General features: G+C 37.8%; 3 protein-coding genes across 3 annotated transcripts; all 3 read right to left on the bottom strand.

The window, feature by feature from the left end:
• Nucleotides 1-42,216: 42,216 nt before the first annotated feature.
• On the bottom strand, nucleotides 42,217-45,522 carry LOC114537697 (ADP-ribosylation factor-related protein 1-like). Its single transcript, XM_028558799.1, has 7 exons — nucleotides 45,322-45,522; nucleotides 44,848-44,935; nucleotides 44,480-44,562; nucleotides 44,108-44,189; nucleotides 43,922-43,992; nucleotides 43,381-43,481; nucleotides 42,217-43,119 (listed from the first exon to the last, which is right to left on the bottom strand). Exons 1-7 carry the CDS (start codon nucleotides 45,412-45,414, stop codon nucleotides 43,029-43,031), a joined length of 609 nt encoding a protein of 202 aa, XP_028414600.1. The 5' UTR covers nucleotides 45,415-45,522; the 3' UTR covers nucleotides 42,217-43,028.
• An 848-nt stretch (nucleotides 45,523-46,370) lies between these two features.
• On the bottom strand, nucleotides 46,371-65,617 carry LOC114537688 (rho-associated protein kinase 2-like). Its single transcript, XM_028558790.1, has 46 exons — nucleotides 65,126-65,617; nucleotides 64,950-65,031; nucleotides 64,760-64,860; nucleotides 64,401-64,460; nucleotides 63,116-63,193; nucleotides 62,569-62,626; nucleotides 62,085-62,202; nucleotides 61,624-61,708; nucleotides 61,107-61,163; nucleotides 60,654-60,741; nucleotides 60,471-60,512; nucleotides 60,013-60,109; nucleotides 59,684-59,775; nucleotides 59,217-59,320; nucleotides 58,678-58,733; nucleotides 58,317-58,371; nucleotides 57,568-57,695; nucleotides 57,383-57,431; nucleotides 57,112-57,192; nucleotides 56,952-56,993; nucleotides 56,740-56,856; nucleotides 56,558-56,638; nucleotides 56,244-56,312; nucleotides 55,755-55,851; nucleotides 55,088-55,194; nucleotides 54,399-54,564; nucleotides 54,169-54,323; nucleotides 53,722-53,844; nucleotides 53,582-53,643; nucleotides 53,344-53,413; nucleotides 53,098-53,201; nucleotides 52,802-52,883; nucleotides 52,274-52,378; nucleotides 52,092-52,185; nucleotides 51,408-51,631; nucleotides 50,705-50,767; nucleotides 50,052-50,090; nucleotides 49,840-49,954; nucleotides 49,621-49,694; nucleotides 49,315-49,403; nucleotides 49,147-49,225; nucleotides 48,956-49,021; nucleotides 48,646-48,778; nucleotides 48,159-48,224; nucleotides 47,702-47,822; nucleotides 46,371-47,164 (listed from the first exon to the last, which is right to left on the bottom strand). The coding sequence occupies exons 1-46, from the start codon at nucleotides 65,207-65,209 to the stop codon at nucleotides 47,038-47,040; spliced, it is 4,185 nt and encodes a 1,394-aa protein (XP_028414591.1). The 5' UTR covers nucleotides 65,210-65,617; the 3' UTR covers nucleotides 46,371-47,037.
• A 1,525-nt stretch (nucleotides 65,618-67,142) lies between these two features.
• LOC114537698 lies at nucleotides 67,143-70,696 on the bottom strand. Its single transcript, XM_028558800.1, has 2 exons — nucleotides 70,602-70,696; nucleotides 67,143-68,694 (listed from the first exon to the last, which is right to left on the bottom strand). The coding sequence occupies exon 2, from the start codon at nucleotides 68,332-68,334 to the stop codon at nucleotides 67,255-67,257; it is 1,080 nt and encodes a 359-aa protein (XP_028414601.1). The 5' UTR covers nucleotides 68,335-68,694; nucleotides 70,602-70,696; the 3' UTR covers nucleotides 67,143-67,254.
• Nucleotides 70,697-72,089: the final 1,393 nt, after the last annotated feature.

Genomic DNA, 72,089 nt, shown 5'->3' with positions numbered 1-72,089 from the left:
TTTAATTTCAGCTTTGCGTCATCTTGTGATACAACGAATAATGATACAATTATTAGGATAATTCATCTCGGATTAAACCAAAGCCTCATATTCAAATCGTACTGCAGGAGGCGATAAAACTTGGCAATTGGCCGAAGAGCGAATCCCTAATTCGTATTAGGAATTGCCTATAGGCTATGTAACTTGCAAAACCATTGTCGTTATTTCAATTATTTGTCGGCAAAACGCACTTGAATATATGTCGGAGCCTGAGCACGGAGCGTTCGTGAGGTGACAAAATAAACCATTTTATTCATATAGCAAATAGCAATATACACCTTATTAGCTTATGATAACATTTTTACATGATTTCGTATTCTGTCGTATATTTCCGTAAGTGATAAGTGCGATCGGATTACTCGATGATATGAAACGCGAGTTCAAATTCTCAAGTTGCTTTTCACTGATGAAAACAGGGAATGAACAATGTTATCAGATCGCTGGATGCATATCGTATACAACACGATTATCAACAGCGTTGTTTCAGCTTGTTAACCTTTCGATAACACGGCAAAAGTTGATAACCATAATAATGCAGCACAAAAGATGTCAATGATAAGTCATTGAACAAACCATATATGCGTTTTCACCCTTATATATATCATCATAGATCTTCAAACATCACAATTCGCTTATTTATTATCTCATTTATGCGAGTTTTAAACGACGATAATGGATATTAAAAGGTCATGTATTATTCCACAAAACTAACACGATAAAGAATTGACCAGTTTAATTGGAAACCTGCTGACTGACAGTGATAGCGTGCGAAAATAAATATTTACAGCTAGAAAAGGCGTAACAATTCATTGGACACGAATGCATCAATCTTTATAGTTTAGTTATAATCTTCTAAAACTTTTCTAACATATAAAAGCAGTGAATTTAGCTACTAAAGGTATTATAGCCTATAGGTTTGTCTCATCATCTCGTGTGGTAAATATATGTATAAGAACGAACTTTAAATATGAGTTAACAATCATGATTTCTTTTCATTGGCATTGCGATATTCGTCATCGGAATAGAATCTTTATGAACTTCCTACATACATATTTGCACAAACACCCATATGGTTACACCTAAAACATAATTCTCGTGGACAAACCCATGTCGTTAATTATAACGAGCGTGAATCTAGAACATTAGAAATCATGTGTATATGAAATGTTATTAAACCAACCCCGGATGTCGCACTATTTGGTGTTGTACTAACAAGCGTTTTTGGCACAGGACCCAGGATGAATGTCGACTTACAATAATAACTAATAAGGCATTATGTGCATGGTCATGTGCTAGCCATGCTTGTCTCAGTTGTGTGGGCAATTAATTAATAAACTCGAACGAAAACAAAGCGAACAGAATGTCGATTGCAAAAATGCAACCTTTTAAGGAAATAGCGTAGGATACACGGGGAATCACCTTAATTGTTTACATAATACCCAGTGGTAACCTTCCTTAATGGTTTCTGGCACCTTGCAATTATATATGACAGGTTATATCCGAAAGCAGTTTAAAGCGGTTTCCGCGTATCAATAGATCATGAGACTTCCATACGCTTCTACACCGTATCCATGTATGCTCATATAGTATTACTCCATTTCCGAGATTTCTATCGTTTTGTAATTTATTTTTGTAGCAAAACTCCGCGTGACGGATTGACGCGGTGATGACAGTTTTTGATAAACCATTTTGAAAATGATCATCCCATACGACACGTTTCCTTTTCATTCAGGAAAATTACGTTTTTCATTATCTAATATTTTCCATCAGCGGAATATTGCATAGTCGATGATTGTATTCAATATTTTGTTACAAAGGCAAATAAATGATTTAATCTGTCCTCTATAAGTTAGTCTAGTACTAGTAATTTGTCTAGAAGACTATAGGGCTGAATTTAGCTTCAGAATGGACGGAGAGAAATAATTATAATATAAAGATTACTCATGCAAGAAGGTGAAGAGATATACAAGGCTTTCATTCCAATATGCACCAAGCAAATATCCATTATAATCGAATACATACAGACATGATAATATTACCCTTGGCAATAGATCCGTTCATCGATTCATTGTTTACAGCACACGTGCATAACACGTGCAAGTGTGGACGGCCAGGGCACTGATAACAGCGAACCATATAAGGGGCATGTAAGATCAAAAGAGTCGCGTTTAAACTGTTTTTGAAACGGTACAGTTGTTGAACCTTCAACGTACGATCGATAAACAAACACAAGCGATAAAAACCCCACTAAGTTGAGATAAAAAAGTTGCCTTATCCTATAACAGCCTTTGAACAAACAAGATGTTGGTTTGAACGCTCTAGTATAGTTAGATATTGACAGGAACTTAAGATTAATTTGAGTCTATACGAAATCGTGGTGAATTCATGCATTCAAGTTGAATAAGTCACGCTTTAATAACCTTTCGTAAACAGCCAGAGACTTTAGCTGATTACGTTCAGAACAGATTAAACGTTTGCCTTGGAAACGACCTTCCAATTGATCAACAAACTGACAAATGCTGTTTTTCACACGGTCGCCAATTCGAAAGGGAAAGGCGATAGACCAAAATTCGATGATTCTCAAGCTGCTTTCACAAATGCGATATAATATACGATGCAGGCCTGAACAAGAACGTGTAACCTCACAATATACGCAGTTTCGATATTGGCTTTTGTATCATTCGTCACAAGTGTTTCACGCCGCGAAAAAGGGACCTCCAAGGGCGAATTTACTAGTAAAAATTTCTCCGTGATAGTCTACTGACAACCACAGCGGTTATTTGCAAGTTATATTACCTCGGCCCTCGGGGGATTCGCAGTTAAGTATAGAACCATTCTCTGAATTTCAATCAAACGTTTTTGGCTGAATGTTTATCACGACGACATGAAATAGTGCATGCTTAAGTCACATGAGAGCCTTTAGATATCCAGAATAAATACAATTACCATCTTCGGCTTTACCATAAAGCCCTCTTTTAACTTGCTAAGGGCAATTCAGGAAGATTGCCAGCAGTATGAAAGTTTTTACTTTCTAGTAATCTTAAACAACCCGATTAACGTAAGTATAGTTATGGCTGACTCTTGATAACTGTCACTAGATATGGACTTTATGTACTCTATTTCATTACCCCCAGCCAATTCAATTATAGGTCTGTGTTTTTCAAGCAGTAAGCTTAAAAACCCTTAACGCACAAAGCAGCTATTCTAGTGCATATATTCAGCCGACATGACACCCAGACCGAGTATAGAAATCTCGCCGACAACAGGCAATCAGAAACATGCCTGTTCAGTTGAAGATCATCATTCTTGGCGCGATGCATAAAGTTCACGATTAAATATTTTGGTATCGAAACTACTTTAGTTTTACAATCATTTAAGGAGGGAAAAAGGAATGATAGCCCCATAATTAAATCGTAATGTTTACATTATGCTTTCCGTTTTAGTAACATTTGGCCGACAAAGAATGCCCTTCTATGGCCTTCGAAAAAAAACAGATTCTAAATATTGAAATGCAAATTACTATCGTATACTTGACGAATATGAAAGATAGTTTATATAACTAAATGTCACTGAGGAATCCGATAAAAAAGTGATCCATACTGCGATAATTTCAGCCGAGATATAAAAGCGGACCTTTATTCATTTAGTGATATTCTAGAATGTAGCCAAAAATAAGCGAACGTGTTTGGAAACTGCGTGGAAAATCATAATTGCTACACACGAGAAAAATCTTCCTCAAATTACTCTATAATTAACGTAGTTGGGGCATCCTGTTGGACAATTGACCAGACAAACCTTGTCTGCCCTTCATGTCAGAAAGCCCTCAAACTGAAAATCCATCGTGATCATCCGTAAATAAAGTTACTCGTTTTATAATTGCTGTGAAATATTGGATTGACATAATAGTGAAATATTGGATAATAGTGAAAGCTTTACTCGCAAAAACTACTTCTGTAGACCCACACTTGTTCAGTATCAAACATTATAACTCTTAAAAGGCAAACTAAAGTTATCAAAATTATATTTATCAATCGCTTGACAGAAAATAACTGCCTGGAATTGTTGGCCCAGTAAGTGAAATGTTATATACGAACAAAAATAGACATAGCTTTTTTTTGAGCAATGATAATCACGCAAATCCCTTCTTCGCCAGCTTAGGACAGAAGTGTCTCAATTCGAGCATTGAAAATACGATGACAGTCGTATCCGTTGGTCAATTACCAAATAACGAGTAGAGGATTTCTTACAATTAGTACTGAGAAGTAGCACGTCAACAATGAACTTGAATATTAGATCTTTAATAGAATTTCACTCGGATTACTGTCAGAATGGTATTGTTCTTTTGTCGATGCAGAAAGTGGGTGGAAATGAAGACTGATATGCATTAGAGGATAGAGTTTACACCGTAAATCATCGAGTTATTTGCGTAGGATTAGTGATAGATTTTGTCATGGTACTTCTCCTGAATTACGAGATCATACAAAGGTTGTGGTCTTTGCTGGACCTCTATAGGAAGTATAGAACAGTTTAAAATCAATTGATCTATCCTGTTTGAAAGAAATTAGTTTACTTGGGGTTTCTTCCCATGAGAAGACTTCTCCTGAGGTGCTACACTAACTGTTTTTTATTTGGATTGCTCCATTATTTCTAAATCAAAATTTTCTAGATCATCTCTAAACCAGTGTTGTTTCTATGCACAGTAGAAAACCTATAAACTAAACTAACTTTATTTATACTGGATAACTCTATCAGTTCTAAACTGTTCTTCCTAGAGGTCCTGTAAAAATCATCTCTTATTGATCCAGTGTTACTACAGGAGGAAACCTAAACTATAAACTAACATTATTTATACTGGATAGCTCCATCATTATTGATCCAGTGTTACTACAGGAGAAAACCTAACTTTATTCAAACTGAATACTTCTATATGAGTCGTAACTGTTTTTCATATAGATAATTCTAACAGCTAACAGTAAATCGTTCTTCTTAGAGGTCTGGTAAGGATCACGTTCTATCGGTCCATTGTTATTGCACATGTATACCGCAGCTTCATTCGATGAGATCATCAGATCATGACTCTCAACGTGCGGAACTTATTGAATTGTTATTTATTTCAAACTAATTTTGTAAACAAAAAGCATGCCCGAACATGAAACACTTGGAGCCCAAGGGTGGAAGAGATTAGATGATAAGATTAGGTACTCTTGAAAACTATTGTTTTTTCCGCGTCATATACATGGATGTAATATGTGAGCTGGGGCCAAAAACCACTAACAAACATGTTCTCAAGTTGTTTTTGAACGACAGCCAAGTAAAGAAAGAAATCACATTATATAAAAATAGATCATGTTCTTGTCATCACCTGAACAATGTTTTGCAGCATATAAATATACAGAAGTAATGATTAGCGAATACGGAACGAGATATCCTGACCTGACTAATGATAAAAATATAACGAGGGAAAATTGAACATGCCAAATTGGCGAAGAAGACTTGACCTTCACTTGTAATATTGAAAGCTTGATCAAATAACCACGAATATATGTTCTTATTCTATATGTGCTTTTCAGTAAGGTTTAAGCGACTTTTTAAGGTTCATACGCCACGATCTAGTTGCAACCAATTCACTTCTAAAGTATGAAATGTAGTCTGTTTTCGATAAAGCAATACTGCATTGGCTTTCATGGATTTGGTGCTCACATACATTGAAAGTCAACGGACTATAAAGCATCCTTCAGGGGCTGACTGTATAAAACTCTGTAACAACATTTTGAATAGTTAAATCCTAGTTAACTCAGAAATACACATCTCTGATTGGCCGTTTCTGTCCTTGACTACAGTTAAAAGTTAACTAGTCTTTTATACAACTGCATGGCCCCAGAAGTTAAATGGTTCGACAAAATTGAATATTGTGAACAGACCCTTGATGGGCGAGAAATTTCGTTTCATATTCTTCTCTGAATACATGCCGACTATACTATCAAAAGACAAAAGGGTAACTCGATTATGATTTTTGGCACTTCACTCGATGCAGGTAAATTCTAGAGGTTCAAAGGGTCTTCAAAGACCCTTTGAACCTCTAGAATATTCTATCAAAATATCGTAGATCTATATACATATATATTTACTGGACAAGCTACACATTCAGCACGATCCCATACAATAGTATAATTATGTATGTTCTATGACTATGCATATACTATCTTCAAGATATATAACCATAGTGATTTAACTAGAACATCTCGCAAACGATCAGCCCATAAAGTTTGATGCCAGAATCGCACAGCTTGAGTCGATTAGTCGAAGGATATATGCTTTGCATATCAGACAGTAATTTCAATTCGTAACGAGGGATAATAAAGCAAATAACCCTGTTATTTCGAACTCTACGTGAACATTGTTTAACTTAAACAAAGTGAGGCTTCCCATAGCGTCATTAATGGATTGCACTTGTGAACAACTATAAGTGCACTCGCGTTGGAAGAAGGGGTAATTTTTTCCTAACGTCACGTTCAATGGGGAAGAAAATGCGACGAGTTATTATGATCGATTGCTCGAAGATATAGAACACAGTTTGCTAGCTTTTTAAGCTTAACCTTACATTGAATCTCAGTGGGCGAAAATACATATAATCGCAGACACAAACTGAATAATGAAGGCCCGCCATGAAATAATACCGTCTGACTCTCAATTGCCACAAAAGGATAGATATTATTGAATTTAAGCGTCACAGGCGGGAAAAGTATCATTATTGCTTGACACTGCTGAAGTTGCAAGCTCTGTGTGAGAGTCGGACTTGTCTTAATCTACATCATAATAGCAAAAAGCCGGCTGTACGTTTCAGGGAGTTTACACAAAGACGTCTGAGGGTGCAACATCCTATGCGGTGGGATTGATAAAGGTTTCTGGGCTTCCTTGCAATTTGTTACTATAACGACATAATTATGGCGGTTTTAGACGCGTAAATTGCTGCCACTACCCAAATTTAGTAAAATTAGATTGCAAAAAGATATATGTGTCGTTTCTTGCAGCAGCCACGATTTTGGGTATGAATGAGTGTGATCCGAAATCTTAAGTGGCAAAGTGCTTATTGTGTTTATTATACAAAATAGCTCAACTTTATTAAACGCCTGAAGTTAAGACCGTGTGTCCAAGAGACGTGAGAAGCGTCAAAACATTATATTGATAGGGTTGTTCATTCAAATTTTGGTGTTCAACTGTAGTACAACGAGGCAAATAAGGGGTTTGGCCATATTGGATCGCTACTCTCTTGATTGACTCGGTAGTTTGAACCTGAACGAACTATCCAGAAATAATAGATAAAGTTAAGGCACTAACTAGTACAGGAAGAACAAGTTTAGAACTGATCAGTAAAGCAGTATAAATAAAGTTATTTTAGTTTAGGTTTCCTCCTGTAGTAACACTGGATCAATAAGAGATGATCTTTACTGGATCTCTAGGAAGAACAGTTTAGAAATGATAGAGCTATCCAGTATAAATAAAGCTAGTTTAGTTTAGGTTTCGTCCTGTATTAACAATGGATCAATAAGAGATGATCCTTACTGGATTTCAGGAAGAACAGTTTAGAACTGATGGAGTTATTCTCGGAGATATTCTGTTACTAATAGTTAGTAATAGTTTCCTCCTGTAGTGGCACTGGTTCGACAAGAAATTACATTTACTATCTTGACCCTCAACTAAGGAGAGTTTGAAGCTGACAGAGTTATCAAGTGTAAGTAAAGTTAGCTTAGATAAAGCTAATTCTTCCTGTATTGACACGTGAATCTATGAGATATACATATAATCCTCAGTAGGAGGTTTTCAAAAGGCAATATGCGACCAGCAGCAAGTTTAGAAACACTGAATCATAGAATATTTTCCCCTTACAATCATCATACTATGGGTACTGAATTATTGGACCTCGAGATGGGGGATTTTAGCAAGGATGCATGGAGTTATCTGTAATATCTCAAATCAGCACACATTCCCAGAGCCCATATATCAAATGAGTTAAAATCTGTCTGAAGACTTAAGTGCTCGCTGTTCTAAATGATGAATCTTTTAGACAAAAAAGGGGAATTTTCAGACAGGAAGAACGGAAGTCAACACCAACCTTGATATGGAACTGAGAAAGCGTTCATTCTTTATTTGAATAAGCTAGTTGTAGCAAATTTTACGAAAATGCCTGCAGTTAAATCAAATTGAATATACATTATTCATAAAAAACACTCACACTAGACGTGTCAAATGCTTCACAACACGTCAGCTACGGTTGGCTAGTCTAGGTGACACATACCCTCAAGTGATATATGGGCCCTCGCGTGAGATGTTCTTATAAGTCTGTCTTACACTCAGAAAATATGTACCGCAAAGGATGACAAGGCCAACTCCTCATTTTAATCAAAAAGTCGTCCAACGTTTTTGCTGTAGCTATAAACAAATTCGCCTGGCGGGAAAAATGATTGTAACTCATATATTACGATTCTGGTTTCGACATAAACAAGGCTGATTCGTGTCTAAAACACTACGAATGATGAACGATCTCAATTATATAATCAGCCGGTCCATTGGCATTGCTTTTTATTCAATCATCAAAAGTTCAAACCTTCAGACACTAACCCAACATCGACTGGAAAAGCTCATTTATCAGTTAAATCCCTCCATATAATTGAAATCCTTTCTTCAAACGCTGAAAGAATTGTGTCTGCATTAGCGCAATTTTATTTCGTGACCTGGCTGTGGAAATGCTTGCTGGCGTTGACGCCCAAAAGAAATTTTAACTCGGGAATTAATTTACAAGGCGGCTATAAACAAAACATACATATCTTCGCTTTCCTTCGCTGCTCTTGTAGCACTTGACCCCACCGGACGTTAGTTCAGACTTAAATGATAAAGCTTTATCTGATAAGGCTTGCTTATAAACATTGCTTTATTTGAAGGATTGCTTTTCCATCGTTTTCTACACTAGTCTTCTTAGCTGCTTTATAATAACTCAATATCCCTTACTGCTCTGGCAGCTCTGCAATATTTTTCTTAGTGTTTTAATTTACCCCCTACCAGAGGCTTCCTAACAGGTTGCTACTCAAATCAACGAAGGATTTTTTTTTATTCGTGCTAATGAAATGAAGTTTAGTATCCAATCCATTACTTGTGCATATGATCGAAAAGAAGTCTTTGTCAGTAAAAGAGCCTAAAGTCTTGATACTTGAAGCGGCTTTAAAATGCATATGGCTGCCAAATTATCATAGCTTAATGTGTCTTTCTAACGGAACACTAAATGTAAGTTACCAAGTTACCATATGCCCTTGCTATAGCATATTTTGAACCAACATTCATGCAAGAGGTTTCGTAAGTAAAGTTGCCAAAACTTGCCTGTGGTTTGGCAAGAAGAGCTTCCGATCAACATTACAAAAATTATCTTTCCATTTCCCCCCTCAAAAACTTCCTGTTTGAAAATGGCATGCAAGTGGACGGAGGTGTAAACATTGTATGTTGCAATGACAAATCAATCTCATTTGTATTTTCTATAGTCATGCACATGTAAAAATCATATCCCCATTTTCAAACATAGTTGTGAAAAAGCATAGTTGGTTTTTTGCAATATCATATAGTGGCCTATAGTGTATCTGAACTGCCTGAGAAAGATATGAAATCATAAGCGGTCCTGCATTGGTAGTATTCTAGAATAGACCATTGTGGTTTTAATCTTAACTATACCTGAAAGGAATTTCAGTCAAATTTGGTTGCCTAGCGTAGAGAAAAACTATACAAAAGTGCTGTTGTTTGTGTCTGAACTATAGCTAGCTGAAACATAAATATCTTATCATGATAAAAAGATAATAAATTTGTTTATATGCTCAGGTAAACTGTCGTCCTCTCATCTCATGTCAGAAATGTGTATTAAATAGATATTTAGCTTAACCGTATACGTGGTGGTCCATTTTAACTTTAGCATCTTACAACAATACGTTGCCTTCAGTGCTTAACTGTCGCTGGATTAGTCGAAAATCACTATCGTTAAACATGCAGGTCTACAATAATAAATAATAAGGTGTATAATATACAATAAATTATGATATTGCCTTTGCTGTCAGTCATGAGATTTGAAGGAGAAGGTACTAGGTAGTATAAGGAAAATTTCCACCTCCTTTGCAAAGCATGCGCTCATTCATGCCGCGACACCGCCGACAGATTTGACGAAAAAAAAAATTAAAACGATTCGGAACACCAGGTTTTGAATGTCGAATAATATGGATTAGGTCAATCTTAGATTGATTTATTATGAGTATATATTAAAATCCCATATATTACAGTTATCAGATCAGAAACTTTTCACTCGGTACTATAGACATCAAAGACAGCTAGAGCCTAGAGGCTTTTGCATGTTTTGTTTTTCTCTGCTCGACAGAGACTTGTGCATGATATTGTCCGGCATAATGATATTACAACACTGCCGCCCGAGACGGATTATTGTCGGAATATACAAAACCTACAAGTTGTAGTGTGTTTTTGTATGTCATAGTCTTGTTCATACAACGAAAATATTGCGACATATAATTTCGAGTTGGCGTTTAATTGGCGGCAAGGACGTTTGCTCTCAGTGTCAGTTTTAAAAACTATGCGTGAACTTCATGCTTAAAAGCATGATACAGCGATGCTAAGGGAGCACTTAAAGAACATCCGTTAATACGATAATTTCTCGCGTCATGCTATAGATAATGTGAACGTTACATTTTTTTGATGAATGGATGCAAGAAAGCACGCACTCACGCATTATAGTGTCCTGACGAAAATGTAAAGTTTCAACCATTCAGGAAAAAAGGGAACTTGAAATATTACGTAAAACAAAAAAATTACAAGATGATAATTTTTTTTACTACGTTGAAGATGGCCTTCCCGATAATTTCGAGATAATCCCTCGCACACGCACAACTGATGAAGCAATGAACACACTTCATTTGAAAACATTCCTCATGCAGAATTGGCTTAACTTCGTCATCATGGAATGAAAATTCGAGAACTCTTTGCTAAATTCTCATGTGATTCTCATGTGGATTCTAAAAACTTTCATAAACTAAATTTTGCACTTTTAGACGGGATATGGGTAAACCTAATTTGCCCCAAATAAAGACGTCGCATCTTGCCAACGTAATTATGATGAAGTATGAAGCAATATTTTGCATCTTTTTTATGCGTGCCCACGGAGTTTAAGTGTTTGATGACACGTAAGGTCAAGCTTTGAGATCTCCAGTTGTTGAAAAGGACGCGAATCCCACTCAAAACATTCATTTCAACAGCACTACATCAACTTTTTCATGAACTATATAGTCTACATTCCCTCTGAAAGCACTCGATCACATTTCTAAAACGTGACGACCAAATTCCTTGCAGCCGGCGTTACATGTAAAATGCACGTAGTTTTTCTAAAACAATTTGTCAATACAAACTAAATTATGTAGATAAAGTAAATTAAAGTCCAATTGATAGGATAAATGCATGGCAGGTGCAGAGAAAGGCTGAATAGAGTTTGAATAAAGCGAAAGTAAATGATAAAATATAACTTTGACGAACACATCACATATTCCGTTATCACAAAACAAAGCAACTATTATTGAGATGGCGAATTTGGGTTTGACGTTCTGGGAATATCCTCAAATCTAGCGGACACATATTACTACACGATTCAGGCCATTTTAATTCATGGTTTTGGTTACCAAGGGACAGAAATAAACCCATACATAACAAGAATTTCCCGAAGGCGTGTCTGCCTCCTCCATATGGCACGAGCCGGTCGGAATTAAACGAGAACGATTTTTTAAGGATGTGAAACAAGCTATCATGGAGCGTACAACAATCTCACTTGTCCATTTCAAAACTCGAAGAATACTTTCGCCATTCGGGAGACGAGCGAAAACACGAGTAAATGGAAGTTATCCGGTGAAAAACGAAAGCTCGAGTGCGTCTGAAGGGCAGCGAAGGTCGAAAAATTTTCAACTGTAACCAGGGAACCGAGAAGTGTATAACATCACATCAGACAAGGAAACTACTCAATATTGGTATAGTTTGTACTTGAAGGATTAAGCTTCCCATTTTGTTTTACACCTCATTCCAAGAAAGAAATCAAACACAGACCGACCAAAACAGCGATATCTCGTGGTTACCGCAAGCATTTCTGCATGACCTAATTCCACAGGCTAGCTGTGTGGGGCAGTTTATATACGGAATTGATAATTTACATAAAATTTCCTCTTTCATAAGAAAGAAGTTGTTTCGAATGAAACCGGTCTTTTCAATGTATATACGTGGTGAAAATAGATGACTTTCTAGTAGAGAAATAGCATTGTTTATATTTTCATTTTATAAACATTGTTGGAACTACATGCATGTATGAAGACGTCATCTTCTCATTTGCTTGAAACGACTTGTTGCAGGGAATTGTTGCGTCGCTTATATAAGAGCAAAATACATGCATAATCATCATAGTTAAAGATAGACACTGACAAATGATCAATGAAATTATAAAACCCTGTCCTGGCAACCGTCGAGCCAAATTACGACTTCGAATTCAAGCCGTCTCATTTATTCGTGCTCTCGATTTGTGTGGAGAACCATCGATATTACGTACATTAAGATCTCATTTTTTTTCGTTTACCCAGCTTTAGGCAGTCTCTCGTGAAATGCAAGCATATGAAACATTCATTATTCGAAATTCACCTGTGCTAGCAGGCTGTAGAAAGTTCTAGAATATCCTATAATTATTGAACAATGTAACAATTATGACCTAGCAGGTAGCTATAGGCAGATGGCGTTTGCTGGAAAGTCCAAACATACTTTTAACAGTAATATGCCGTAATTCAAAGCGGCTATTACAATTTAATTAAACCTACTGCTTCAGGTAAACAATATTTCGTATTCGACGAAGTTTAGACGCAAATTTGCGAACGCAAAAATTACAATTAAAAAGTGTTTAATTAGACGAGATTAGCTTTCATGCAATCTTAATCACAATTGAGCTAGTGGATTTATTTGCATATTTACTATGTGAACTGCTTGGCGAGCCTTTCCATCTAGCTTGTTCATGCCCTGACAGGTTGAACAAAACAATAAATAAAGTTGGCCGTAAGCCACAGTCAATGATAACATGACTATATGACGTTAATTAATCAGGGAGAAACTCTAATTGCCCTACCACGATTTTTGCGGTCACTTGTTTGTTTGGCATTCGCATAGCACATTTGATATTGTGGTTAGCGAAACATCTCATACTCTTGTATAGATGTCCACAACAAGCATTGTTTTCACCAATACGACCAGTTGTAAATAGAGCAATATCATTCTGGAAAGTTACCCTATAGAACACGTTTCGTATAGTCTATAGAATATAACATGTTCCAATATTCGCAAAATCCCATCCCAATACCAACAGCTATGATGAACTGGTCTTTTTTCTTCCAACTAAAGTCGCACAAACAAAAACAGTGAAAAATATGCATTGTCACATCAAGGCACGTTATTTAACGCGTACAAACGTGAAAAATATGGGGAAATTCAAATTAATGTCTTACATAATTTGCAAAACGAAAAGTCATGCAGCACTGTTGTAAAACACGAGCAGAGATAATCAGATGAGAATGTATTCGCGTCGAAATTGCGCATTCGTACGAGCGAAGCTCAGTTTGCCATGAAAATAGCACTCGTTGGAGTCAAAGCTCAAACATTTTGAATCCGTACAAAATACAACAATTTTGCGCCACAGGAAACGCTCGATTCGTAACGAGATCAAGCGCTATGCAATATTCACTGACGTGTATCGGAAACAATCACATTGTATGTAACAATACGCAATTGTTTATCCCACCAATCAGATCACGGCATACCTTGTGGTGAAATCATCGACAATCACGGTTTTAAAATAAACAAATCTTGTGTAATTATTTTGCTAGTGCATGCCGAGAGAATTGCAAGTTTCTTTCGAAGAGATCACGTTTAAGCACGAAGCCCAATTCCGACTTCAACTGCACCGCGGAAGACGAAGATGACCGATTCTAAGGCAGCGATCTTGAACACGGAAGAAAATTATATAAGTCATTTCCTATAGCTATTCTGACGTTACGCACAGCGGTGGAGTTCTGATTATCCGTGACCGAAGTTGATAGCACAGCACGCTTATTAACACGAATTTTATGTTTCATATTCCGGATATCAAAGCCAAATAACTCCTTTCGAGGGAGCCCTAATCTTGACAAGCGAACAGCTGTATTAGAAGTCAAATCATGACACAGGCTTATGCGAATAATCTCCCGAGAGGGGCAAACTCTATAGCCCCGAAGGGCAAACAAGTTTCACCGTAATTCAATCTGTGTTTACGGCACAGATATATATAGCGCAGATATATCACAAAGATATAAAACCATATATTTAAATAAGCTTTAATTCTTAAAAAATTACGATTTAAAGTGATAATAAAAAACCCCAGTTTTGAACTAAACTATAGATGTATATATATCATATACACACACATGTATAGTTAAAACTTTCTCATTATATGATGAAAGCGGGCGCCGTGGTTTGCATTTATACAAAGTACAAAATCTTTACAAAAGACCGGTCCTTTTCATTGTATGCCGCTCGTTCAACAAGCGCGTACATTTTATGGTGGACTATCAAAGTCGACCTTTTAGGACACGATAATACTGACATATCACAAACCGGCAAACTGTTCTCTATGGACTAATTATTTATACAAAACCTCTTACGAACGGTACGAATATATAACCCCGAACTATTTACATTATGAGAAAAGGTGCTATTTACACTCTGATATAATCAGCCGTATATCAACGACGTATATTAAAACTTCGAGTCCCTCTCGAAAGTTCGTTTGTCTCGTTCGTCGATTATTGCTTTGGTGCCGGGTGAAGCATTGGTTATATTACCCTCGCACGATGCAGTACCCAAGAATACATTAGGAACTGTGAAAGCCAGTATTAATGTTTCAATATTAAATTAAGTTGTTTGCGAATTTCTGCACGATTTCGTGGCTTAGACTACAAAGCCTAAATACTGGTCGAATTCGGTGCGATCTAACACAGACATGTCCTCGCCGAATATGTAGTTCTGAAGGTTAAAATCGTCCATGTTAAAGTCTAGCGATGGAAATTGGCAAGTGTCTTCCTTCGCTTGGCTGCATGTTGGCGGAGTTGCAGGCAGTGAATAGTCGCATGTCATACGTTTTGGCTCATGTTTCGAGACATTGAAATCAAACACCGACGTCCCCTCTTTGGGAATGTTTGGGCTGGCTTCGGGAGTTAATGGATAGAATTGGTGCAAATTTGCTGCAGGTTGAAACCCTGTTCCGCTCGACGTACTGCAAGAAGTATCTTTGCTTTGTTGCACACTTGCTAATGGTAGATTTTGTAACATTGGTTTTGTTGTTGCATTCGAAGTCGCCGGCGTCTTTACCATCGCTTTTTTGCAAACGCGTTTTGGATGCTTGCGACGCTTTGGCCTGTATTTGTAGCTAGGATGGTCCTGGATATGTTTAACTCGTAACCGTTCGGCTTCCATAACATACGGCCGCTTTTGCTCGATTGAAAGAGCTCGCCAATTTTGACCGAGGATCTTGCTCAATTCCGCGTTGTGGAGGTCGGGGTTTTCCTCGGCTAGTCGACGTCGCTCGTATTGACTCCAGATCATAAAACTGTTCATTGGCCTTCGAATGTGTTCGCCTTTCTCGTCCTGATCGGGTTCCATCGACTCGGCGCTTGCAACATGCGAATCACTTTGATCCCTCGCAGTGTGAACAGCCGAACCGACCTGCTCTGACCAACGATTTGCAGCGAGCTTATTCAACCGTCCTCCTTGCGCATTCACGGCCGCGTTTCGCAAGTTGAATTCCGATTTTATTTTGTTCTGCAATCGGCTCGATACTGCCATTCGGCGAGCAAGCAGACCACTGTTTGACGAGTTTATTCATGTTGATGTTTTTGTTCGATGATCCCAGCAATGAATTATTATTATTCTGCAACAGATCTGTATAGAAGCCAGAGTTACGAGCAAGCGACATTAGCTCAATCGCCTTGGACATATCGTTGTGTATAAATATATATATATATATATATATATATAGGTCGTATAGTATTTGAGATTGTATCAGTCTTCCCACAATTCTTCCGCGTTCGACGAAGTGTTAGCAGTAATGTTTTTCACGACGACCAAGGCTGAGTTTTTATATTATTCCTTTTGACTTGGCACAGCGTCAAAGATTCGTGAATTTTGATTGGTGGAAACTGAAGTCCTAAGCGGATATTGGGTAATGACGTATTGTGGCACCATAGCGACTGTTTAGCTCAGAGCCGTAAGATTATTTTTATCTTTTACCGTCCTCGTTATACAGATATCAAATTTCAAAACTGCAGATGTCAGCGATGGGATTGCGTTAGAACTCGAGTTTCGCCTATGTGTGATGGGGAGATTCTCCCTCGAGGGGTGGGAAAGTCACGGGTTTCCCTCGCTGTAAAGGCGGGGGTCGGATGGCGGACTATGAAACAAAGCACATTCTCCAGCGTTCCTCCCGCGATTTTTTTTGTGAAAAACTTGGAAAGGCCGTTCGAATTGGGGGCGTGTTTTTGTGATGAAACACTGTGGGTAATTATGTGAGAGTAACAGGCGAGCAATACAAGAACTCGATCTATTTGACGCCGTAAATTAGCGTGCGGAAGTGGACGAAAGAACTTATCGATTTGAATACGTTCGCTCGCATGTGAATTGCGCTGAGCAGCGACAAGTTGTCGCTCTGCATTTCCTCATAGTTTCAACACCCCATTTTAAAAATCTCACGACATTGATTACCGCGCGCGCGTCCGGTGATCTTACGACTGCGTGTATTTTCGGACTTTATTATGAGAATGTTCGGCCATGGCATTGGCAAACGCGCCTGTGCGCTTGAACACGGCAAAAAAACAAGCCGGCGCACGAACCATGGCAAATTTTTAACACTGGCAACACTTAGCACTTGCGTTAGAGCATAAAAGATATTGAAAATCTTTTTATCCCTCGCTATTTATGATTCAATTAGAATAAAATGTTATCACATTTACATTTTTATCAACATAGTTACAAACATTGATTATGCTAATGTATTCATCAACTGTTCAATACATCATCATGAAATATGGCTAATACGGATAATAAGAAAACCGTTCAAATTTACTTCATTTGCAAGTGAAGATTTTGAAGTGTTTTTTCAACTTCGCTTATCGAGTGTTCGCTCGCCGTAGCCCCGATATCACATGATTCGGTATTGTGTGTTGTTGCTCTATGACTGTGTGCACCACGCGAATGCCTCGATTCTAACCTTTAATTAATCGTTTATCCCATATATCCCAAGAATGCCCAGTTCAAGGTTTGCTACTTGACATGACAGTCAAGACTATTTTCAGACGACTTACAGCGTTAGTCACGAGGCGGAGGGGATTAATATATTTACGATTGAGGGGTTGCCAGTTAGTATGACAGCGTTTACAAGTGACGCTTTTGCTTTGGGCTTTCGTCTGAACAGTATTCGCGACCTTTAACAGACGATGATTTTTAGACGAATCGACAAAATCTCTCAACACGAATTCCTCTCACACAACGCTCTTATATAGCTCAGACCCAGACCATGCACATTATATAATGCCCATATAGATTCGTCGATTACATTCATTCCGAACACTTTAAACTCAGACTGCTGAAATGCCAGACAATTTTATCCTAACCACCCGAGATATTTGTACAATATTGTCTAAAGTAGGCAGACGTTTTTAATCTACGAACGTGATCTGTCTACCACCTTCCTCATCCGGCCGGCGGCGAAGTGCATCCTATGAACGAAGACCCCGGCTTCTGGATATTCTAGAGGACGTCTAGGAAGACCACATCGCAACTAGTTATTTCTAAGGAATCACCAAACGTGAAATTCTATTTATACAAAGAACAAGACTTCAATTCGAGCAGGCATGGTTTCGCTCAGAATTTTATACCTCGACTATCATTTTGAGATAGGCCAAGAACTCTGATGAGCTCGCTAGATTTCAGCTTTTAGTTTTAATATTTATAGTTTCATTATTTCACACAAATATATCGATAGTTATTTCCCAAAAATATATTGAAGCATTCGCTTCTACAGCATTCACTGCAGGATTGAAATGGGCCTATCTATCAAATTTAAGTGTGTTGTAACCATTGACGACAAACCCTCCACAGCTATTTACTTGGTTCAACTTATTTCAAAACTTTGCAGTCAATCTTATTGCGACTGACAATGCAGTTATCAGATGCAGATAACACAGCATTTAAAGGGTAAACATTGCAAGATTCAACTGTCTTATATCATAGATGATCATACCCTATTCGGCTATATTGATTGTTAATCGAAATTTTTCGATAAGTCTAATGTCTAAAGCGCGCCGGTCTGAACATGTCAACGTTTAAAAACACACTTAGTGGCTTATTTAAATCGTTTCAACACGTTCTAATTGATATCGTTTGTATTAAATTTGAAACTTTAGTTGAATTTTATAATATTCTTCATTCTAGTAAGTTTACATGCATGGTGACATCAAATAAGTAAATTAACTTGTAGGAATTTATACTGGTAATAATGTAAGTCAGTAGTGGGTAATGCTTTAGAGTTTAGACGTATGAATGCAAAAAAAATTTATCACTTCTGTTTCGGGTCTGAAGCCGGACATCGGTATAGTTGTCTGAGCCCTTAGAATAATTTTGACGTCGGATTTATGCCTCATCGAGTGGCTGCTTTGATGGTGGAACAGATTTTTTCAGCAGCAATGTCGCGACAAATATCAACAAAATACTTTGGGCGGCTTCGCTTATGAAAGAGCTATCTTGCATGGGGAGATATATATTTAGCAAAGAATTTCCTATTACAGGTATATAGTGCCGTGTTTGTTCATGTTTTGATATGCCAATAAGTGGGTTGGAAGCGCCGATTCGTCCTCAAACGAATTCCAATATTACCGATAGAAAATATAATATTTATTTTCAGAGATTCAGGATTACTGAGATATTAACGCAAGATTTTCGCCTACTATAAAAATGCTTTTCTTCGAAGTTGCGTGCAGTGAAATTGTTTCGTGGGGTGTGTTAGGAATTAGGAATTAGGCATACAAACATAAAACCACTGTTTACAAGAATATTTGCATAAGAAAAATTTTGGGACGTTTTCAAAAACGTTGTTTATTTACCGAACTATTTTTACGGGTTACACAACACTCATGCAATCGCGTGCTTGTTGAACTTATAATATTGCATCTCAAAACATACCAAGCAACGCAGACAGGTTGACGGTCGAAATAACGTCTTGAAAGTCATCGAAATTTGAAGTTTACGGTTCTTAACTAAGTTTATACATAAAAATTACTTCTCTCAAGTTATTCGCAATGCCTGCAGTTAAATTTTCAGAATATGTTTTTTTCGGAATATGTAATTGCCATTTGAACAAGTTCGAATCCATAAGCCCTCTTTAGAAATTCAGCTCCAAAACATTTCCACTGTTTTGAAGCATGTTTATCAACGTAACTTATCGTTACGGTAAATATTTGTTTTGCCTTTTCTATATTATTATGATTACATAAGCCATTAGAGATGACCGCCTTGTGGCTAGGAAGCCCAGCTAGGATTGGCCGCTCGCGTACGTAGGACCTCGGGGGAGGGGGAATAAATATAGGGGGTAACTTCCTGTATATATTGCGACAGCAGAAGAGGAAGTTATAACTTGTATCCCAAAAAATATTCTTGCATCGACCAAAAAACATTTGCCATTTCTTGCACCAAAATAAGTTACGTAAAGCTAACAAAAATCGCTAAAATAAATCGGACTAAATAGGGTTTTAAAAAGTCCATAATGGTCAAAAGACAATATACGAGGCAATAGTAGTTCTATGAATGTCGATTATATACAACAAGCATCCTTGGCGAAAAAAATTTTTTATCAATATATATAATGACATAAAGCTGCATCAGCTGAAAACCCACATCCTGAAAAATTGCATCGGTTGGACGTAAACGAAGATAAAACATTGTCGACAATTCATTTGACGTTATGTGAATTCCGTAGTCATGCAGAATTAGCAAACGCCTTTCGATATTCACCCACAAACGGAGCTATTTCCCATAATAACGGAACATTTTCACTACCACCCACACAAAGCCGTTCAATCGCCGGTGAATATAATGATCGCTGTAACAATCATGTGAAAGAATGTAGCTAATTGTTGTATATATGAAGGGTTGGGTTATATAGCTACAACATGGGTATTTCAAATTCCACCCACAAGGGAGACGACACATTTCATCTATAATATTCCAAGTCTAGACCGCGCGAGTGGCTCACAAGACGGCTGGCTGTACATTAAAAAAACTGCATGCCCGTAGAAAGCAATCCTCATTCCCGATATCAAATCACAAGTTTTGTAGTGCTTTGCAGTTTACCAATTAAATATTTACCGTGGTGATAAATTACAATGTTTAGCGTAACCCACAACAAAGCCAGGTGTTTAAGTGCAAAAATAATACTAAAATTGTCGCGTACAGTCATTTTAGGCCTTGGCAGATAAACGCCATTAATTACAAGTTCAACATGTCAAGAACAGTAAAGATTTCAGGGAAAAATATTCATAAGCATTCTGTTTTGTCGGAAAATGGTCCTAGCAAAATTTTATAAGTGCTTTTAAAGCTGTTTTCAAATACCGTGAAAACAAAACATAATTCTATCAAGGATTTAAGACCCATTAATCTTTGCTATCATTCGTATTTATCATAACTAGGGGGGTAATCACCTGTAAGATCTAATCAACTGTCGAAAGAAAATTGTATCTTTTCCATAATCCTACACCCGTAGACCTAATGCCGTTAACTGGTATTTTCACAAACAAACGCCAGAGTGAGATAACGTTGAACCGTAGTAAGCATGTCAGATGTAAAGGTGAAAACGAAAGGCTGTTATTTTAAATCAGTGAAATTAACGATAACAGATGAATTTGTGAGTAAATCAATGCCGCAAAATTTGTTACAACAAAGCGAACCTAATAATTCAACACGATTCGTGAGAAATGCACACGAATTAGGTATATGTAATCGCGTCTTAAATACGGCCCGCCACTAATTCAACTTGACCTTGGAATTCCTCACGCCGCGGCAAAAATCACTCACGTCCGGGTAGTAAACTTACCACCGAAAAAGCGCGAGTTTCTCAACAGCATGAGGACACATTCCCAACTCTCGGCGGTGCGAATTTGGCAGCAAAATGTGCGAAATTGCGGCAAATAATAGGAAGTATAGCGTCTCCTCCCACCACCCGCTCTCCATGGCTTTAAATTGGTATTTCAATTTTTTCAAAAATGGAGCATTTAAGCGCTTCACAGACGGTGAAGTGTCAAAAATGTCCACAAAATATCACTTACTTGTTTACGTAGACGGCATTGCAAACTTTGTACATATAGGCGCACGCTTAGACTAAAATATTTACTTCTTCAGCCGGTACCAATAACACTGCAACGCTATTCAGAGAGCTTTAAAATCAGTATACGGGGTTATAATATGTAATACTTTTTTTCTTTTTTAAACAGTGTTTAACTCACTACCACATATCGCAAAGTGATATACGAGGATATGTACCATTGTATCAGTAATCTATTTGATTCTCAGCACGACCGAATATAATTCGCTCCGCCTTCAACTATATACCTATCCTTGAATAATCTAAGTTGCATTTTTGTAATCAACTAAATAGTTCATCATCGGTAGGTCATGCAAGAATTAAACCTCTTTCGAATCGCGAAGTTGAAGCCGGTTCACAAGCTTTTTCTCGTAGTAAAATATCAGTTTAATGACGGTTGATAGTTTATATGGTATAGAGGAAAGTAAGGTAAGTCTGAAAAGTGGACAGACTCGCAAAATGAAATAATCTTAGTATTTACAAACATATATATCATTGCTGCATATTACTGGAATTAAAATATATAATCAGTGCCAATGATGGCTTTCTATGGGGAATCGAGAATATATATCGCCGGTCGAGTTTATTCAAAGCCGGAATAAACTCGACCGGCGATATATATTCTCGACTTTTGCAAACCGTTTAGCCTATATAAACAGGAACTATAAAGAAGTATTCTTCTGCATATAATGACGTGTGTGAAACGTGAAAACTTATCAGACAAATATCCAATGTTCCAGCTTTCTCAGATTCCAGAAATTGCACGCAATTTCGAGGAACATTAGTGATACTAAATATGATCGACGATCTTTAGACCGATGATTCCAACGAAAAGGATGATGATCGTTGAAAGTTGAAATATATGCGCATATATATACGTTCACGGAATTATCGCAGATGTTTTCATTCCCCATTTTCCTATCATGTATACATATGTATATATAATACTATGTAATCAGCGCCAAAAGCAAAACCCGACATTGAATATACCAGGAACTAAACGAGAGCGAAAGGTCAAATTACGTTCGTCATCTTGTATAATTAAACTTATGTTTTATCCAAGAAATCATTACTCAATCGTCGCAGCTACGCATATGGAAACGATCGCATCTCATGTGGCTTTGAAATATACCATGTGCTATCACGCTAAGCGCGTAAACAAGGGCTAGAACTATATTCCCAGGGGAAATCGACCTCGTTCGTTTTACTAAACGAAACGGAAATCAGAATTTGCAAGATATTTGGAAGATACGTTCATATGTTTTGCATGTTACATCACGTGTGGATATCATATGTATATTTGTTGCTTACATCTTCCTTCGAACCACAAGAATTGCGCGCGGTAATCTTTCCTGTTTTGCCATAGCATTAAGGGTTTAATATCCAAGGCCAAGTGACTTAATATGTGTCATTGAATAATGCGAACTATTGCATAATCCATACACATGTTATAGTTTATACATAGGGCTGATACGGTAAAAATCCCAAACAGCTGAAAACTTTATCTTGTAAACAGATATATACTGAAGTAGCTGCGTTTGATGGCGAAATTTCTTAAGTCTGTACAAACTACGATGTATATAATTAAAATTGTCACATCAAATCTGGGCTTATGCTAAAACCTTCCGTTTTCGAAACCGCGTTGACAGCTAAGCTAATGTTGCTGTGTACTTATGTATACATTTGAAAATGGTATTAGATTGGTTCACGCCGCGAGCTCACGTGTCCAGGCGAATTGCAAACCTTGCTCATTTGGCGGCGTATCGCAAGGAAAAGTAGGGTGTTTTCGACCGAAATATACACATTTCTGATCATATTATTTAATTTCTTGATGAAATCCGCGAGTGGATTCTTTCAGTTCGACCTTGTCACGCAAATGACTGCAATATTTCGGCATCATCAGCGGCAAATATTGGACAAATAAGGTGGAGGCGTGTCAACCTTCAACTGAAGAGAGTTCAAGGCTTTCCTTATAGTGACTCATCGAGAGGCAGCTCAAACACATCGAAAAAAACCCGGAATTACGGTGGCTATTGTGACAAGGTCAAAATGAGCACACGTTCATGCCCTTCCTTTGACAGTTCGGTATGCATGAAGGCCGCGGAAATCTTTCCTAAAATGACAGTAAATCCGACTGTATTTTCAGTAATAGAACCGCTGGACTTGCGTGGGGAATGGGATGACAGAGGAGAAATGTTAGGACTGAGTTAAAGGGGATATCCCAAGGATTATTGCAAATACACCGGGGGTTAAAATACCAGTGTACTTGATCTAAGATACTATGGTACGATTTGGTACAAAGAATCAAACCATCGGACCGCATTCACTGACAAACCGCGCGCGCAAATGCGATTTACTCGCGATTTTGCATTGCGCGTGCACATCAAACCCCACTCCACAACAGGCCGGGGGGCTGATAATCCAATAATGCATGCCATTGGGACAATTATAAAGCTATTTCAACTTACGTAGGTACTTGGAAAGCGTTCAAATTTTTCAACATCGCGTGTATTTTTAGTATTGCATTGGACCTTACACAGCGAGTGAAAAGCAAACAGAAAAATATAATCGCGAACAATGCACACTTTGGAACCCACCCTGCACGTAGATCAGATCAAAACACTGCCTTTAGTATCAATAATAACCGGTTGTGTTCTGACGTGATCGATGGCTGCATGTGCGTTTCAACAATTAGATTGCACGTATAACTTCCTAAAAAAAAGTGAGTGCGTCCGTGTATCTTTCGAGCGTTCGAAGTACTCAATTCGTGAGTAAACAGCTTCTGTCAACCCAAGTCGAACTTTCATGGATATATTCTGGCCGAATACGTATTTACATACGTTGGAAGATACTTTGTTACATTCGCAAAACCATCACGTCCGAAAAATACCGGCTTTCGACCGACGATAGTTGAATTCTATCGAGCCTTCTTCGAGGGAATTAAACCTTCGCAATTCAAAACTGATATTCACGGTGCAGTTTATAACATTATAATCATCTAAAAAAAGCGGAAACTTCTACTAAAGCATCCGGTTTTTTTACGGCCTTGTTTTGACATGAATGTTGTGAGTGATATACGTTGTTCTAAATTATCCAGAGCCATTCTGACATGGTTGAAATGCGAAGCCTTTTTATGGACACGAAATTACTACAAATATGGCATTACGTTTTCAAAATGGACTTTACTCTCGCTGCCCTATCATTAGCCCGATTAAAATTATAAATACCTACTCAAATTTGCGACTCAGCGGTCGAAACACTATAGCTTTTGTACGTTAAGCCACGGGTGGAGTGTAGTCAGGGTGGAACGGTCAATAACATTGAAGGTTTGTGTACATTAGCATTATAAGTGATCTAAATTTGAATCAGAGGGAATCACCAGAAGCTCAAGATTCAAAAACATGTTTTTTCTCCGCCCACGTTCGACCACAAAATATGATGTTTTTTCAGCCGATGTTTTTTCAACCTTTTGATGGTCAAACAAGAACAAAATATCCGAAGCCGTTCGAACGTTGTTTTGCATCGTATTCCGAACTAGTTCGAGAGTTTGAAATGATACTTTCCCTGAACCTATAAGCGCACTACAATTGATCCTTACAGTAGACACCAATGCTTCTTGGTGGTAAGCATTCTGCGATTGAAATCCGTGGTCCTATAGCGAATATGGCCCCAATACCAATGCGGTTTCTCGGTAGGAACAAAGGGAGTGAAAATCTTCATATATATGCGATATTATCTTGCAACGAGTTCACACCAGTGCAAGGAAACTGATAGCTTATACCGTAGCTTTTAATCCGCTAAAAATGGCGCAATTCATAGAACGAAAATATGCTACTCGTCCGTATTTGCGCGGAAACTACACATATAATAAAACTATTCTTCTCCGTTCCTTAATACGCGTGATTTATAACATGATGTGGATAAGATATAATCTCTCAATGCAAAGTTCAAAACAGCAGGCGAGCGTTTGGGTAAAAATAAACCTGCCATCAACTGCATGCTTCGAACTTAATGGGGCATTTCCGATAACAGAGCGTCAATTTCCGGCCAACCACGCCCCCTCGCGTGTCGTCCACGAAACAACAGCACTTCGAATGCAGAGATAAAGGAAGGAAGGATTTCTATCAACATTGCAATTTGTTTGATAAAAGTCATCAGCAAGATCTGACGGATAGATAGGGTATCTACGTACAAGCAAACCTTTGCCTTCGGGGGAATTGGTCAAACAAAGAATATCGCAAATACATAGATAAATATTTGATGTTTTGACAATCGCCAGGAAGCCTCGTGCCAAGATGCACAGCTATACGCAGTCAACAGTGAAAGGCTGTGGATATCCTGTATATGTGAACCAGCGCTTAAACATGACAATGCAATTCTAGCTTTTTCCTAATCAATTGTTTCCGATCCTGAAATTGCCATCCTGAAGATCCTGAACCTGCGCAGATATCATTTCACAATAGACTGACTTAAGTTATTACTCCTTGGATTTTCATGAGATGCATCACCGCTATTTTAACGAAACTTTCAATGTAGTATCAGTTTAGATCTCCCTCCGTTAACACCAGTTTATCACAGTTAAGACGACTGGTTACATGGCTACTTTCCCACGCGAGTCAGTATATTAGCAAGGTTGGACACTTGGACTTCTGGGGCCGGTTGTTCGAAAGGCGTTTAGCTTAAACGGCGGATAAGCCAAAGTTTCTCACAGATCTTGTGAATGCCTCAACCTGCATCTTATGCATTTAATATGTACTTTCGTTGACAATTAAACTGTTTACATCGAAATATTTCAGCTCAGTTGTTCAATAATAGATAATTTTGTTTCCATTTTGAACTTATCCACCGTTTAAGCTTGTTTGCCTTTCGAACAACCGGCCCTGGACCCAGACAATTCCATATATCATTTAACTTAAATTCCCCTGCCGTAATACCTACAGGATTTCCCAGCTGGTCTGGACTGCCACTAACAAATCGGTTTCCTATGCAGGCGATTCGGCAAACCCTAGGATTTGGACTGTACCTCTTCAGAGAACATGCGCGTTTGAACTGATTCGATTAAGCATTGCCGGGATCAAGGCGAACTAAACCGTTTAAAATTCAAACTTTCCCATGTAGATTAACGAGACAAGACTATCGGTAATCTATCGGTTGTGTTGCGCTCATTCGCAAAGATAACTTGTTTGCATCGCATCAGAAATGGCTTCGCAAATGTCGCAATTATTGTTCTTAATTTATCTTCAAGTCATGGGATGAGAAATTCTTTAATTAATTTTTATACGCAGTTAAGGGCCATTTAGACAGCAGTTTGTTGATATTCATGTTCAAGGGGGAGCACTTGAATTTGAATTGAATCACAGGGGGTTAATAAACTCTGCCATGGTCTTAATAAAATGGTTATATAAAGATTTGCCATAAAAGCCGGCCTTGATAATGACTCGTGATGACGATCTCTTTTTACATACTGGATGGTTCTTTTAGCCTAAAATCGGCTTCCAGAGATCGGGTGGGGATAATTCTTCGTAGAAGTCTATAGTACAGGAAGAAACTCAAACGGAACAGTATTAATATACTCAATAGCACTATCATTTCGAAGCTGTTTTTCCTAAAGGCTAAACCCCAGTAGATTGACCCAGTGTTACTACAGGAGGAAACCTAAACTAAACTAACTTTATTTATACTGGATACTGGATAGCTCTATCAGTTCATCTCACATACGACGGAGCTCGAAATATGAATGTGAATAAAAGCTACTGAAATGCACGGAAACTACCCACGACACTCGACAATTCCTCCACGACCCACGGGGGTTACATAAAACTCCGTCGTCGTTGTACGGGATTAATTAACAGCTCATTATTAAGACTGTATTCTTGTACGTTTCCTTTGGTAAATAATTTCCCATGTCAACACTCCTGCATTTAACATGTGATTTCCGCAAGGAAATTTGCTGTTAGTTTTTAACAAGTATCAAGTTTGACGCGGAAAGGAAATAACACAATTGCGCTATTGGTGTACTGGATGACCACAGCACGTCACAAACACATTGTTGTCGTTAAAAATCTGTTGAAGGCAGATCTAGGTAGCTTTAACTTTTCAACGCTACGGTAGGATAAGCTGTTTCGAAATGGTGCAGGCGAGGGTTGCCTGGTCATGGTTTATGGTTGGTAGTTATCGAGGTTTTGAACTGCATTTGGTGTTTGCGCTTTCTCACATACTAGTAATTGAGACTGTGGTCTACCACTGCGTTCTGAACCAGTTTGATCACGTTGTAATGTACCCTTGTAAGACCTCTTGGGTGATTAGTTTAAAACTGATAGAGCTATCCAGTATAAATTCGGCTACTTTAGTTTAGGTTTCCTCCTGTAGTAACACTGGATCAATAAGAGATGATCCTCACTGGACCTCTAGGAAGAACATTTCAGAACTGATAGAGCTATCCAGTATAAATAAAGTTAGTTTAGGTTTCCTCCTGTAGGTTAACTGGATCAATAGGATATGATCCTTACTGGACTTCTAGGAAGAACAGTTTAGAACGGATACTTCTAGAACAGAAAAGCGTCATGTATGACGATATCCTATGTAAATAAATAAATCGGGTTTAATTTATGTTTCCTTCAACGAGATAGGGCGGAAACCTTGTAGACTTTTGTAATGTTCATTTCAAAGCTGCATTTATTTTCATTTAAATACTCGCGTGTATTATTATTTGTAAGCAAACAAAGATAACATTGAACAATAATATGTTTCAATTCATGCTGTTACAAACTAATAGTTCTGCGCGGTTTCTGTCAAGTTTAATCAACGAAAATATCGCGTATCAAAAGTGGTATCCCATCATGCCTTTAGGGCATACAGAGACGAGTTCTAACAGTCACATTGTCGATAAATTTCAACATCTCAGGGAAAAACGTGATGCATTACGATGTGAAATTGATTGTTTTTGGAACCGTAAAAGCAGTTTTGTGGATTTTCAGGATCGCGTGCATTTTGTTCTGAGAGGGTTACTCGATGTTTGTAAACAAAATCCATATAATAGCATAGCCATTTTTAGCATTAAGGCGTTTACATGTTTAATCAAAATTGGAACTTAGTGAATGGCAGATTTGATAGTTTTCGTGAATGTTTCCGACATGGGGTCTCTATGTAAACGTATGCTTGACGTCAAAGAAAGAGGAATGACGCACGCCAATCCCAAGAGGGAAACGTGCGGTTTTTATAGTAATTACACAACGCGCCCGTTTCACCGCGATTACAAAGGCTTATTTCATAATTCGCCTGTGTTTTGATCGCTTTTTAAAGTCGGTCTGTATTATTTTGCCCAGCGATAAAAAGCGCGGTTCTTTGCAATGGTCGCTACGCCGAAATGCTCCCCCAATGGGAATAATTATCACAGTTGCATTCCTAGAATAATAAATTCAGTCGCGCGGGTTATTTTCTTAGCTTTGTATTTTTCTAAATGTCGGTGACTTGTGTACAAAACACTTGCCATGATGATACCGACGTCTCTTGAAACACACACCTCTGTAATGTAAATATCTCTGTATTTGTATCTACAATAAAAATGATCGTTTCCATCTAGTCTAGATTATTCGTTTCTTAGTGTATAACTTCTAAATTATAGGTTTGATACTTTGCAGTTTAATAAAGTTTGTAGAACTATGCCATTGATATATGATTTTCGCTGAATCTCACAGGGTACAGTCGATAATTGCTATAGTCAAGACGGTGGTCATAAATTAATTTAAAACTTGCAAGATGACAGGTTGAATTATGAAAATTGGCTTTCGCCTTTTAAGAACAAAATTGATTTGGATTGATCGAGAATGGATGATTTATAACATTCTGGATCTGTTATCGAGCAATGATTTACATCACAAAGCTACGAATGAGAGTGGATTGGCCAATTATACCTCTCCTTGATAAACACGAGCAATTAAAATACGGAAACTAGAAAATGTCGCCTGCAAAGAGTGTCTTTGCTTTTAAACGAGTCAGACTGTTCGTCGCGGGCTCTTTTAGATATCTCAAGTTGCATTTTATTTTCGATTTTCAAAAGGAAATACTATATTTAAGAGTAAGCAATGCATGCAGAAAATCATTAAGTACGATTTTCAATTCGGAAACGCATCAATGTCAAAGATATTCACCTATACTTGATTATAGCTGTGAATAAAATGCATTTATCTCGACACAATCCTAATTACTTCCTTCGTAAGTGATCATATTTCTTTGTTGAGAAATTCCAAAACGTCTAGATTTTTGAATTGGGTTAAGGTACTTTTCAAATCCAATTATAAATACACTCATTTAAAAAGATTATCTCTGGTAATTACGTTGGTTAAGTCTTGTCAATTTTGATATGTTGAGAATATATATAATCTTGTAGAGTCACGTTTTTTGAGGGCGAGGTTTGGTCTCTGGTGACAAAATGGCTGCGCGGTAGTCATAATTATAGAGTCGAGTCATCTTTAGACTGCTTGCATGACCTAACTAAAATTTACCCCGACAGGAATTGGGTTCGGGAAGTAAAAAAACATACATGCCATGGAAGCTTAATTCGTGGTTTTGGAAGTTTAATATCTAACCAACAAGTCAAGCGCGGGTATATATGAATCTACCAGGAGTGTTTTTAGTGATGTTGGTATAAAATTGCGAGTAAAATTGTAGAGTTTTATCATCAAAAATATGCAATCGCATTTCTTGTGAAAATGGCACATTCAATCCTGCCTTCGTTGTCAACACTGCATGCGGCTTTGTCGTTGGCAATATAATTTCCCCATTCCTTTGACATCCTCCCACACTGTAGGAAAAACCAAAACCACAAAACAACCATTCAAGGTGACAAATAAGAATGTAAACAACAAACCTAACTCTCTCCAGAAATTTTAAAACTACAAAACTTCACCCACCGACTTGAAGTAGGCGAGCAGGTACTATATCCGGTATATAGCTGCAAGGTATGCAGTCAGAATACTTGCTCTCATCACCAGCACGGATAGACGGAAATATTTTCAGTCTTAAAATGATGCATCAAAATAAATAAATCGCGTGGCAGATTGCCTACAAATTATGAAAGAGATCCCACTTTAGTAATATTGCCGTTTTTTTTGTGGATTTAATACACTAAAAAATGACCTAACTGGTTGAAATGGCTTCTTTGAATGTAGAGCTCGGGTCTTTTGTTAACTTTGGGGTGCTTAATATAAAATTTTATTAAAGGAATATTATCTAGCGGTTTTTTATGCGCAGTATACGTGTTTCAAAAACATATGCAGTAATCATTAAAATTCTTTGCATGCATCGATTCAAATTTTTCACACAGAACAGCTACCGTCATGAATATCCTTGCTGGCTGAAATATGTTGGCTGATGAAACGATTTCTACATATAAGGTGTTTCCGTGCATGAATATTAAACATTTCGTACGCATTCCTCAATGTTCCTTGAGGAACCTCCTACAAAAACACCTCAGCCAAACTGGAAGCGCGGGTGAACAGTCAGTATATCTTTGTATACTATAATTGTCGGTATTTAACTTATTGTTAGAGTAACATGCATACGTGAGAGTTCCTCATGTAATATATGCATGTGAACGGAATTTGTCAAGCGATTCCAGCGTGTTTCTTTTGGCAAAACAACCCTAGCTTGATATGGACACGAAGGAACCTTGCACTCATTCTTTATTTCGTGGGAGGTTTTTGAACAAAGAATCTTTGAACAAAGAGATGAAATAGAAAAAGTGTAACGAAAAAAGCCCGCAAATTCGAGCACCAATTAAATAGTAGTTTTTAAAGTTCACACAGCAAAGTGTCTCACCGAAGCTTATCAAAATTGACACATATGCAACGAAAATCTGCAAGTTTCACAAGAAATAACCATATTCACAGATTCGCACATGCAATGACTGTCGCGTGACAAGTTGATCTGGTATTTTACTAACAGAATTTCTCAGAGCACGTGGGTGCACAAAGTCTTCTTGTCTTTTAGAAGAAAACTCAAAAACGTTTGTTAGTTGTGGGACCAGAGCCCACTGTCTATAAACGGCAATATTTACAGATAGCTACACCATACTTGAAAGAGAACTATTCCACAAATTTTTCCTCATAACTTCAAGATGGGATTATCAAATTATGAAATAATTTAAAGAGCTTTTTTGGGTAAAATATCTTAGGCACTCGGCAAATAGCCATGCATATCGAAAGCATTCCTATTTGGCGACAGTACTAGGGACTGCACATACTGACCTTAAGAGGTAACTGATACATCCTCTTTTATGTCTAAGAGTGTTTGGTGTATTACCAGAGAGCGTTTTAAACCGAATATGTTTACGAAAGTAAGTTACAAAATCTTCAGTTCTTGCAACACAAATAGATAATTCCGTTAAATAAAGGCGCACGATTTCGGAAAAGCTTTCGAAGTTTGAATGGGATTTGAATTTACAACTGAAGAGACAATTAAAGTTTGTTGTTATTTCCTTCAAGAGATCTGGCACTTCGGGTATCCAGCAGTATTGCACGTGTGTTTTGACAAAAACAAGATACTTTAAAGTTGAAAACTACGGCACCGCGTTTTCGCCCACGACATGAAAAGAATGCCATGACGCATTAAAGTGTGTCAAACACTTAAAACATCTATCCAATATTTTCGTAAACATCTTTTGATCGTTTTGAAAATCCTCTCGAAAAGATATCTTTCAACACGAACAAAAATATATAGATTTTCCGCGTTTGTAATCTGGAACTTCGTAGGCTGGTTGATAATTTTCAAACCCATCATTTTCATCCATACAAAAATATGTTTATAATTTCAATTCATGTGCCCATTATATGACGGAGAATTCGGTGAAAAACGTGTGCTTAGATTTATACCGAAGTTATAAAACTTTATTTTAGCATTCATCAACGCATATAGTTAAGATTACTTCTGGCATTCAAGAGTATATTTCAAGTTATTTACGTGTTTACCGTATAATAAAACGCACCTAAACTTTTTCCCGCGCCAGAAGAATTGCAAACTTTTACGGAGGAGTGTAAATAACAGGGACAATTTCGTGGGTTGGTGCTGGAGAATGCCGGGAAAGACGTCTCCTACAAGGTTCAGTCGCGCCGGCTAGCCGTATTAAATAGAAGCATGACGCGATGCAAAATGCGATACTTGAAAACCTGGCACCAACAGACGTCCGAATGTCGGTGAAATGACGCTCAACTCGCTCCATTTTCATGGGTGTGTGAAAAATGTAAATTCAGCTCATAGAATACAAGTGTAGCACCGTTGGGCACAAACAATATGTAAATCGGAATCCTGCCATAAATAGTTACACAATTCACAATTGTATGTACAATAGAGTTTCGTTATTGTATATATTCAAGAATCACGCATATGTAACTTTAACCAGTCGCTAATCTACGCTTATATTTCGACCTGAGTATAATAAAATAAACAAAATATATTATCTCGTCGAAAGTTAAAGTTATCATCTATCTATGTTCAGGTTTACAGTTATTTGTATAACGAATTTCGTTGTTGTAATGTTTATCAATTTGACGTTAACACGGTTAGGATTTAATACCCCGGTAATTGAAATATGCGTGTGTGTGTAATAATCGAAAATCTATTCATGAATTACTGTCAAATTGATGGCATCGGGAGAAGGTCTGGCAAGGTCGAACTGTGTGACTAATGTAAGCTGACATATCAAGCGAAGTTTATGCAAAAGAGGCTTAAGTGTTGTGAAGTGAGATGCAGCCAAAAATAGACCAACATTTGACTTGTAAACAAAGTTAGGGTATGAGCTATTTTAAATAAAGATATACTGGCACAGGAACGCGAGCCAAATATTTCATTACATAATGACACGAAAAATAATATCATAATCGAAAAAAGCTCAAAATCATGCTAAATGGATGAATTAAGATAAGGAAATCTGAGAAAGGCATAGTCGTGTGATCGAGGAACACTGATGGCTATCTCACGATGTTTTTCAAACATATTGCGTGACAATGTCTGTTTAACATCACATGCTGGGCTGTGTTGTGACAAAAATAGCAAAATGCCAAAAAAAATTTAGCCTGCATGGCAGGTGGTCCTAAAATTGGCACTTGCCTGATCCACGACCGCCTGTAATGCAGGCTAGGTGCAGCCAAATTAACGTTTAAAAAAACAACCTATAAAGTCCTATATTTATATTCATATGCAAATCTACGAGCTGTTTGCGCCAAGAATGCTAATGTAAATTCTGTAATTAACAAACAATTATATTTAACGAGCAATGATTCGCGAAGGAAGAGTTGCTTAACAAATTGCTTGATTCGTTTGAGGGGGAACGTGACTCAACGAGAGTCAAAGTTTCCACTTCTAACATCGACTAAATACTTTCTATGTTAACTCTTAAGGCCGTTCTTACGATCCAATTCACTTCTGACGTATGGAATGAAGTCAGGTTATTAATAAAGCGCCACTGCATTAGTTTCAGTGGATTTTCTATCCATATATAAAAATTATATATTGCATATCAACGGACTGTATCATCATAAAACATCCATCAGAAGTGAATTGGGTCCGACAAAATGGGATTTTGTGAACAGATCTTTAGACTTGAAACTGATTATGATATTTCGGACATTTCGAACGGCAGAAACGTTCAAATCGGACAATATAATCCGGCAAAAAAGGCCTTAGGTATGTAAATTTAGGAAAAGGGCAAGTATACTTGACCTGTGCGTTGAAAAGAGCCCGGAATTGCGAAAGCTGGCCGGTGTAAATAATGTTTGTTTATAGTTTAGGTTACCTACGGTAGAGACCCTGGATCAGTCAATATAAGAGATGATCCCTACCGGACCTCAGGAAGGAGAGTTAACCTACATGATATCGAAATAAACTGCTCATTTTTATATTCTGTTTTGAGAAAACAAAAGTGTTTATTTAGTTCAGGTTTGTCCCTGAAACAAATTATCCTGTGGTTATGCAATCGTTTTTAAACATAATTCCCGGCTTTCTCCTAGTGACAGCACAGAAACACGAAATCGTATGCTTATAAGTTCCTATATAGAAAGTAACCCAAGCAGTTTTTTAACCAAATTTTCATGAAGGATAAATTCTGCGACGTTCATTACACCATCCATAGTTGCCAGCAAGGAAATGGGACACCATTAAAAAAATGCTTTCACGGCAATATTTCACTATTTTTGTCCTTTTTTTCTATTTTGAGCCGTCTCAAGCTGTGATAGATGTAGCTTGTTATTAGTGCAAACACATCAAAGCTCGTGCATGACACATATGGTGTTGAAATAATCGGTGCTAAAATTAGTTGCTACAAGTTATTTTGCAAAATTGCGAGCGTTGTTATTTCCGATGCAACTAGAAATATACGTGTATAATTTTTGTCCATTTAACGCCTTGCATGGGTAGATCTTTTCTTCTCGAGAACAATTCGAATCAATTACTGTTGCACGCATGAGCTCGGCTATTGATAAATATAGTCTGTATATTGAAAATTCTCACAATTAAATTATGGTTATTTCTATTATACATAAGTAACTATATGTATGCCTTTATTGATGGCTCTATCAGTTCAGTTTAAATTGTTCTTCCTGGAGGTCCAGTAAGGATCATCTCTTATTGATTCAGTGTTACTACAGGAGGAAACCTAAACTAAACTAACTTTATTTATACTGGATAGCTCTATCAGTTCTAAACTGCTCTTCCTAGAGGTCCAGTAAGGACCATCTCTTATTGATCCAGTGTTACTACAGGAGGAAACCTAAACTAAACTAACTTTATTTATGCTGGATAGCGCTATCAGTTCTAAACTGTTCTTCCTAGAGGTCCAGTAAGGATCATTATTGATGTTTACTTTAAGCAAAAAAAATTCCCATTCATCCATCGATCTTTACTTGTGCATCCATCGTCATCCAATTTGATCAAATTCAACGTTTCCAATAACAAGCTCATTTGCATCTGCAGACAAACTGTCTCAAGCACTAAACTGCGTTTCCTAATCTCCTCATCAAATCTTTCCATAATTCTATTTGCCGAATGATTACGAATTAACTCTTATAATTAAGGCAGATTAATACAGGCTACGGCAAGCCAGATAATGTACCAAATCGCATCAAAAAGTCTTATGCCTTTGGCAGATACCCCTTTACCCTGTAAAAACATTGGACAGGAACAAATTTTATCAGCTTTAGCGAGGTCGAGCTACTTCAATTACCCGTTGCGATATCACGCCTCACTTGTGAGTTTTCTCGCCCGAGATAAGCCCATTCAAAGCATAACAAGTCTCACGGGAATCTGGCAAAAAGTTGGCATTTACAATCGGATATTAGTGATTTTACTATGGGTCAATTTCATTCGCCAGTTAATCTGCAGTAATGTGAATGCAAGAAACGCCAGGATGAGTGCATATAATGCGCGCGGAATATTATAATTCGGGATTGCGCGTCCTAATCTTGTTCACGTGTATTGCATGACGCAAGATATGATAGGACGATTATATAGTTTGTCTAAGATGTACGATTATGTAGCTTGCCCAATGAAAATCACACAAGATCTAACCTGACGCCTGACGGTATATAGTTTGCCCTTGGAAAATGACGCAAGATACGGCTGTATATAGTTCGTCCTATGACAGAGGTATCTGGGGTAATTAAGTTACTTCAGTTTAGTAACGCTGGATCAACAAGAGATGATCCTTACTGGACCTCTAGGAACAGTTGATCAACAAGAGATGATCCTTACTGGACCTCTAGGAAGAACAGTTTAGAACTGATTGAACTATCCAGTATAAGTAGAGTTATGCTAGAAAGCCTAGTTATGCTTTCTCCTTCGGCAGAAATGCAGATCCCTACTCGACTTTGGGTTAAACATGGTCCGAAGAAGAAACAAGATATTTTGAAAACAGAAAAGAATACCAAATTTCAGTAAAAAATCCTATAAAAAACATCGTCAAGTGTCGATGTTAAAAAATATCGTTAAGCTTTTAAGAAGATGGCGGACGCATATCAGATTAGACTGGCATTCGATACAGACACTGCCTGCCAAAAAACACCAAAAAGATATATTCCGGTGTTAGTGGGCTGTAATTCGGTATTCAAAAGTTTATTGACGTTTGCCTCTATATAACTTTACGATTTGAACCAGATTAAGCAAGGAATTGTTCATATCAGCAGTCAGCTAGCAAAATAACAATAATTACAACTAGATTTATGCACGAGACAAGATTTGGGTCATATTTCTAAAACTATCATTTCGGGTAATAAATGGGAGCTTGTATAACATGAAGTAGATCGATTACAAAGATGTTTGAAGCGAATCAGGTTTTGTACCTCATGGGCGAAACCACCAATTCACGAATTATGGTTTTAAACATTTGTAATTCTATAAGTTTCATGCATTCTTTAATGCTATCACTGCCCACGACAGATTATCGCCGTACGCTGGGTGCAAGATTATAAGTGATGAAAACATTGGGACATAAAATCAAAAGAATTTAAATAATATTCTAAATTTACTTATTTATCAGTTTTGATAGCAATTGGCCGCAAAACCGCGATGCTTTTTGAAACGTGCATTTTTACACATGACCACAGGATTCCTGCCCGGAAGAACGCGCTCAATTTTGCTGAGAATCGGAAATATTTCTACAGAATTTTGAAGCGTGTTTGAGGCGAGTTGGCAGAGATGACTTGATGGAAAATCAAATTTTCGAGTGGGGATCTCTCGCGCGCTGTCTGAGCTGTGTTTATTTTAGGATTTCGACAAAGTGATGCTCTTTGAGTGGGTGCAAAAGGCTCAAGGATTGCTGATCACTTATCTGCTGAGTCTTGACATAAATCTCTAAGTTTGAATGCAAACACTTGAGTGCTTTCAGAGTGAGATAAACCAGATTATGGTTATCTGCGGTTCGGATGCCTGAAATTATTCAAAAGGCTGCCTTATCTAAAAGTCTTTAGAAATGAAAGAAATGCGACCGGACACCGGTTTCTGTACAATAATGTTGAAAGCAAATTTATCAATCACCTTCCGTGCTACGATAAAAACCCTGGCCAGGTGCGAAGTTTGTCAGAGAGTTCTACTACACCCCTGAACCTCTGCGCTTTACTTGTAGACTCCCTTTGTAAACATATGGGCAAAAGAAGATACTCATTATTGTTCACTTTATCTCTTGCAATCTCGCGACAATGTCAGTCAAATACGATATACAATATGCCATAAATCATCACTATTGCTTCGTGAATAGCGTTGATATATCATTGAATTATTGCACGGAAAAGCTTCGAAATCGTCAAACGGACGCGTGTATAAGTTATTAACAAGCTTTACGCGTAGATAGCAGAGCAATGAGGCTTTCTGATAGAATCTAGACAGGCGTGGTTCGGAACCGAACGTGTTTTCAATTTTACGAAAGGCGGGAGACGATTTTCCTGGCGGGTTGACAACACATTACAAGTGATTCAGTTAGCACTTCATAATTAGAACATTGGAAACAAATCAAAAACTATTAGTTCGTTGACGTTGTCATACCCAGCAAAACGAGACGTGCGTTTCAGACGGTATTACTAAGGCGTTTTGCAGCGATATCAGTTTCAACTAAATTCGCAAATATGCGTTCCAATAATTTTTTTAGCATTTACTATACCGTGAAAATCCGAGATATAAATATTACTCCATAAAACGATAATATCTTTGGGATAGAAAATGCAACACGATAGCAGATTGTAGATAACATAATTCTATACACAACAACAGTGCAATGCTTTTAACAAGGAAAATTTGCCAGGGAAAGGTCGAAATTCTTGTGGTATTTCAGTCCACGAAGACTGTTTAATAATCCAGCAGATTTTCAGACCCCTGTCATGAAAATGTTGATTTTAAAAGTTTGACGATTGAAATGCTGATTGAAGACGCCTCTGGCTTGCTTAATCTCTGCACGATTCGTAGCTCATCTCGTGAAGCACAGCTATACAATGAAAAGCTCATAACTTAGCTAGCGACTGATGAAACCTTTGTCAATAATTCCTGTGGGGAAGACCGAAGACAGACGTATACCCCACGAAGACCCGTGTCTTATTGCCACAGCCCAAAGCGACTCCTCGAAAAAAGAGCTTCAAGTCCCTAGATCTTTCTTAATACCACGAAAAAAATTGAATTAGCTCGAAATTCACAAATCAATTTATTCCAACGAACTTAAAGGACTCGAAAAATTGCAAGAAATTCTTGCAAGTAACTCTTGATGCATGGAAGAGATAGCATGTCGTTGTATTTTAAAATTGCCGATAACGAACAATCCTTAAGTAAACACTGATGTCTAGACATGCATCAAACTTCATTTCCCCTTCAGATATCTTCTTTTATGCATGATGCATACGGTAGGCGAAAAATGGCATTAGAAAGTGCTCGGATAAGATTGTCTGTTCAATTCTCAGCGGTGAAAAAATGCGGTTTTCGACCGGATAACTTTTTAACACACAATAATTTGGCTATTTCTTGCCATCATGGCATAAAAGATATTAATATAGAAAGCGAAAAACCCCTCTTTCTTGCTGTGAAAATATTAAACCGTTTGACTTCATATTTAATGCATTGCGACATCTTAAAGTGAGGATTGCACTTTTTTTGAGGCACCCTTTATAGACGTTTCTGACGTTGTTCACTTTAGTTATAATGCATCATCAAGTGATGGATAAAAATCACCAACGCGAATTAACAGACAACGATGCTGACATAATAATATCCAATAGACGCATTACTCACATTAGACTGTCTGCATTAAAAGCTCAGCATTGGGGGTTGAATTAACAATGATGACATGCTTGTTATAACAAAAAAACATTTGACGTCTAGACGAAAATTTTAAATGAGATAGTCGCAAACTCATTGCCCTTGCTGTGCGCTGTAGTTATTTTGTTGTATTAGTAATTTTAAGAGCAATTCTATACCTGAAGTGTGGGCTATGATTATGGTGCTAGATTTTTTGTTAACACGGTATATATGGTGTAAGATCATATAAAATTTGTTTGTATATTCATTTGAATGATGGAATTTGCTTATTTCTAAACGCAAAAGGACGATAATGAGTTGTACAAAAATCAGACTAGCAGTTCTACACCAGACATCAAGGAATTAGGTTGAAAGTGAAAGGATGAATAAGACTAGTCAGGCTTGTATTAGTAGCAACAGTCAGCACTCAGTCAGACTAGCAGTACTGCAATGATCAACTGACATTGAGGAAGGTTGAAAGAGAAACACTGAATAAAACATTGCAAAGCAGTAAGTACTAGACTAGTCAGGCTAGTATTAGTAGCAACAGTCAACACTCAGTCAGACTAGCAGCACTGCAATGATCAACTGACATTGAGGAAGGTTGAAAGAGAAACACTGAATAAAACATTGCAAAGCAGTAAGTACTAGGCTAAGTCAGACTAGTATTAGTAGCAACATGCAGTCAGCACCCAGTCAGACTAGCAGCACTGCAATGATCAACTGACATTGAGGAAGGTTGAAACGTGAAAGAAAAACACTGAATAAAACATTGCAAAGCAGTAAGCACTAGACTAGTCAGGCTAGTATTAGTAGCAACAGTCAACACCCAGTCAGACTAGCAGTACTGCAATGATCAACTGACATTGCGGAAGGTTGAAAGTGAAACACTGAATAAAACATTACAAAGCAGTAGGTACTAGACTAGTCAAAAAAATTCGGTCGCTTACGCGTGTGAGGTAACTAAAGTAGACTTGAATAGTCATTTGCGTCAGCCTGAGGAGCTTAGTACACAGTAAGGATCTTAGAAAGCGTAGGCGCCTTAGGTATAGGTTTGCCAGTGAAACACTCCAAAGTACTCTAGTAAAATTAGCTTAGATTATTCAAGTAGCATGGGTGGAATAAATCCAAGGGGAGCTTGAAAGCCAATCGCAAAGTAGATGATCTGGTAAGACTTGTCATCCATTCACGTGTGATCTGTGGTGTGATCCAATGAACCTTAGTTTGATTTTTTCAACTCCGTAATAATTCTTCCTGTAGTAAGATCCTTCATGTCCTATGTCGTTCATACATGAAAATTTCATCCTTCCGTTTTAATTACCACAGCGTGATTAACTTTGGTAATCCGTACATCTTCCATCATAAATCTGGTGTCGAATTCAAAATCCATACTCAAAAAAAATGATCGGATTAATGTGCCCAGGTGGCCTTTTCGAGGTGTCATATTAACACATATGCATGATTGTAGCTTCGAAATCAGGACTATATACAAGATTAGTGAACATTGTGACGCCTTTTTGACCATGCCACTGTTTTTTTTTTCCAACACGAATACGGTTTCGAATGAAAATCACATTATCGCATTGACGTCTTCGCAGGATTAAAACATTTGAATACGATGCAGATGCATTTGGAGGGAACAATGAATATTTCATCCTATCACCAAGCCCTGACCCCAGTGCAACCCATCGACATTTCGCGGGGGACGAAACGGGAATGTGCGTATGCGTGGGGGAAGGGGGGGGGGAAACCACAACTTTGGACGCAAGATACAATCCGGTGTATCCTAATCCACTTGGTAGAATATTTTTGCGGGTGAAATCGGAATGTTTGGGGGAAAAGCAACCGGACTTTTGCTGTTCAAAACAACTTCATTTAATCCACTTCGTGGGCGAAATAAGTAAGCATGTCCCGGAAACCCGCAAACTCGGGAGATTTAAAAGTCATTCCATCATAAAACCTAATCCACTTCGTAGCCGGAATCAAAATTATTCTATTCATAAACAATGTCCGCGCACATTTCACCATTCGAAATAGATGCATCGTGTATGATCTTATACAAACTAAGGTCGTTCTTAAATAGGCATATCTGATATTTTTACTGAGAATCACCACTACTTTGGCGACGGAGAAAGTACAGAAAGATGACATTTGATAATAAAGAATGCTGCCGGAAGTGCAACGTTGCTGATTTTAAAACGATTCCATAAAACTTAATCTACTTTATAGCCGGTATCAAAATGCATCTATCTAACAAACGTAGGGTACAAATATATGACCATATACATTAAAGTTATCACGATGATAAACAGCCGGTGTGTTCTTAGGAAATTACGGTGTCCTGTTCTGATTTACGCACACGTCTGGTCATTATTTTCACTAGGAATTATGGAACCCATTGCAATTAGCGACGAAAAAAATATATAAAAAAGTCGATGTAAAAAATAAACTTGGATGAAAGATCAAAATTATATCTCTTAAGTGTCTTGTTTATTCTACGTCTTGAAATACAAATATCTTCAGAGGCGTGTATTGGTATTTGCCTCGCAGATAATCCAGCGCGACATTACTGCTAACCGCAGGTAATAAGAGTGGAATATGTTATAAAAAAATAGTGAACTTCTCCGGACTATATTTCACGCATGTTACATGGTTTAGAAACTGTAAAACTTGTAGTTTTATTCAATCTAAGATGCTCTATCTATAGCTGTGATGTTAATTTTATCCTTATCCCCTGAATAAAATTCAGTCTATACTTGAAATTATTGATAAAAAATCGAGCCCCCTTCGATCTTAAAAGGTACATTAAAAAATGTTATCATCAAGTATTAAAAATTCACATTTCATATGATCATAATTTATGTATATAGCATTCTGTGCAATTATCTACACTATTATATATAAAAGTAAAGTTTGATGAATATGTGTTTTTATTTGATAAACTACAGAGTTATTCAAAACTTAGTGCGGTTAATACAGTACACAGAGTCACAGACGAGAATAAGATAATTTTGCCGTGAACTATGTCAATACGATAGCCTAAATTAGATACGTTTCAAGTTTCCCAAGGCCCCTAAAGTTGCAGACTCTTCAAAAATCTTTACATGAAAGATAAGCTGCCAGAAATATACGAGAAAATTCCTCGACGTTTCGAGGGATTTTGCCAGCGAGATAGTTAGTAAACAACGCTACTTACGGACTTCTCTGACGCAAACCCTAAGTCGTAACTCTGAGAGTCTTTCTGCATATTTTGTACCGTTGCTGGGTCAATCATTTCATGATAATAAAATGATTTAGCTAAGAGCGTAACTTGAAAACGTGTGGAGATTCGAGGTATTTCTAGTGTTTATGAGAAATTTCCCGAAGCGACTTATTACCCTTTAGCAACTTATTTTGCAACAACATTTGCACGTGTCAATCAACACCTCGTGTTCTGTATTTCTCGGAACTGCATTCCACAGAAGTGGTTTAGAACGTTTCTCAACATGAGCTGAGCAAGCGGTCCGTATATGGTTTGCAAAATCGCTATATTTGCAGGAAACACCTGGTTATATAAGCGATTGCTTAGAGCAATTGCAGACCGTTGCTCCATCCAGTTTTATCGCGCGGTATTGGGATCGAAAACTCGCAACACGCGCGGGCCTAAAGCTGGTGCCGTTTTCGACGGCAAAAAACCTACGACTTTTGAGTCTGACGATGCTAAGACAGTGAAACACTAATAAGTAAATTAGGCTAACTCATACTTGGTGTGAGCTGGTCTGTAAATGTTCCGTTTAACACAGCGAACCATCCAGTCAATCCCATTCTCTACGCCGTCTCTGTGAGGAAATTCAAAAGCAAGTTAAGATCTCGCGAAATAGTTGTAGCATGCTCAATTTGGCTAAACATATCTTCCCGAACCAGGGGGAAAGTTTGTTGAGAAAAAAACACTAAAGATAACATGGCGGAGTAGTGATTGGTGTTATGTTCGTGTTACATGAAGTATAAAACATTAGAAAGAACACATGTAATGTATTTGGGACGAGGAAATAAAGACAATTTTAAAGATACAACAATAGGGTGTGTCTCTTAGATCTTACCCTTCCAAAGCAGATATTGGTTGAACTGTGCAATCTCGTCTTCCAATGTATGGTGTGACATCTTTGAACGCGTCCTTGATATCTTCCACAGGTCTTGCATTCTAAAAACATAATATAACTTATAACATCTATGTACTATAGTTAACACTGAAAATTGAAGTAAAAATTGAATCAAGCCAGCAGTATGGTGACTACCCCCACACAGTCAGTACGGGTATGGGTATCTACTTAATATGATTGAGTTTTGGGACTGGCTTTTCTTAACAATAGCAAACTGTGTTTATGATTTGTTATTTGGAAAATCAATTTCTATAGTTCATTGTGTTTTATCGCTATCATCAACCGATAGAAAAGTTTTTTCCTACCCAGTCTACCCCCCTGTAGTTCTGAAATCATCAAATTTCTGCATCCCCCTTCTCAATGGAAAATTTCTTTCTATGCTAAGTGTTTTGGTCGACCAAATATATTAGGCATCAGCGAAAACCATTTGTTTCATTCGAAAACCATGACACTAGGTAAAACAATCTTCCATTTACAATACCTGGGAGTCTTGCTTATTAAACAGTACCAAAAGTGGGACATTCTCGAGATCAGGACTTTGGATCACATGACCTGATAGAGAGAGCGATGAAATTACTGTGGTCAATACACTCTGTGCTAGGATTTCAATCTCAATCTATGGTATATACCCCTAGAGCTAAGCATCCATATTTAAGGTAATACTCACTGAAAACTTTGGCAGCTTCATCATGCCTTGGTTCATCAACTGAATCGACAAGGTATATAAGACCATGGCACTCCTGATAGTACTAGATTGAAGAGAAACCTTGTAAGCAGGAGAAAGTCATTGAATGAAGCCTGTATTCTGAAATATTGAGCATATTTTTACATATAGAAGTGAGTCCATAACACAATGTAAATCATGAATAAACATAATGCATGATGTTACATGAAGTAGAGTTTGTAACACAAAGCATGTGATAGTTGTTGGTGATGAACGCTGAACATCTACGTAGGTATAGTCGTCATATTCTGGAGATGATTCAATTGCTCCTAAGCAAATGTATAAACCTGTCATCATCCACTAAACAATTATTACCTTATCCCAGAGTGACTGAAGGTCCTGGTGTCCTCCGAGGTCCCAGAACAATAATCGTACACCAGAAACATCAACTTTACCAACTAAAATAATAAAAACCTTGTTGCAAAATGCTGTTCGCACAGATCCAAAAATACTACAGCAAGGAACATTTTCCTAAACATCAGTCACAATATTGTTCTGAAGTGTTCAAGAAATGAGAGGAAACTTACACTGCAATGAATTAGTGAAAAATGTCTTTCATTTATTATAATGTCTCCCAATTACAGCAACTTGTCAAATGGTCACAGTCGTTTCATCTAGGGGGAACCTAAGTAGTCTGCTATGTGAACCCTTGTAAAGGTTACTCTCTATTTCTATATACTTACTATTCAAACCAACTGTATTTGTTATTTTCTCAAAAGGAATCCCTCTGTAATCGCTATTAAACTTTCTTTTCACTTGTTCCAAGAACGTCTATATAAACCAAATATGAAATATAACATATTTTGCACAACTTGGTCGAAACTGAACGTTGGTCTCTTGAGATTTTAATTGAATTTTTGTTGTCCTTAACATCGCAATTTGATAAGGCTAAGTTGTACAGTACAACAATGACGAAAATCTTTACCAAAAAAATATTTAAAGTCGCAATTAATATTCAAATGTCACAAATTTATCTTCGACTTTTCAACGCCTCGAAATTTTACACGCTTGCTGTTGAATAAACACATGACTAGAAAACTCTACTTCGTGACAAAGAACAAGCAAATACAAACCACAAAAATGATTAGAAGACATTTAAATCAATGTCAAATATTCCTTTCAAAAACTCAGCTGGATACGAATATTTCTCAACATACCGTTTTGCCAACGTTATCTACTCCCAAAATGAGTATATAATATTCGTCTTTCTGAAACATGTAACGCCATAATCCGGAGAGCAAAGTGAACATCTTTGATGTTCATTCAGACGAAGACAAAACAGGAAATTTTATTTCTAAATGTTCACATTTTGATCTCTTTCAGCTCTTTCTTCCCACTTGAAGCCGCCATCTTGAACTTTTGCGCGCAAGTCTGGGAACGAATCTTGAGCTGCGATCTTGAATTGAACGAATTGAACAAGTTCAGCGTATCAATAGACCTGCATATCTATGCAAGAAAATTCAATCAAATCGCCACAGCTGAAAAGAGCGTACTAAAATTAGTAGAAATGCAAAGTTTGGATACGAAATGTTGTAAAATACGGAAATCAGTCCTAAACTGTCCTTCCTAGAGGTCCAGGCAGTAAGGATCATCTCTTATTGATCCAGTGTTACTGCAGGAGGAAACCTAAACTAAACTGACTTTATTTATACTGGATGGCTCCATCAGTCCTGAACTGTTCTTCCTAGAGGTCCAGTAAGGATCATCTCTTATTGATCCAGTGTTACTACAGGAGGAAACCTAAACTAAACTAACTTTATTTATACTGGATAGCTCCATCAGTCCTGAACTGTTCTTCCTAGTGGTTCCAGTAAGGATCATCTCTTATTGATCCAGAGAAAACCTAAACTAAACTAACTTTATTTATACTGGTTAGCTCTATCAGTCCTGAACTGTTCTTCCTAGAGATCCAGTAAAGGCTAGTTTCCACTCAGGAAAATTCTCCTTTGGATCGGACAGGACAGGAAAGTTTCTTTTGTATAAACGCCGCCTGAGAACTCACCGACAAAGGAAATTTTCCTGTCCGTTCCGATCCAAAGGAGATTTTTCCTGAGTGGAAACTAGCCTTAACGATCATCTCTTATTGATTCAGTGTTCTACTGAACATGATCCCACCGAAAAAACATCTTTCATTTGATCAGGTCAGATACCACAAACCTATTTAATTCAACACAGATAAGACACGGATGTTCTAGCAACTGAAAAATATGTGTACAAACTTTAATCAACAATGAGTGTCGCGTTAGTATAACTTTCTACAAAATAACGTCCGTCCTAATATGGACATCACACGTGATCAGCGTGTATCTGGTCGATGTGTATAACCAAAATAAATTTCGACCAGCAAATATTTTCTGTACATATTATTAATGCAAGTTATTCCAACACCTCAACACCGATGTCCCATTATTATTAGCAGCTTGATTTCCGCGAAAAGCACGATGCTTCAGAAAAAGGTCAGCTTGTTCGCCTCTCATGGCTGTTTTAATGTGGCTCGGCTCAGATCGATGGAGGACGCCGCTGGGGGGCTTCAAAGTAGAACTAGGTTTGGGGGACGAATTGAAAAATATATACAAGATTTTTTTAAAAAAACTGGTACAAATTCAAAAGGTTCATAAGTCAGAAAACATAGGTCCAAAAGATAGGTAACAATCTGACACGATATTTTTAGGTGTCTAAAGAATATACGTGAATTGAAACGCTGCCCGTGCTTACTTTCTTCTGGATACATTTTTACAAAAATACGGTTCTGTTCCAAATATCCCCCATTATCCCTAGACATATCTGAAGCCCCCTCATAAATGCGGCGTACAGTCCTTCACAGTCCTTCACTTGGCGCGCGGTCGTGGATGATTCGTCATCAAGGGAGATGGCTAGAAGTTCTTTCTAACGTGCCCAGATGCCACAGAGGCTGATCTCTGAGGCGTTCTCGCGTTCGGGGTGAAGTTGTTGCCCTCCGCTGAATGCCGCCGTCCATCCTCAGAATCTTTGCCATGTTTCCTAAAGAATTACGGTGCGTCAACAGCTTGTTATCATGAGAAGTTTTGCAACGGTTTGTCGGAGAGAGCAGCGTGCCAACGTCTTCAAACAATTTCCCATCAAATGTTGTACAACAAACTGCCAAAGGTCCCCACAGGGGGGACGGACGTGTTGCGCGACGCGAATTTTCAAAGTTTTTTCACTTCCAAAAGCAAATAAATTTTAACCTATCAGAATAATTTTGTAGATTACTTAACGATAATGCATTTTGACTGCTCTGGTTTCCATAGATTTCACATTTTGCTGCCAGAATTTAATCTGTATATGCTTCTAAAAACTGAAAATTCGCGTCGCGTTGCCCCATTGCGTCTGGTCTGTGTCGGCCTTTAGGCCCTTACGTTGAAACGTCGAGAAGTGTTTTACCTATTTTAGGCAGTTGTTGTACAACATTTGCGAAGATTACTGAACATGTTTTAACTTGCTACAGCCGTGCAAAGTGTTCTTCAAACCAACTGATTGACAAAATGAGAGTTCTTACTATTCGTTAAACTCACTTACCTTGGCGACTGCCTGTGCCTGGGGACGATCTTCTTCGTGAGATACGAGACCCATTCCTTCTGCTCGTCGTGTGATGGAGCCAAGACCAGCAATTCCTTCGCAGTTAACATGTCGGGTGTTACTGGAAACGAAAAATACGAATGTCACATTACCGCTGTTACTCGATTTATGAAAATGAAAATATGTTTATGGTTTACCAGACCTCCGGGTAGAATCAGGCTATATTATGGTTAGGGACAGAGGGGTGTATATTGAGAAATAACCCAATCTATCCATCCATCCATCTATCAGTTCCTAGCCCTTCCTGGGGCCAGTTGTATAAAAGACTAGTTAACTTTTAACTGTAGTTAAGGACAGAATTGGCCAAACAGAGTTGGGTATTTCTGAGTTAACTAGGATTTAACTATGCAAAATGTAGCTAGAGTTTTATATATATAAGAATTCTTAATTTCCATACCTTGACAGGCGCTGACACAGGCCTCTTCCCTATCCACGTGGTCCTTGTGACATTTGATGTGACATCCTGAAAAAAAATCCGATGTGAGCTTCAGGGATTGAAAAATATCTTTGTGGTATGTGGGGTAACAGGTACAGACAAAATACTTATTCGGAAAGGGGCGAAAGTCGCCAACTATATATTATTTGGGGTGGGGTGCGAACCGTTTTGGGAGGATTGTCTATGGAGATAAAGGGAAACAGCGGGACATGTCGCAGCTCTCGGCTTTCGTCCAATTAGATAATGCTTTTCTATGCTTTTTAAAGAACGAAGCTATGCTATTGGTTGAAACAGAAATGTATTGTAAAGTTCAGCCAATGAAAATCATTCTTGCGAGGAGCTGCGACACTACCCGAAACAGCGCGGATAAGACTGTGACAGGTGTGCACTATGACAACTTTAACAAATAAAGCAAAGTAAATAACTGGAAATAAAGGAAGCCACTTACTTCTACATTCAAGAGCATCAGGTGCTTTGAACATGTGCCAGAGCGGTTTAGGGCATGTATCGCACGTGGTCGGCATGTGATAATGGACGATTAAAAACTCGTGTTGCATGTACACGATTAGATTTCCACGTTCCTAAAAAACATTTTCACACGCCGTTAAAAAACATCCTCCTGGGTCGGTTAAACCCTGCGAATGTGAGGTAATTGGATGCAGTTTCGAAGAATGACGGTAGGATTAAGATTTAGATATAGGATTAAGGATTAAGAACTCGGATCAAGGGATTCATTAAATAGGAATGGCTGATGGTACCTCTGGAGCTTCTTGCAGTTCGTTCTCCGTTTTTCGTTTACTTTCTCCCTCGCTACCGTAGAGAATCTGAAGAAACAATGTTTTGATGTCAACAAACAGGAAATTGTCTTCGCCCCCCCGATAGAATCTCGCGGGAATCTCGCGCGAAATAAACACGCGGGTTTCTGAAGGTCTCAGAACCCCATTAGTACCTGGAATATCCTAGGAATTTCATTCTTATCCGCTCGAATGACATCCCCTTGGGACACTGGTCTTGCGTGAAAAAGTTTACTACAAAAAATAGACAAGATTTTATACAAGGCTTTCCACCCACGGAACCGTCTCACAAATTATGTGCAACATGGTCTCAATATATTCACCTTATATCAAGTATCATGTTAGGCGTGGCGCTGGATTTGTCAGCCTCGTTGTTGTAGAAGAATATTTTTCGACTGCTGATGATAACATACTGGAAAGAAAATGAAAAATAGTCAAACGTCAAACCTTTTCGGCGTACCACTTAAACTGTCGCGAATTTCATCTATTTTAGCTTTATTCCCTTGAACATTATGTAGACAGTGAACTAGGTGTGAACAATAATTGGTTGCAAAAGTTTTGCAGGTTTTGAGAGCAAATAATATTACGGTTTGATTAAATTTAGATCTGTACAAATGACTCTGAAATACCTGTTTCTTCCAGCCATATTTCTTAATATTTTGTCTATTTGGCACCGCCAACCAGCCTTCCTTGGCAAACGATCCTGTAAAAAATCGAAATAAAAACTTTGTCGAATACAGAGGCTTCTTGCTAAAAAACGGCAGGTTACTACAACAAGGTTACTCCGATACCTAACCGGCTGGCACCGAGCATACACCGAGCATACGCCGAGCATACACGAGACCTACCCGGAATATCCTCTGCGTTGTTCAAATTCGAAGGTACGACGTCAGCGACTTGTTTTAATTGCTTCAACTGAGCCTGCAGTTGTTCGATTAGTAAGTCTTTCGAATCACTCTCCATCTAAAGCAAAAATTAAAGCATGAAATTGAATATCAAACCACCGAAATACTTGCTTTAGTCGCAACAAAGAGAGAAGAAATATTTCTTTGAAAGTTACCTCGATTTTTTGGATTCTATCGTTTTCGGCTTGAATTGTCTGTGATAACAGAATTTGAATTTAACAAGAACGCTTTTTTAACGACAATGTTGAAAAACAATATCTGTTCTAAACTGATCTTCCTAGAGGTCCAGTAAGGATTATCTCTTATTGATCCAGTGTTACTACAGGAGAAAACATAAACTAAACTAACTTTATTTATACTGGATAGCTCTATCAGTTCTAAACTGTTGTTCCTAGAGGTCCAGTAAGGATCATCTCTTATTGATCCAGTGTTACTACAGGAGGAAACCTAAACTAAACTAACTTTATTTCTACTGGATAGCTCTATCATTTATAAGCTGTTCTTCCTAGAGGTGCAGTAAGGATCATCTCTTATTGATCCAGTGTTACTACAGGAGGAAACCCAAACTAAACTAACTCTATTTATACTGGATATCTCTATCAGTTCTAAACTGTTCTTCCTAGAGGTCCAGTAAGGATCATCTCTTATTGATCCAGTGTTACTACAGGAGGAAACCTAAACTAAACTAACTTTATTTATACTGGATAGCTCTATCAGTTCTAAACTGTTCTTCCTAGAGGTCCAGTAAAGGGTCATCTCTTTTCTCCAGTTCTAGAAGGGCAAACTTTGGATACACGTTAAAACTTACGTTTTGATAATCTGAGATTTGCATTTGATTCCTGTTAACCATTGCAGTGTATTTTTGCTTCTCCTGAAAAAGCATACAGCTATCATTGAGATCTGATTCAAGCAAACAAATCAATCTTACGCAATCTTACGCTCATATTTTAGCCAATCAGCGCTCAGAAGGGTTGTCGAAACAGAAGTTCATTCTGCAGCATTTAATCGATTATAACTTTTGTTATTCTTCATGAAACTAGTCGAAATTTCATGATAATGTTTAGTCATAAGAACTATAGCTCTGACATAAATTTGAAACCGAGATAAAGTATATTTCAGGAGATATTAAGTTGCTTCAACGGAGAATGGATTGACAAGTAACAACTGGTCCCAGTCTTTTCCCGCCTTCTCAATCACCCCGAAGCTAATGTAAAATACTTCAGGGGCCGGTTGTTCAAAAGCCGGTTAACTTAACCCAGGGTTAACGCAATTTTTTACATCAATTTTTTTTTTCATCACTTGTTCATAAAAGTTGAATATTTTTACCATGGGTATTTTCTGGTTCAATAGAAATCTTATTTTGTAAAGTTTTGAAACAAGCGGCGGTGTAGAAGCACGTAAACTAAAACAGCGGATTAAAATTTAACCCAGGGTTAGCGCTAACCTAGCTTTGAACAACCGGGCCCAAATGTGTCTCTCTACCCCGGCGTAGACCGACTGGCAAATCTTACCCTCGTTAATTCCTGCTGCAGTTTTTTACATTCCTTCTCTTTCTTACGAAGAACCATGGCGTTCCCTCGATTACTTTCTTTCTTCGACATGTCCTTCCTGTTCATGATCTCCGCGAGTTTGTTGATCGCTTCAATCTTCATCATTTTCTCTCGTTCAAATTCTTTACGGAATTTATCCGACACCGTTTCTTTCTCTTTATCCTCGTTTTTCGCTTTTTCGAATTCTGAAAATGCCAGAACGAACGAATGTCCCCTTCAGGGTCGCTGATCTCAAAATATAGAAACTGGATGGCGCATCTGCGAGTCACCGAACCGAAAATGGAAACTGGCGAATCTGGCGTCTATTGCGCATCAAGGTCAGAGACGGTCATACTGAATGCGCCTATTGATCTCGAAAAAGTAAACGCGGTATGCATCAGCTGTTTAAGACATCCTCTATAAACTTTACTGAGTCAATTATGACTATATCGAGTGGACCAAATTATCTTAACCCAAGGGCTGTACAGCGCATGCGCTATATAGCGAGAATGTTCGAGTGCCCACTGACCTGAAAACAATTACTGGATAACTTAATTTTGGATTGAAAAACTAATGACGTCGCATCCATTTTAAGTTTGCTGTTCAGCCGGCGACAAAACACTGCATAAACCATTCAAAGGAAAGTACTTAGAACATATCACAAACCTTCCGAGATTTTCTTCATTTCTTCATAAAGCTTATCCCGTTCTGAAATGGAATCTTCTATTTTCTTCTCAAATGACTGGGTTGCTTCCTCCAGCTTCGAGACACAGGATGAAATATCGTCAAACATCAAACAAGGAAATAGTAGGAAAAAATACGAAAAAACTAGGCAGCAAAGGAAATACCTGAGATATCCTTGATAACTTTTCTGACAGTTCAGTTTTATGCCTCGCTAGAGAATCTTTCAGTTCTAATTCCAGCATCGTCTTCTCTTTCTCCAAATCAGAATACTGGAACAGAAAGTATTTTGAAAAGAAATTATGAAAGAATAAAAACTTGCGTTTTTGTAGACTTCTCTAATCCATCAAGAGTATTACTCACTCTCCCCCCAAAAATCGCCCCCCCCATCCCCATCACTGTCTCTGATCCATTCATTCTACCCCGTCTTCAGCCGTAAGTTGTAATACACCCATGCAGTGGTAGCACCCCCTTCCACCCTCACCTACATACCCCCCAACACAATCTCATACAGTGGTACCACCGTCCTCCCACCCTCAGCTACATACCCCCACAAACGTAATCTCATACAGTGGTACCACTCCCCTCCCCGACATATCCCCACTAACACAATCTCATACAGTGGTACCACCCCCCTCCCACCCTCACCGACATACCCCCACCAACACAATCTCAGATCAATTTACTCAACTAACCCCGTCTTCAGCAATTTGTCTGGCAAGTTGTTCCGACTCCGCTTTGGTGGTTGTAAGCTCCAACTGCGCCGACAAAGATTCTCTACAAAAACACAATCAACTTTCGTGAAGCATCATGAAATCACACGTCAACCAGGCCCCAATTCCTTGAGCTAAAACTGTCATTCAAACTGCAATTTAAAACTGTGTTCATCCACAGTTCGCCTTTCAAACATTCCGTACAAAATGTGCCTGCAAGCAGTGTTTTCCTCAACAAAACTCCCTGCGGAAAATTCGCCTAAAAATTTGTACTGTACCTGTCTTCGTGAAGGTTACTCAATTCTTGTTTCAGCTCTTCGATTTTTTTAATTTTCTCTTCAATTTCTTCCTTGAGCTCTTTCACCTGACTTTTGTACAACGTCTAAAACATGACAATTAAGGAGAGTTGACGCGCGAGAATTTCTATGAGAGTTTCGTCTAGTTTTTTGCCCAGATCGAGAGAGTATGATCGTTGATGAAACTTGAAAGGTCAGGTGACGTTGATATTTTCTAGCCAAACTTACCGAGAAATATTGTTCGGCTTCTAGTTGGTCTTGTAGTTCCCTCATCTGCAAATCATCCATAGCACTGGAACTAAAAGGGGGGGGGAACGCAATATAGAAATACATTCATCAGGAGCAAAAATATGCTTATAAAGGTGAAAACAAGTCAACTGCCGTCGTCGAACATTCATTCAATGTAAAATTGATGGTTATGACGCAGACGTGAACTTACAACGCTCACAAAGTTACAGAAAAATACCTTTTTAATTTCGAATACGATTCCTCTAAACTCTTCTTATCCTCTCTTAGATCTTTCAAATCCTAGAAGAAAGATATCAAGATTGAAGATGCGGATTTACTGGTTGAATATGTGGATAAACAAGCAATGCTAGTTTGTACCTTCGACATTTGCTTATCCTTTGTATTGAGATCAGCGACCTCATCCATGAGTTTCTTGTTCTCATCTTGAAGGCCGGTTCGTTTCAGAACCTCCGTATCATGTTGACTTTCCAACGTTTTTACCTGGCGGAGAAATAGTTTTAAAATGTTATTCACAAGCTTGGAGGAATGGTAAACATTAGGGGGCCTTATAGCACAACAACATGAAGTAATACGTGATGAAAAAGAGAGACGAGCCAACAGAACAATTGGATGCAAATAAATGAAATACTGTAGCTTGTGTCTATGAATACACATCTGTAACTTCACAGTGCATTGGTATGCCAGATAATGGCCACACTTAAGCTTGCGGAGGAGGGGGAGGGGGGGGAAGAGGGTTGGGGGCAGGGGGTGTTCGGGCTTTGTTCAAAGACACCCTGTCCACAGAGGTTCAACTAGACGAGTTACCTTTTTTACAAAAGCTTCATTATCTTGCTCGAGTCGTTCCAGTTTTTGTCTCGTGTCTTTATAATCCACGGTCAATACTTCGATCGTTCGCTGCGCTTCAGACAACTGCGCATCCAGCTTCAATTTGGTTTCGCGCTCTTTTTGAAGGGTCTGGACTGAAAGTGAATAAATGACCGCTTTGAGTAACACCTACATGAAGTACGTAAAAAATCGATCTATGCTCAACTTACAAGCTTTATCATGTTCGTGTCTCTCCTGTTCTTTCTTCTCATCAAGGGTCATCGACAAGCGTTTCTTTTCCGCTTGGAAGCTGTTGATCTGAGCTTTATATTCTGCGATGGCCTTGTCGAGTTTCTGCGTCGCAGCAATCTTGTCATATTCGATGTTGGCTTTTTCCTGAAAGCAATTAAACCAGGTCGACAAAGTCATTACGTACCTATGTAGTAGGACTTGGGTAAAATAATTTCCTCTCGCGAGGTAAAGTATATGTATTTGAGCCAGGCGAGTGTTCCATCAAATAGATGCGATTTTCTTCTTTCGATGTATGTGAACAAGGGGATAAGTTACGGGTGTTTGAACAAGCGCATTTATACATCGGAGCATTCGTAACTACTCGCTCGTTTCAATCCACCAAAAGAAGGAAATTGCACCGAAACTCAAATTAAAAATTTCATCTGCATTTAAGGCTTGATTTCCACTTGCAGAGAAATGGTTCGCTAGCGAAATATTTGCATATTTTCTTTTGAATTAGGAACAGTCAAGTCATGTTGAACTAATTTATTTATGCTGTGAAAATTCAAAAGAAAACATGCAAATATTTCGCTAGCAAACCATTTCTCCGCTAGTGGCAATCCACCCGGCCTAAACGGCACTTTTATCCCGGCCTAAACGGCACTTTTATCCCGGAGGTCTGACCCACCTTCCTCAGAGCGACAACATCTTGCTCCAGTCTATTCTGCGTCAACGTTGCCTCGGCTATTTTATTTCGCAACGTTTCATTCTCTCGCTTCATTTCCATATGTTGAGCTGCAAATTTCAAATTTCACGTCAAACGATAACACTGCTACACTGATCTAATAACATACTGGATATAGAAACCACCACTCAATAATGCAACTCCAGAAGCCCCAAATTAAAAAGAATTAAATCAGGCGAACTTCAGGAAGAATCTTTCTGAGTTTGGCCCGTTTTAAGGTCCGTTTACACTTGCGATTTTGGCTGCGATTTTCTCCTTTGGGAAGATGTGAACGAGTGAATTGGTTACGAATGCTCTGATATATAAGAGCTCTTATTTGAACATCAGTAACTAATTCACTCGTTCACATCTTTCGAAAGAAGAAAATTGCACATAAAACCAAGCAAAAATTGCAAGTGGGCCTTTAAACGTTATGGAAATTGAACTTAAACAAAAACTTCAGCTCGACGTCGAAACCTGGGCTAACTATGTATCTTAATGGTCAGGGGCCGGTTGTTCGAAAGGCGTTTAGCTTAAACGGCGGATAAGTTGAAAATGGAAAACAAAATAATCTATTTATTGAAAACATAGCTTGAATATTTTGATGTGAATGGTTTAATTTGGAATTTACCTTCGAGCTCCATTTTCTGTGAGTCTGTTTGCTTTTTTGTGCTGAGTTCGCTTTGCAACGATGCTTGGATACGAATTAATTCTTTCTCTAGCGCTCCCTGTAACAAAGCAGACAAGAGTTCTCTTGGGAGATCCACACAACAGCAAATTAAACTTTAGTAAGACCATTAAACTTTGCCGCCATTCGTCTCAAATATTTATAGAAGATGCGCGATCCAATTTTAGTATAGATCAGTGCGAGTAATTTTTCTGCTCTAGAAGTTTGTTATTTGAGTTCATTTGTATTAAATTTTGCTCGTGATAAACACGGAGTCGAAACTGGGTTTTCCTAAGGCTGTTTTTCGTCTGCAGCTGTAGTGAACCGTATCAATGCATCCTGGGAGCTCGACTGCAACTAACGACTGTAAACACGCTATGTTACTTCGCTACGAAAAAGTCAAAATGAAAAAAAAACAGGGGTAAAATATAATGGATGTGAAACTATACGTACTTTGGCTTCAGCGGTCATGCGGTGCTTATCTTGAAGTTCTTTAAATGAATGTTCTAATATCGTGTATTGCTGTAGAGATAAAAAGACACAATACATATCAATATCTTGCATGATTCTAATAGTCTACATCTTTTTGTAACCAAACACACACTTCGTCGTGAACACAATTCAAGAACACTTCAAGAACTTATCTAGGGTTTCCAAGTGGCTTACCAATGAGTTAATTCCGTCACATCTTTATTTATACTGTGGATACTTTAAGATGCAGTCATAACTGCTATATCCAGCGTAATATTAGATCAGTGTTATACTACCTTGGTTAAATCCGCATAATTTTTCTTCGTCTTCGAACCAGCGTCTGTTTCTATCTGCAGTTTATCGCGCAGCTCAGAGGCCTGTAGAGAATATAAACGATGTTATTTAACATCATACAGTCCAGCCTTGGAAATATTCGAATGTCTAAAACTGGGCACATTCTCATTTGGATCTAACGTACGTTTTTCTCAAGCTGGGCTGTTTTTGTTTGAGCGCTTTGAAGCGCTAAACTGATCTCAGCTTTCGCACCGTGGTCCGTATCCAAACGACTCTGCAGATCTTGGACTTTGTTTTCGGCCTGAACATTTCGAAAGAAATCGTTTAAATATGAAGAGTAAAACGATACAACAAGAAGCAATTTCTGTAAATAACAGAAAAACTTAACTACAGTACCTTTCTCTTGGCTTCTGATTCAAACTCACATCGTCTTTGGGCCTAGAGTTGAACGATGTCATTGTAAATCGGGCGACATGAATACAATACGAGACACAATGGTGTACTGTTATGTAGATAACATGAAGTACGCAGAATGAAGTGAAGTGAAGTTTGTTACCTCTCTTAAATCATGTTTGTACAAGGCTGCGTTTCTTTCTAACTCTCTATTCGATGTTTCGGCTTTCTTTCTTCCTTCGACCTGTGGAAAGATGCAATCAGATCATTTGAACATCGAAAACAGAGGATTTGATTCGTAGCAATAGGTTTGAAGTAAAACTCTCGATAACGACGTTATTTTGGTGGTTGAAATGGAGAACGATGCTGGCCAGGTCTTTTAAAGGGACTTCGGAGTTGAACTAACAGCTTTGTACATAGCAAGCACCTCTCACCTCCGATTCCAATTCTTTGGAAATCTTCTCCAACTTTGCTGTGATGGATCTGGATAAGAAAACAAACAAAATGATGCAGCTGTTGCATTTGTAAACCATGCTCAACTACGCGTTCATGCGGTGAGCATTGTCAGCAAAACGAAACAGCAACGAATCTTTGTAAGGGCACCACGAACAGAACTCACTTTAGATTACTTTCCGCCTCGTCTTTCGCTGATTTCTCTTTAGCCAGTTGTTGATCGAGAGCGTCCATTTTCTTCCTGATGTGGTCGGGCGTAAAATGCTTGAAACCGCCCGTGCTGTTGTCTGATATCTACGAACCGAGAAACATTTTAAAAATACACGTTCGTTTGGGAAATCGTTCGTCGCAATGGATCATTCTCCTCTTCAACTATAAATGCTGAACCACCACCATTGCCTTGACCATAAACTCAAATGGTGCGGCATTTGTAAATAAGCAAGAGGTCCTTACAGAAGATTTTAAAGAGCTCGTTTATCATTAGTTTTTTTCGACAAAAACGCAAAGAGTTTTTTCAGGATCTGCAAAACCAAGGAGTTTTGACCGATAACATCTAATAATTTAGTTCGAAGAATATTCAAGAAGTTCAAGAAAAGAAGCGTAGCACGATTTCTTTTTACTTCTACGAGCAAAATCGCCCTTCACTCAACGATGTCACACAACGAGTGTAAAAACACAAACACACACACACACTACAGACCTGCTTTGCAAGGCAATGACCGCAAATACCATAATCCTATGACAAACCATTCAAAATGCAGATTCAACAATAATAGTATCGAGAGCTAGCGACTGACTGGTTGATTAAGGTCCGCTACAGCCTGAGTGGGCACCGCGGTGGTGAGTGATAACGATCGATAAATACCGATCAAGTTCATTTTCCTTTTTCGAAAAAGAAAAATTCATCAAACTTACCACAGAATCTACCGGTTTTCCGGCTGAACCACCCTTTCCTTTTCCAATTGAATATCTACAAATACAAGAGTCATTTGTTTGATTTAAGAGGCAATATTTCTCGTCGTATAAAGGGGTTAAACGCGTCGTATTAAACGCAGACCTCGCTGTTTCGAAGGACTCGTTTGTGAAATTCAATTCAATTTTTATCAAGTTTTGCAAAATATATGCAAACCCGCGAGAACTCAACGGATTACGTAATTTTTCCGCGCGATTCCACGAATGCCTTGCAGTCACACAAGTTTATGTACAAACGAACAAACGTACTTTTAAAAACTCGTCACAGGCAGGGACAGCTCAAGGATCTCAAATGGCTACTTACTCGTAATCACAAGAATACGTGAAGCCAATAAATGGCAAATTGTTCCCAGCGAAAGCCTACAAAATAATCAGAAGTTAACACAGAAGAGATACAAGAGATACCACTCTAGTAGTTTCTACATATATATAGTTCCTATTATCGGCAATGATATTTCTCATTTGCACGAAAAATGTCCCGCCAAATTTCGCCTCTAAGTGGACTGTACATTATCCTGAAGTACCAGGTTTTCAGTGTTTAGACTGAGCTCAAACAGTCTGGACTACAAAATTTTCGCCATCCCCAGGAGCTGGTTGTATCAAGTCCGTTTAGCTTAAACGGTGGAAAGCCGAAATTAAATAACAATCTTACATCTCTCTTGAATGAGTCAACTTGAATATTATGCACTGAATATGTAGTTGTAAACAGTATCTTTGTATTAAGGTTGAAAACATTTAGTTTGCTTGTTGAATAAAACGATAGACTTGCTTTCTATTTTGAACTTAACCACCGTTTAAGCTAAACGGGCTTGATACAACCGGCCCCCCGATTGATAAGCATACCTTGGTGGGAGCAAACGTCTCCTCTCCACCCTCAGGGTCAGCAATATCGTCAAAATTCGTCGTATCGGTGTCCGAAACAAGCTCTGGCACTACCGGAGCCACCACTGAAATCAAAATAAACGAGAGGTTGAATCATTTGCCGGAAATAAATTTTAAATTGCCACGATGAAACAGATGGCAGTGTGTCGATTAAAGGCATGATTATTTGAAAATAAAAAAAAACGGTTAAGGTCAGTTCACATGGGCGAAGTTTCCTGAAATTTCCAGTTTTCCGGAATGAAATAAATATAATTCTGTGAAAGGAAATTCTTCAATTTTGAACGCTAGACGAGGCAAAACGAGCCATTGTGTGAAGCAATCTTTAAAAATATCATAACAGAATTGCATTTGCTTCTGAAAACATCGGAAATATCGCGTGGGTCTTCGGGTGTCAAAAAGCGATACGGAAATGTAAAAATAAGCCTTACTCTCTCTAATATTCTCCCACGTCCATTGTTCGTTCTTAAAAAACCTCTGTTTTCTTATCTCATCCACCCCCTTTTGACCTATACGCACAGTCCTGGAAAAAAAAGAATCAGACGTTGTAAAATGCTCAGTAAAACAATGAACCGTGTGTGCATCCAGTTTCATATTGCGGTCTGTGACGCATACGAATGTATGACCGCAATATGAAACTGGACACACATACGTCTGGACTACTTAGAAGTATTGATTGTCTACTTAATATAAATATTGATTGTTAAAAAGGAAAAATATCTCGAAGTATATACGAAGAATCTTTTGAATGGTTACAAACCTGTCACAGAGGAAAGCCTGTATTAAATTTTTAGCGCTAGGAGATATTTCGATGTCATCTGGAAACTGCAGAGAGTTTTTATGGTCCATAATTTTACCTGGAAAAAACCCACAAAATTATATCTCAGTTTATCTGTCATTGCGTCTGGGGACTGTATTGGATTTTCTAGATCTTGGCCAGTCGTTCAAAGCTAGGTTAGCGCTAACTATATATAGGTTAGGTTTTAATCCAGTGTTTTAGTTCATGTGCTTCTGAACGACTTAAAACTTCAGAAAATATGACTTTTATTGGTCCAGAAAATATTTATGAAAAAAGATATTTAACTTTGTAAACAAGCGATTAAAAAAATCAATGTAAAGATTTGCTTTAACCTGGGGTTAAATTGATCAGCTTTTGACATATTTAGTCTTTTCGTCAATGCAGTTAAAAGTTGTCCCAAAGCAACTTTAAATACTTACTGTATGTGCCAACTAAGGAGTCAGCATAGAATGGTGTGTCTCCTACAATGTGTAAAATGAAGTGATAATAAATAAATGAAACAGAACTGTCTTACTTTATTCTCAAATGAAACAAAACTGTCTTACTTTATTCTCAAATGAAAAAGAACTGTCTTACTTTATTCTCATTTGCAAACGACTTACCAACAAGCATTTCATACAGGAAAACTCCAACTGACCACCAATCACATTCTCTGCCATAATAGCCTTCACCACCTTGAGATTTGAGGACCTACAATGATAGCAAAAAAATACGAAAATAGTGAATTTTATAGAAGATTAGAGCAGTTTATTGCGGACGAAAAAATTGGAAAATTACAATTTTTAGACTACACTGGGAGGATATGCAACTCAGGTTTTCCAGGGGGAGTCAAAGCCACATTTACATTGTGGGGTAATGCAGTTACTACAAAGCTTACAATGTACGTGAAGGTAGAAGTCAGTTTTGTGGTATTATTTGGGCAGTGGTGAAGCTTTTTAGTGAGAGGTAAGAAAACTGCTCTGGAATTGTGAGAATGATACACAAGTGATATCAAGGTGTTATTTAATGATTTAGCAAAACAGCATGTATTTGTCCAATCTAACAATCTAACATACCTCAGGTGAAATATAATCAGGTGTTCCAACTGCTGTGTCAGACCTTACCATGCCATCCTAAAGAAACATTTATTGTTACAGTATGTTAGGTTTTGGGTTCAAAAAGTTTGTAGAAACATAGCAAAAAATAAACTTTACAGTCATAAAAATATTTGGCATTCAAAAGTTTTTATGAGTTCATTTGTTAACCAATCAAAATTTCATATTTTTTATTGATTCTGATTGGTTAATAAAACAAAAAGTTAAAAAATGTTTTTGGAAACTCTTCAAAACTTCCAAGAATTCATTAATGATAGCCAAACTAATCAAATATTTATAGAATGATTTTTGGCAAAACTGTGAAATGAACTTGAAAGTGATCAGAATATCATACTGTAGATTATAAAAACTTGCCGTCACTTTCATTTGCATCAAAATGTATTTTATTTTCCTTAAAACCAGTCTTCCTAGCATTGCAATGTTTCACAGTTTATTTCTGCAAATCCAATGCAAGTATGTTAAGATTTGCATTTCCTACCTTATCCATCTTCATGCAGGTTCCAAAATCTGCCAATTTGACATGACCTTTACTGTCCAACAACATATTGTCAGGTTTAACATCCCTGTGAAATGGAATGAGGAAGTAAATAAGTTTTAAACTAAAAATTCTCACATTATACAAAGAATTTCTGCAAAAATTTGGTATCACTTGAGACGCAATATCTCAGAAATCCTTTCCCCTTTCAAACAAGGCCAGAGTTAATGCTAAAGTCTAAATAAATAATATATAGGATTCATTTCCTTGAATTCAAATGAAAAATTTTAGCCATCTTTATGACCATAACAAGCAGTTAATTAGGGTGTTTATATTCATTTTAATATTCATGTTCACATACCATGAACACAATTACTTTAGAAATATCAGTCAAAATGGGCACGCCTACCAAATCAAGAACTCAGACAAACATTCATAACCACAGACAACATCAGTAATCTCACCTGTGTATAAAACCCATGGAGTGTATTGCATCCAAAGCTAGAACTACTTCAGCTGTATAAAATCTTGCCCAGGACTCAGGAACATCATAGTTGCTCATCAAATTCACCAAATCTCCTCCTATAAAAGGGGATTTTTTAGTGAAACCTCTTTTAGTGAAACCTATCCATGTCTTGTATGCATAAGCTCAAACACAAAGATGCTAGAATTATTCAGGTGTAAGGGAAAAGAATTTCATGAAAGGGCACTGTTGTATGTATTGATAGGTACTGGCCAGGGTGCAAAAGATCAACACAGGAAATTTCACTGGAATTCCATACACATTGTTTGCAACTTCAACACAGATATTGGTTCAGAGTTTTGTGATGACTTTAAGACATTTTAAGATGGAAAACTTGTAATTTGATTACGTAGATTCATATCAACTTGCAAACTTCATATCAATTCACAGGTAATGGGTTAACTAAATTATGTACACAACAATACCTGCACAATAATCCATCACCATGTATAGGTACTTTGCATCTTGAAATGCAAAATGTAACTAAAATTAAAAGAATATATAAACAATTATCATTCATTGTCTACAAACATATAAGACCAACCTTAAGGTAAGTCTTATACAAACGTATAAGACTCACCTTAACTACCCACATATACAAACATATAAGACCTACCTTAACTACACATGCATACAAACATATAAATCTCACCTTATCTACCCATATGTACAAACATATAAGACTCACTTTAACTAACCATTCATACAAACATATAAGACTCACCTTAACTACCCATATATACAAACATATAAGACTCACCTTAACTACCCATATATACAAACATATAAGACTCACCTTAACTACCCATATATACAAACATATAAGACTCACCTTAACTACCCATATATACAAACATATAAGACTCACTTTAACTAACCATGCATACAAACATATAAGACTTACCTAACTACCATGCATAAACATACAAGACTCGCCTTAACTACCCATATATACAAACGTATACGACTCACCCTAACTACCCACGCACTGTCGCAGTATGCCATAATATCTCGTTCTTCCCAGAAGAAAGCAGAATCAGATCTCTTGATCTAAGATAAAGATAATCCACATGATTGGCTAAGTGCATACAAAGACGGATTTAGGGGATTAAACGTCTGGATAAATTCTGGCCAAGAAATGGCAAGATTCCAGATCTCAAACATACCAAACACATGAATCATCGATTCAGGAACCACAACAAAAACGCATACAAAAGGGGTAAAAAAACTTGATATTCATATATGATTGTTATTCCAAGCAGATTTTTACACTAGAATATTGCATACAATATGTTTCATATGTTTTCAGTTCTCTTAGTTTTCCACTATAAAAAACTAGCCATATTAGTTTGCAATAACCATAGACAATCTTTTTCATCTGGGGTACTGCGTTTAATGGAATAAAGTACTCCTAAATTGCTACAGCAGAACATTCCAAAGATATGACCTAAGTCATTTATTCATTTGTGTCTGTAACAATTGCAAGCAATGTTTTCAATATCTTAATTGAGCTTGCTTAACATGGCAAATATGCCAGTGTATTGGTTAATTATATTCTATGTCATATCAATATGTGGCCTCACCTCCTCCTGTGGTGAGGAAGTCAATTTTTTTTAAAAATTCCAAGTGAGAAAACTTTCAATTAATAAAATCTCGTTTACAAGGAAAGACTTATTACATTAATTTTATCATGAAAACATTTTCTCCCAACAAAGAATTCAATGAATTGCTCAGTCACAACCCAAATATCTTAACAATTTAAAAACGTTTCTTGTCAGTGTCAGATTTCAAGGAAATGAATTAAAATGTAGCTTATAGCATATAGAAGTACATATACGTATATAAGCATAAGATACAATGATTATTTGAGTTTACGATTGAAAACACCGATAGAGTGTTCTCCATTAATCAAACAATATCAAAATAAATGTTTACAAATTGTAAAAAAATTCTCATATTCTAATGCACTTAAGCGAATGCCAAAATCAAAATATAACATTTGGCTGTTGTAAGTAGCTTTCCGGCAAAAAAACCCTACTTAAAATCGCTTAATTCTTGCGGAATTTTAGATGAATTTTTTATATCTAATGTTTAATTGATCTTGCAAGCATCTTTGCATGAACTCGCAAAACAATAGCACAAAAATGCCAAGGGTTTCCGACTATTTTAAAAACAATTACACGGCTAATATTTGCGAAATTGCTAGACCCTTCCCCGAAAATTATAAGCATTACTCGCAAGCAAACACAAAACGTACCATCTCGAATTTATTCAGAAGTTTCATTGCATAAACTTTTTTGCTATCTTTGTGCCTGACCTGTCAAAACAGAGATAGATACATAATTATAAATAAACACGATATATCTTGCCGATCGTGCGAATTTATAAACAATATATTCGGCACGAAATCGGTTTATTTCTGTTCATTTTGTGGCTTAGAAATCAAATTATCTATTGTGTATTGTGTATCGAGTATACAGTCTGTAAACAATGCGCTGAATTTGCCAGCAATTCTAGCATAAATAATTATTTCACTTCGTTGGCATTATTAAAACACCACTTAAAATCAGAAATTGTAAACCAAATAAAGTATTGAAAAGAAGTTTAATGAATTACCAATTGTACTTCGCCAAATGCCCCTCGTCCGATAACTTTCACCAGATCAAAATCGCTGTGTTTCATGCGATGATCACGTATAAACACCGAAGGTCTCTCATCTACACGTACAAAAACAACATCTTGTTTGAATGTGTCTTACAACTTTCATATTTGAAATATGCTCAGTAAACACGTTTAGGAATCGTACATCGCGATAGAAAGCTCTCCAAGTTCTTGTTCTTTCTCAATGCTGGGAAATCGCAGTCGTTTGCCAAAGCCTGTATGCTATCCTGAAACACAAGCGTGAAACGTATGATACATCTATTCGCCATTCCATGATAGCATCGGGATACATGGCAGTTTGTGCATATTTCAACAACTTACAAGCAATCCGTCAATGTGCAGAGGATGCCTTGGGTTTCCAACAGTCTTTTCGAGTTCATTTCGACGCTTCTGCAAGTCAGTCATCGTGGAAACAGGATATGTTTATTGTATACAAAAATAATTGTCTACCACTTTGCTACGAATGTGTACCAAACTTATGCCGCCATAAAACCGGGACGGCCGAGGGACATTTCTCGATTACGCCATATTTCGCTTTGTTTTTCATGACGGCAACATGTCGTGGCCTTCAATGGCCACTATCACAGCTTCTTAAGGTAAAAAAATACACAGTTTTTAGGTCCACTCCCTGTAAAGACATTCAGAACTACCAAAAGGAAATTGGCAGGGAGCGAAGAAGATTGCTGTCACGTGAAGACGCCCTCGATCCGCCCATAACATTGCTCAGCACACAATTCCTTGTGACCTGCAATACTTTGTCTAATAATTTGTATACTGTTACTTTGGTACAATTCGGTTCACAATAGGATAGAAGAGTTCGTCATGAGTGGTGGGGGGTATCAACGGGAGAAATTTACCGAAATCCCCAAATTACTAATTAAATCCCAAAACAATGTCGAAAGCAAATTTCCTGACTAGCATAACCAGCGTATATAATGTTCCGCATTTTTATTTGATTGATTATATATTAGTATGTTTAATCAGTTTAATCTCTAATCAGACCAATCCTAATCCCTAATCTTTAACCAATTTTTTAGCTTAGAAAAAACTGATAATTCATGTAAAATACTGTAACCTGTGCACAGACCGTCTTATTTAGGTCATTCAGATACAAAAAAGTTTTCAGTTCAGACACAAACCACGACAGCTTATTGTAGAATAATACTACCTACACTGAACCACCACGTTTGAGATATCTTTCTCAGGTAGTTCAGACACAAACCACGACAGCTTATTGTAGAATACCCCCTACACTGGACCACCACGTTTGAGATATCTTTCTCAAGTAGTTTAGACACAAACCACGACAGTTTATTAATTATTATATAATACTACCTACACTGAACCACCACGTTTGAGATATCTTTCTCAGGTAGTTAATGACAGTTCATTGTAAAATGCTATCTTCACAAGTTCACTTGATCATCAAACACTTATCAGTCCTTGTTAGCCGGGAGTTCAGAAACGAACCGCGACAGCTGGTTACAGAATACTACTTTTATATATTGGACTACCAATTCTCCTTTACATCATTTTCTGGTAGCCCAGACTCTTATTCAAGTTGAGATTCAGTCTGCCCTCAAAGAAAACCGGTTGTTTGAAAGGTGTATCTAGCTATATGCTAACAGTAGCTTATTCAACCTATTAAAAAAGGGACAAAGAACTATACTAAACGTCGGTTCTTTGCAAACGAAATTAAGCAATTAAGCCTGCCTGCAGACGTAGTTTAGCTATGAATATATCAACACCTATCTTAAGCAACGCCCTAGCTGACAACAGTGAATAAAGATTCGAAAAATCATTATTCACTCGACAGGATCACTGCTGAACTTTAATTATACACCCCGCCACGAAACGCTTTGTTTTTCAGCCGAAAAAAATAATAAGTTTCATTCTAGCCGTATTAGTTACCGCGTTGCGAACGCTCATCTTAATGCCAAGTTAATGAGTCTTGAAATGATAAGCCAGCTGGTTTATTTGTCTTCCCTACAATGTCAATGGCTATATGCGATCTTTATAAGATATATCTCTTGGCGTAAGAATCGAGCCAACGTTACAATAAAATAAATATAAAAAATATCCCATTTATCAGACTTTAATCTTTGCAGGGAGCTGTGAATGCAACAATCAAAACAATGTTATTTACAACATATAATAATTTATTCATTTTTTCCCACTTAAAAACGTTTGATTCACTGCACTTTATAAAATATTCATGCATTTCCAGACTTTGGAAAAATATCCGCTCCCATACAATGGTAAATCGACAATAAGCTTGTACATTGACTATATTCGCATAGTTAATTACAGCTGGCCTTTTCGTTGCTGAATTGAAGTTGACAAAATCATCTTCAATCATATATATTATCAGCTGGCGTATTCCAGTCTAAGCCACTCAAAAAAGCCTTCAAAATGGCTCGCGTTCTACGCAGATTCATTGCTGCAAAGGCTTACCATAGCATACACAATTCCTCCATAGTTTTTCTTAAAAATAAATCGCGAAGCAACTGGACGGCATTTTTCAAAGCGTCGTCCAATTCAACGCACGTTGCATTTCGCCTGCGAATGCCGAAATTCTCCATGAAAGAAATGCGAAGGCCGTTTTCTTCCACGAGTAATTGTCTCGTCTTTTCGACGGCAATTTTGCCCCGTCTTGCGCTAGATGGTGGTGACGGGGGATATACGTCTGCGTAAAGTCTTAAGGCCTCTGGGACTGTGCTAAATTGTGGGAAGGGAGATTCTGCTTCTTGCCGATTATCCTCGTTATTAAAATCATCATTTGTCTCAGGTACAGTGATCGTAGCGTATATCGAATCCGTACCTAAAGTGACCGGACCCTTTCCGCTATCTGATTTTAAAGTTTCCGAGCGACGTAGCCGTGTTTCTCTGTCTGTTTCTGCTACATCTATTTTGACCGAAGGCAATGCTGGGTCGGGTATTTGAAGAGAAAACTTCTCCCCATTTTGCGAATCGGCGACAGTCGTTTTAATCAACACAGCTGGCTGTTCGACAACCGTTTCCGATTTTGATATATCGCCTAATGTCTCCGTTAAGTCGTGTTTCAATTCCGGATTTTCTTGCAATTTTTTATTTCTTCTTGCTCGAGTTGAGCGCCTGTGACGCTTCGTTCCATTAACCGGGGCATTAGGAATGTTAACGGTCGTTGTTTTCAGCGATGAAGAAGCATCGAATGTTTTTCCAATCGGAGGTAGGACAGTGTAAACTCGAGGAAATGTAAGCATCTGGTTTTCCAGACTTTTATTACCAGGACCTGTCCCGTTGTCCACATCGTTTTCTGACCCCACAAGCGCGTTCAAATTGATCCGAGGTAGGCTGAAATCTTGGCCTGTTTTCAAATCACGATTTCCATAAGACAGTGACCTGTTGTTATGATGTTTGCCAGCGTTGTTGTAACCTGTAGCGATCGGTGGCAATTTTAATCTGTGATTAACCAAAGAGCTTACGGCTTTAATATTTGACGTCGCGTCCACATTCAGACGGTCTGCCATCACATCATTGTGCAGAATCATGTAGACGACCGTTCTGGACAATAGCAATGCGATATATACGCACGTAACTTGTCCCTTTCTCACGTAACTATGAATCTATTGCCGCCGCAATTAATTTTGTTGATTATCCATCTTTTTGTTTTTAAAATTGCTACTGTATTAATCTCCACTTCTCAATTCATTATAGGCTTAGCTACGTTTAATATAATACTGTATTAAAGGTCTTCACTTCACTTCATATTATTAAAAACATATACTTGTGTATTACGACTGGCGCCGAACCGATTTCTTCTAAGAACCCCACGATAATAATTCATTTCAGTTCATATCAGGATTCCATTCGGCAATACAAATAGCCATATAAAGGCGAGCGAAGAACTCCTATGAAAAATAGGAAAGGAACACGCTCAACAAATGCATGAAACTACAGAATCAGCCTGTTGTCATGGCGTAAATGGAACTGAATTATTTCCGCACGTCTTGGATTCAATTTATCCGCTAAGGTAAATGTATGAATGTTATTCGTTAAAAATTCATGAACAATTAAGGCGAGAAATACACCTGTTATAATATAAACTAGACATTTTCAAATGCAAATTGGGTTTGAACAATAATGTCAATATGGCGTCGGCTGTCCTTGCCTAATATAGACTAACAAGTAAAAAATCTCTTATCAATTCTGATACCCATTGGCTTAAACGGACACACTGACACGAAGATTATAAGATAAGACACAACTCATCTCGATTCAATCTAAAGCCCAACTCATTTTTAACATGCAAAGTGCCTTTAATTTCGATGAAACTTGTGAGGAACCATCTACCCATTAAGACGACATCATTGCAGCAAATATATCAACTACAGTAATTGTTGCAATTAGGCCTGAAGATATATTTCATATTGGATTTGCAACGATAATTCCGATATTTGTAATGATTCCGCTATATTCGTAAAAAACATATTAGGTGTTTTTTTGCGTTTGTATAATCTGACCTTCCGAAAGAGGTATGAGCCAAAAACGATATTTCTGACTTGTATTCCTTGGTAGAAAAATTAAACAATGTCTCCTGGTTTGTCCACCTTCATGAAACATGGCTAGGAAACAATGTTTCCTGGTTTGTCTACCTTCATGAAACATGGCTAGGAAACAATGTTTCCTGGTTTGTCCACCTTCATGAAACATGGCTAGGAAACAATGTCTCCTGGTTTGTCTACCTTCATGAAACATGGCTAGGAAACAATGTTTCCTGGTTTGTCCACCTTCATGAAACATGGCTAGGAAACAATGTCTCCTGGTTTGTCTGCCTTCATGAAACATTGCTAGGAAACAATGTTTCCTGGTTTATCTACCTTCATGAAACATTGCTAGGAAACAATGTCAGCTGGTTTATCTACCTTCATGAAACATTGCTAGGAAACAATGTCTCCTGGTTTGTCCACCTTCATGAAACATGGATAGGAAACAATGTTTCCTGGTTTGGCTCAATTGGCTGGTTTGTCCACGTTCAATAAACATGGCTAGGAAACAGTATTTCCAATTAAGTTTGACCACCTTTGGAAGAAAACACATTCTAAGAAACAGAATTTCTAGATTTGTCAACCCCCAAGAAAGATGACTTAGAAAATATGCTTCGCAGTCTGTACACGTTCGGAAAAAATGACTGGTAATATATTTGCGGAAAACTGATATCGAAAATTTGACGTTTGTACCGATGCCACATTGATGACCCGTTAATTGATCTCGTGTTTTTAAGAAACATAGTATAAATGGAAGGATTATATTACATCACAAGACAAATTGCAAATACAAACGATCAGGCGATTTTTTTGGGGGGAAAATTACGCTAGAAAAGCCGCTACTGTGTCCGATATCGTATCATTAATCAACGGCTGTCGACCCTCGACAGTTTCGAATGTCCGTCACGACTATTGAAAAGCATGATCCGTGTCTTTGGTGATTGCGAATGAGCCAATGAGCAATTTAGTGTTTGGGTGAGCTTACAGCCATCTTGTCTGTAAATATGCGACTAATTCGCCCTGAGTTTACATCCGCTGTATTCACTATTAAGCGAGTATTAAATTATTTCAATTTCGGTGAAGAAGGATAGCTTCTAAACTTTGGTGCTTCGGATAAGCACTTGTGTCAAACTATCAGCGACAATGTCAACAGAAAGATATCGAATCACTCAGACGTTTCTATTTATGTTGAGTGTAAAGTCATGTATGTCTTCGTGAAAGATTCCTCCCTCAATGTTAACTGGTCATTTAAAACCCCATCATCGTCTTACCTTACTGTACAGAACTTCAAATGTATTCCACACGCAAATGTACTATTGCCAGTAAGCTCTTGTCGATCTGTCGCCGTGCTGCAACATTAGCATTTCTGTCGTCTCGACATCGAATTTTTATTGCATCGACGCCCGCGATTTGTTGGCCTGCGGTATTACGGCTAACCAGCTGTGACTAACCAACTCAAGTTTACTCAACAGCCGCCAGTTTTATAGGAAAACATGTGAAGGTTGTTGTAAAATCTACGTTAGTTGCAAAATTTATGGTACGTTAGTTTAGTCTGCGGGAAGACGTATATCCAAGCGGCAAGCGTATATATATTATGGGGCATACCACGGGGCAGAGGGGGAAAAAAATTTTCAAAGGAACCAAAGTGCCCGTCTTTGAAGAAGCTAAATTTAGCTAAAGTAGCTGTAAATACTATCGAAAGTGCCCTTATTGTTTCCTACGTATGCCCACTTACTCGTGGCAAAATCTTTTTGCAGAGCATAAAAATACACTACACTAGTGCTTTTCTTGCAGCTTTGGCAATCAATCAAACCGTTCCTATAAAGTGGAAGCTCGTGCCCCCCCCCCAATCTCTGGGGTCGGTTGTATCAAGCCCGTTTAGCCTAAACGGTGGATAAGTCAAAATTAAATAACACTCTTTCATCTCTCTTGAATGAGTCAACTTGAATATTATGCACTGAATATGCAGTTGTTAACAGTATCTTTGTATTATGGTTAAAAGCATTTAGTTTTGCTTGTTCAATAAAACGATAGACTTGCTTTCTATTTTGAACTTAACCACCGTTTAAGCTAAACGGGCTTGATACAACCGGCCCCTGGAGTCTGGAAGCTTATGCGCCCCTGAGCATAGTCAAACTGACAAATTCAGTTTCGCTATGCACATTTAGTCATTGACTGTGAAAACATATTCTAACTGTATTCATAATTATAAATTGTTGCTCTATCCTCTACTCCAACTCAACCAAAGAAGACAAGCATGAAAATGTGACATTTCTTTTAGATAAATCAGTTCTTTTTAAATAAAACAAACTATACACTTTCTTTCTTCTTTCTTTCTTTAGAACACCCCCCCCCCCATACGTTAAAGATCGTATCTGAAGTATTTTTGACCTGTCATACAAACGTGTTTGTGTGTTCGTAAAGCCTTCTTACAATTATTCGAATGATGTCCGCAAACGTCAATTTCAAACGGTTACAACTCGCACGCGTTTCCGACCAATACAGTCAAACACATAAAGTCATTAAACTCTCATAAACTCATTACATCCGGATGACCGAATGACTTTAAACGAGTGACGTACGCCTCGAACATGGGGAGGCCTGGGTTCGACATTAAAAACAAATTGCGGGCTCGGGGAAAAAAGACTGGGAGACTTCGGATCTGCTTCGGATACAGAATACCTAATCAGGACAACTCCATTGTTTTTTGCGTAAGTGGTTCGTCACCAGTGAACTCTATACAAATGGAACGATAACTC

Source organism: Dendronephthya gigantea, unplaced genomic scaffold (genome assembly GCF_004324835.1).
Source record: "Dendronephthya gigantea isolate DGI-Jeju-01 unplaced genomic scaffold, DenGig_1.0 000162F, whole genome shotgun sequence".
Taxonomy (NCBI): Eukaryota; Metazoa; Cnidaria; class Anthozoa; order Malacalcyonacea; family Nephtheidae; genus Dendronephthya; species Dendronephthya gigantea.
The sequence above is the reverse complement of the archived record's forward strand: the minus strand, read 5'-3'. Positions and strand labels throughout refer to the sequence as shown.

Excerpts from the sequence above, each read along its gene's own strand:
- LOC114537697 (XM_028558799.1), bottom strand. The coding sequence starts at position 45,414 with ATGTTCACTTTGCTCTCCGGATTATGGCGTTACATGTTTCAGAAAGAC. Across the intron at positions 43,482-43,921 it reads TTAATAAGCAAGACTCCCAG|AATGCAAGACCTGTGGAAGA; the intron begins GTATTGTAAATG and ends TTATGTTTTTAG. Across the intron at positions 43,120-43,380 it reads CCAATATCTGCTTTGGAAGG|AGACGGCGTAGAGAATGGGA; the intron begins GTAAGATCTAAG and ends ATTTCCTCACAG.
- LOC114537698 (XM_028558800.1), bottom strand. The coding sequence starts at position 68,334 with ATGATTCTGCACAATGATGTGATGGCAGACCGTCTGAATGTGGACGCG.
- LOC114537688 (XM_028558790.1), bottom strand. The coding sequence starts at position 65,209 with ATGACTGACTTGCAGAAGCGTCGAAATGAACTCGAAAAGACTGTTGGA. Across the intron at positions 49,955-50,051 it reads ATAGAATCCAAAAAATCGAG|ATGGAGAGTGATTCGAAAGA; the intron begins GTAACTTTCAAA and ends TTTTTGCTTTAG. Across the intron at positions 47,823-48,158 it reads CTGTGTCAGCGCCTGTCAAG|TAACACCCGACATGTTAACT; the intron begins GTATGGAAATTA and ends TTTCGTTTCCAG.